Source organism: Schistocerca americana, chromosome 8 (assembly GCF_021461395.2).
Source record: "Schistocerca americana isolate TAMUIC-IGC-003095 chromosome 8, iqSchAmer2.1, whole genome shotgun sequence".
Taxonomy (NCBI): Eukaryota; Metazoa; Arthropoda; class Insecta; order Orthoptera; family Acrididae; genus Schistocerca; species Schistocerca americana.
In genome coordinates this window covers 368,733,919-368,806,007 of record NC_060126.1, presented here as the reverse complement: position 1 = coordinate 368,806,007, position 72,089 = coordinate 368,733,919, and the positions used below count along the sequence as shown (strand labels likewise).

The window sequence follows — 72,089 nt, the reverse complement described above, 5'->3', positions numbered from 1 at the left end:
TTGTGCCTGTCTTCCCAACAATTAGATTTATGTGGTTGTTCCAGGTTAAATCTTTCATATTGAGAAAAGCGCTGTATATTTGAGCATTGTGGCATATTCCAGTTGCAATGTATCGACTTGGACTCTGCTATATGTAGTTTTCTAAGTAGCATAAGCAACAGAGCATCTGGGATTCACACAACTGGAACCTGCAGAATCCATGTTCGTAACAGCAGATTAATTGAGAGTTGTGCCTTAGTAGCTTAGATCCAAGCCTATGAAAGGTAAAAGTTCCTGGTTCAAGTCTCTGTCCGTCAAACAGTTTTCATTTGGCAGGGAATTTAAAGTTGGAGTGTAATTTAGTTATTTTCATGTTCCATGAAATCTTAATTGTAACCTCTTGTTCAGATGTGGAATGAATCATTCAGAAATTTTTCTATGGAGGGGGGTTGACAGCAGATATGATTTCAGTTTGTGTTTGAAGTTAATTTTATTACCTATTAAATTCTTTACATTGATAAGTAGGTTAGTCAAAGATTTTTATGGTTGAATACCTCTTTCTTTTCTGTGCTAAGGTTGAGCTGCTGAGTTCACACAGGAGAATCGTACAAATATATCGTCATTTGACCATCGGACAGACTTCCATATGGATGACATAATAATAAGTATGCCTGGTGTAGAGTAACAACTGAAAGATTTGAAAGCAAATAATTCCCCAGATCCAGATAGAATCCCAATTCGGTTTTACAAAGTATACACGACAGCATTGGCCCCTTACCTAGCCTGCATTTACCGTGAATCTCTCGCTCAGTACAAAGTCCTAAGTGACCAGAAAAAAGTGCAGGCAACTCTAGTCTATGAGAAGGGTAAAAGAATGGATCCGCAAAATTACAGAGCAATATCCCTAGCTTAGGATTGCTGCAGAATCCTTAAACATATTCTCAGCTCAAACATAATAAACTTTCTTGAGACTGAGACACTTATGTTCACAAATCCGCTTGGTTGTAGAAAGCATTGCTTGTGCGAAACTCAGCTTGCCCTTTTCTCACGTGATATACACTCCTGGAAATGGAAAAAAGAACACATTGACACCGGTGTGTCAGACCCACCATACTTGCTCCGGACACTGCGAGAGGGCTGTACAAGCAATGATCACACGCACGGCACAGCGGACACACCAGGAACCGCGGTGTTGGCCGTCGAATGGCGCTAGCTGCGCAGCATTTGTGCACCGCCGCCGTCAGTGTCAGCCAGTTTGCCGTGGCATACGGAGCTCCATCGCAGTCTTTAACATTGGTAGCATGCCACGACAGCGTGGACGTGAACCGTATGTGCAGTTGACGGACTTTGAGCGAGGGCGTATAGTGGGCATGCGGGAGGCCGGGTGGACGTACCGCCGAATTGCTCAACACGTGGGGCGTGAGGTCTCCACAGTACATCGATGTTGTCGCCAGTGGTCGGCGGAAGGTGCACGTGCCCGTCGACCTGGGACCGGACCGCAGCGACGCACGGATGCACGCCAAGACCGTAGGATCCTACGCAGTGCCGTAGGGGACCGCACCGCCACTTCCCAGCAAATTAGGGACACTGTTGCTCCTGGGGTATCGGCGAGGACCATTCGCAACCGTCTCCATGAAGCTGGGCTACGGTCCCGCACACCGTTAGGCCGTCTTCCGCTCACGCCCCAACATCGTGCAGCCCGCCTCCAGTGGTGTCGCGACAGGCGTGAATGGAGGGACGAATGGAGACGTGTCGTCTTCAGCGATGAGAGTCGCTTCTGCCTTGGTGCCAATGATGGTCGTATGCGTGTTTGGCGCCGTGCAGGTGAGCGCCACAATCAGGACTGCATACGACCGAGGCACACAGGGCCAACACCCGGCATCATGGTGTGGGGAGCTATCTCCTACACTGGCCGTACACCACTGGTGATCGTCCAGGGGACACTGAATAGTGCACGGTACATCCAAACCGTCATGGAACCCATCGTTCTACCATTCCTAGACCGGCAAGGGAACTTGCTGTTCCAACAGGACAATGCACGTCCGCATGTATCCCGTGCCACCCAACGTGCTCTAGAAGGTGTAAGTCAACTACCCTGGCCAGCAAGATCTCCGGATCTGTCCCCCATTGAGCATGTTTGGGACTGGATGAAGCGTCGTCTCACGCGGTCTGCACGTCCAGCACGAACGCTGGTCCAACTGAGGCGCCAGGTGGAAATGGCATGGCAAGCCGTTCCACAGGACTACATCCAGCATCTCTACGATCGTCTCCATGGGAGAATAGCAGCCTGCATTGCTGCGAAAGTTGGATATACACTGTACTAGTGCCGACATTGTGCATGCTCTGTTGCCTGTGTCTATGTGCCTGTGGTTCTGTCAGTGTGATCATGTGATGTATCTGACCCCAGGAATGTGTCAATAAAGTTTCCCCTTCCTGGGACAATGAATTCACGGTGTTCTTATTTCAATTTCCAGGAGTGTACTATGAACTATGGATTATGGGCAACAGGCAGGCGTCATAGTTGTAAATTTCTGGAAGGTGTCTGACACGGTGCCTCTATTAATAAAGATATGACCATAGGGAATAAGTTCACAGATATGTAAATGGCTCAAAGACTTCTTAAATAACAGAGCCCAGAATGTAGTCCTCGACAACAAGTGTTCAGAGACAAGGGTATCGTCAGGAGTGCCCCAGGGAAGTGTCCTCTACATACATAAATTATTTAGTAGACAAAGTGGGCAGCAATCTGCAGTTGTTTGCTGATCATGCTGTCGTGTACAGTAAGGTGTTGAAGTTGAGTGTCTGTACGAAGATACGCCACAATTTAGAAAAAAATTCTAGTTGGTGTGATGAATGACACATGATTCTAAATATGGAAAAATGTAAGTTAATGCGGACAAATAGGGAAACCAAACCAGTAATGTTTGGATACAGTACTACTAGTGTCATGCTTCACACTGTCAAGTTGTTTAAATATCTGGGCATAACATTGCAAAGCAAAATGAAATGGAACAAGTACGAGAGAACTGTGGTAGGAAAGACAAATGGCTGACTTCAGTTTATTGGGAGAATTTTAAGAAAGAGTGGTTCACCCATAAAAGAGACTACATGTAGGATACTGGTGCGACCTGTTCTCAAGTACTGCTAAAGTGTTTGGGATCCGTACCAGGTCAGGCTGAACGAAGATGTTGAAGCAATTCAGACTGCTATATTTCTTACCAGTAGTTTCAAACAACGAAGATGCTTCAGAAACTCAAATGGGAATCCCTGGAAGGAATTCGACATTCTTTTCAATAAGCAATATGAAGAAAATTTAGAGAACTGGCTTTTGAAGCTGAATGCCAAAAAATTCTACTGCCATCAACACACATTGCACGCAAGGACCATGAAGATAAGATATGAGAAATTAGTGCTCATATGGAGGCATGTAGACAGTCTGTTTTCCCTCGTTCTGTTTGTGAGTGGAACAAGAAATGGTACCATCCACCACACACCATATGGTGGCCTGCAGAGTATCTATGTAGATGTGGATGTAGAGTGGTGGATATTGTAGGTCACTTTTCTTTGTAGTATTTAAAAATGTTACTATCGTTTTCCAACTAGGACTGGTTGTTGTCAAGAAACGTCTCGAGAGTAAATGTATTCTGAGGCTGCTGACAGTGTGCCCAGTTGTTTCATGACTTTCTTCAAGAGAATTTAAGGCCGAACTGGCTGTTACTCAATCGTGAATGTTTCAAAAATATGAAAAGATTTTATCAGAGACCACTATAGTCAAAAGTTTTGTTGACTTCTATGATTCAATTAAGCAACATGTTTTCAGGTATAAACATACTCTTCAGGGTACAAAGGCAATACAAAAAACACTTAACATAAGTATGCAAGGCTGTTTACAGTCTCAGCATGTGCTGTAGCCATCTTTATTCATTCAATATGGTTGTCTTCTTGTGGTGTGTTCAGTTGTGTCCACTGCTGTGGCTCTTAACCATTGATTATAAACTTGCAAATGACACTTAAAACAAGTCATCACATTCAACAATAACAAGGCTACCTAACTGCCCTCATAAAATTAAGTGCGACTGGCCTTAGAAATGTCATAAAATATGGCACAATGAAAAGGGATAAGCATACAGCAAACAATTCCTAACAGATATTGTAGTTTTTATACACATCAATACATATACCAGGTGACTGTTGCGGTTTACTGCTAAATGAAGCAACAAAGAGGAAATTATGTGTATGACACACATGTTGATTCAGGAGGGATCCCACATAATTTGTGAGGTGATTCTACATGTAAAAATAAACCAAGAAAGTCCTATGAACATCTTCTGATTGATGTTTGATCATTAGGGAAATGGAGCAAGTTGAAGACTACACACATCCGTGAATGAATATGAAAAAAAGGGTGAATATTACTTATCGAAATGATGTGTAGGCACTGTGGACAGAATAACGGTGGAGGAGATGACTGACCCATCCTACAAGAGGTGTGGGACTTCTCCAACAGATGGCAGCACTGTGACATTGCACTGAGGCAGCAGCTACAAGAGTACTCAGTGTGTGGAGGGGGGGGCGGGGGCGGGGGGAGGGAGTGAGTGAGTGAGTGAGTGAGTGAGTGAGTGAGAGAGAGAGAGAGAGACCACCTAGTACACAAGTAACATCAGAATGTGGGGACATATAGTCAGTTGAGGAAAGGGAAGACATTATTGCATCATTACTATGGAGTCCCAGCACCAGTCTCTGGGCATTTGTAGTCAGCTCGATATTCCACAAATGCAAGTGTGGCATACGTTATATTCTGAGGGCTTGTACCCAATCCATTTGCAGCCTGTGTAACATCTGTATCCAGGTAATTCATAGGGTGACCAAATGCAATTGTTTAGAAAGGAGGACAAACAGCTTCAAAAAGGAGGACAAAATAAGAAAAAGAGGCCACATCAAACGGGCCAACTGCAGATCTGGATACCACCCGTCAGTTTTGGACAAGTCACGCGACTGCCGGGAACTACCAGTAAAACTAGTAGTTAATTGTTACTCATGGTCAGGTGGTGGTTAACTGAGCAATATAAAAAAATTAAAAACATTGATTGTGGTGACAGTGTGGCGTCAATTGTTTTGTTATGTCAACAACACGAAATTGTTTGTAAAGCGAAAAACGTGAGACCATTCACCTCCCTTCTTTCGACGCACCGCTACCAACATCTACAATTCAAGCAGCAGCTGACGACATGTAAACAGCACTTTAACCTTCCGAATACAAATAAATTGAATGACTATGGAACAATGAAATAAAACCATGGCAGTTAATCTGTCGAGCTATTTCTTACCTTTATTGGCCACCGAGACGTACGTTCCAGTTCCACGTATCTTACATTCCGCTTCAAATTCATTTATTCCGTTCTTAAAGCCGGATATTTGCAGGAAAGGACATCCGAAAAATGTACACTTTCGTTTAGGCATAGCCAAATATTTTACGTAACTCACTCGGTTAAAAATTACACTCACAAATCACACGTGCACTACAGAAAGCCAAGCCAATACAAAGTGAAGATACGAAAAGAAAATTTTAAATAATCGATATTTGCATTCGCTTATAAGTAGATCAACAATAACATCGACAATCATGGTGCCACCTACTAACACCGCCTTCGTGCGTGTTCATCAAGAAGGCTGTGCCAATAGTTAAAGTATTTAAGAAATGAGCAATAGAACGGGACGAATTGTAAATTTAACTGTATTACGCTCAACTTTGGGAAAAAGCCGGACACTGTAAAAATCCGCCCGGACCCCGGACAAAGAGCTAAAAAGGAGGACATGTCGGGATTAATCCGGACGTCTGGTCACCCTAGTAATTCAGTACGCAGAAAACAATTTTGTGAATCATTGGCTGTACACAGAGACATCATGCAATACATTTTACTTACAGACAAGGCTAAATTTACAAGCAATGGTATCATAAACACAATTCTGATGCATGGGTGATGGAAGAAGCTACATGACACCAAGGGAGCAAGATTTCAAGTTAGGTTCTTAGTGAACACCTGGTGTGATATGCTTGATGACCTTGTGTTCCTGCCAAATCACAGGGCAGACGCAGGTATGCATGTTTCCTGGCAGAAAATCTATTTGCACTTTTGGAAGAGGTGACATTTGAGCAACAATGGTAAATGTACCTGCAACATAATGGATCATTGAGTCTCTATACCAGACATGTGTCCCAGGGTCTGAATAACACATTTTCTCAATGGTGGACTGTATGTGACGGACCCATTAACTGACCTGCTTGATCACCCGACCTAACTCCATTATACTTCTGTTTATCAGGCTGGTTAATGCAGAATGTGTATACTGTGAAGGTGTAGGCATGTGAAGAACTGCCACTCACATCATCGACTCTGTTGCCCATTCCAGAAACTGCTTTGGTGGGAACCAAACTTCCTAAGATCCATTAAAACACCATTGTTTGGTAGGATATATACTTCCCACAGTCCTTAGGACTATATTTCACAACAAACAGAAACTACAGCTGGTGCAGCAGATTGCCACTAGAAGCCAGAAGCATACAGAAGTGGCAACACAAATTCCCTTCAATGTTATAAAGAAATAGTGGACAGTTTATGCCCCAGGGTCCATGGAAGGGTTAAAACCTGCCGAGATGATGTTCAATGTGCAACACAACACACTGTTCAAGGTGCTGACAAGTGCATTGAGATGAGTGTGGGACTTTTTGAACACCTCTTGTAGGATGGATCAGTCACCTATCACACCATTATTCTGTCCCTCACAACGCCTACACAGCATTTCAGTAATATTCACACTTGTCTTCATAATGATTCATGGATGTGTGTAGCCTTCGACCCACTCAAGTTCTGCAAGGATCAAAAATTGGACAAATGTTCATAGGACTTTTTCAGTTTATTTTCACATGTAGAATCACCTCAAAAATTATCTGACATTCCTCCTGAATCACACTGTGTGTGTTTTTATTTTTCATGTAAATTATATTGTGACAGTGGAATTTAAAACTTACCTGGAATAGAATGCACCATAAAATTTTGGGCCAACTGCTGCATGTGAATAAGATGCTGCCATGATATATATGACATGATGTTTCAATGTAGAGACTCCTGGCCATCTTCAGGTACACACTGGTGAAAGAACACAGCACTCCTCTGTAAAAACTGCACCAGTGCATGCATGGTGTGCATGTTGTGATTGTGCAAGTGTTACTAGACTGTGTGTGCAACTGCTGCATGTTTGTGTTGCTGGGAGCATCCTCTTCAATATCAGATTGGTTGTCTTCAAATAGTAAATTTGCAGAATGATGCCAATTACTCAAAGCAGGAAGTTTTTCTGTAATATTATTGCATGCATTATCTAAATGGAAACCACCATCCCGACTGATGAGGACCTCAAACAGTTGTATTTCCACTGCCTCATTGTTAACAAAATTCCAAAAGTTTGAGGTAGGCCACAATTTTTGTTTTTGTATATTTCACCAAATGACCAGTAGAATTGCAGTGTTCTGTGGTAGTAGCTTTACTGGCTTGGAGATTGCGAGTAAGCCGCTGGTATTCCATGATGTGCTCCTGAACAACTGTGGCAAATCATATACACAAAGGAGCACATCATGAAACACCAGCAGCGCACTGACTTCCTCCAAGACAGCAAATCGACTGTCACAGAACTCTGTAATTCTACTAGTCATTCAATGAAACACAACAAAACAACAATTTTGGCCCCCGCTTCAAACTTTTATAGCTCCGTTATCAATTAATCAGAGGAAATATGACTGACTGAGGCAGTTAACAATCGTGACAGCACTTTCCATGCAGGTAATGCATGGAACCCTGTTATAGAATAACTTCATGCTCTGCATAATGGCATCATTTTGCAAATTTACCATGTGACAACAATTGATATGTTAATGAAGAGGATGCTCCCAGCAGTGCACAGACTTGCAGCAGATCCGCATGCGCTCTAGCATCTATACTGAAAGTGATAAGTAGCACACCATGCATGTGTCGGTGTGGTTTAAAAAGATGAGCTTAATTTACTTTCGTCAATATACACCTGAAGATGACCAGAAGACTCTGTGCCCAAATATCATGCAGCTAATTATTGATATATGGCAGCTCACAAAAATTTTAAGGAACTGTTCTGTGGCTTGGCATGTTCGTTAATTCTTCCAATTACAAAATTTATGTTGGTTTCAGAAGTACTGGATTGCTCTTTAGAAGTTTGGTTTTTCAAGAAACGAGTCAGAAGATGTGCAGATGGCAGAGAGTGGGAACAATCTCGTAAGTGTTCAAACAAGTTGTTTACCCATCTTTCAGGTTTCCTCTGCAGAATTTATGATTTCACAGTGTGTCAGTATGCAGCTGACTGCAAATCTAAAAATTTCTAAAATTAAGTAGTTTACTACCACAGAAGAGATGCAAAACTTAACATCAGACACATGACTGATATTGCTCTTCAGAATGATGTAAACACTGCATCAGTATGAGTTGTAAAAGCCCTTAATAAAACATTGTGTGGAACAAACTAACATAAGAGTTTCGAAAGCCAGTCAAGAGAGATGAGCATTCGAAAGATTGATGCACCACTTGTTATTTAGTTGGATCCTAAGCAACATGATATGCATCTGAACACTTCTGGTTTATTAGTATGATGCCTTAAAAATGGTCTGATATCTTCTTATGACTGATTATTTTGACAACATTGCAGCTTACAAAAAATGTCCCGTTTTAATCTAATTTCAACTCCAACTCTTACTTTGTACTGAAACTATGACAGGTAGTAACGCTGTGTAAGGTTCTGACTGGTAAGTCACAATAGTCATATAAATGAAATACTATATGTAGACGAGTTGAACAACAAACTAAGATGGAGGCATCATGTAAATAATCTCATATGGTGTAACGGTACTGTAGTTTAGCTTGGCACATATTGCACTTGGGAGTATCTCTACTGTGTTGACATAGTGCTAACTTATGTTGCATACTTTCACCCCTGTACAGATTTATGTTCTGGGAAAATGTAAGTGAATAAAATACTTCAACAAATGTTAGCAGTAAGAACAGTGTGGAGATATCTTCAAAGATAAAATCATGTCCCTGTAATTTACATCTCACAGATGTTTTGTTACAAACAATAAAAATTAGTTTCAGACAGACTGTGATTTATATATATATACACAGTGCATAGTATGTGTACAGAATGAATTTCCATGTACACTTAGTCACCTTGTCTACAGTACAGAGTGGGGATCTGCATTATGGCACAAATGTTTTAAACAAGCTACATCAGACGGAAACTGGGAATCCTACCAAATTCAAAAGCATCAGCTCTTTTGGAATTAGAAGGTTAAATTTAAATTTTAACAATGTAAGCACAAAGAGTATATAGCAAATCACCCACATGAATGAAATTATAAGCCACCACATGGATAGTGTCACACATTACTGCCATGTCTGTGTGTCAGTTATGGTATCATTTCACCTATTACCTTTTTACTTTCAGGATCCGGATATTCAGAATACTACCTTTCTTTGCAGGTGTATGTTTGCTCTAAGGAAACACTTATTTACACCCATTAACAGAGTGGTATATCAAATACTGAGAGATGCAGCTTTACTTCATTTTGCAATGTTTAACAGACACTATAAATCACAAACAATAGAAGTCATTAGGGATCTACTTTTTTCTTATGAAAGGAACCATCACAATCCAAGTAAGTCACTGACATTCTGAAATCTGTTTTCTGAATTAGATTATGGCAACAATTTGCTTATAATATGTTTTTACATCTACAAAACAAATCTTCTTTGTAACTCAGACATCTATCTGTGTCATACAAATAAGATCTAAGTGAACATAAAAATGTGACAGACTCCAGTGACCACACTTTGTTTGCACGGCAGTTCGCATAGATTGTCCATGTTGGAATATCCGAAGTTTCTCATTCTGTTCTTGTTTTCTCTACTTACCGAAGGGATAAATCGCTAGAAAATTCAGCTACATGTGAAACTATCAACACCTGAAAGAGGTGGAGGACTTTATGCCGCATCATGGTTGGCAATGAAACTTGTTGCTCACACCAGTGTGGAGTCTAAACAGCAATCCTTACAGTAGTAACAGTTTAATTCAGCAAGCCAAAAAAGTTCAAAGCACAATAAAAATGCATTTGACATCATGGGAATTATGTTTTCAGAACAATAATGTATGTTTTTGGCACATTTTATGGTCAAAAATAAATAACGTGTGAGATGTACAGTCAAATAATGCTGTGATCTGGAATTAGCTTACTAATGACACCGCATGCTCACCAGCTGGTACCTGGACTATCTAACTGATTCTTAACCTTGTTTGGGAGATTTTTGAATGGCCGCATATGGTTAAACAATAAGCTTAAACATGGATCTTGCTTCATTTACATAACACAAGGTTTCTTTTCCTTCAGGAGGTGTCACTATCATACGCAAACAATACATGATTCCAGTAAGTGATCACAATGCTAACGTGTTGGCTAGTCACTCATAACAGCTTTCAGAATTTCACCTCAAAAAACAAAACACGAATATATGCAATCGGTTACTTTTGATGAGTTATTTCTGTAGCCAGGTGTATTCCTTTTTAAAATAAATAGTACCAAAATTTCGATACACAAGCCCACGGACCATCCCCAATCCCATCTTATCCTATACAATCAAAACATAACACATCCAGGGACCATCACACATCTTTACAGCATAAGAAAAAGACTTTTCACATCATTTCTAACACATTTAAGTATTGAAACTTCCAAGTTCTTGAGAGGCTGAAATAGCAGGCATTGGAATTGTACACCGAGGGTCCAAAACGGCTCTTTTTATGCAAAAGGAAGTCGCTGTTTAAAAAAAGGAAAACATCAACACCAGACAATATGCTGTACTGAAAGCAGCACAGGCAGTTTGTTACGAGTACTAGAAAGCACCAGCTTTACACACAAAAAGGACAGTTTAACTGCTTGTTGGTGGTACATAGAAACCCTTCCTCAAAATGTGAGTGACAGACAAAGTGGACATCCAGAGTAGAGCATTGTTTCCTACTAGTGAGACGTTACTCTGAAAGGCTCATGACTGATGAGGTATTTGTCGCCAGTTGACTCTCTGTGCTGGGAAAACACATTCTTCCTCTAAACCAGTGCCTCAATGAGAAACATAATGGGGAAACTAACTGTCCTACAGGTAACCATCCACACTGAAGCCAACTGAACGCTTCTCGAGCAGATAAGCTAATCTGCAACACATCGTAAGCAGTCATCCTGCAGGGCAAAACCATGAGAAAACTTGCTGGATGTGTGTACACAAAAGGTCCATAATAATAGAAGGTTGCCCCATTGGAATGAGGAATCAAGATGAGGAGAACAGCTTAAGAGGAATCAATCATCAATGGGCTGGCACCAACACATCATTAGCCAGTGATAAGGTGTGACAACAAATTTCAGTGTGCTGGAAGTGCACAAAAGAGAATACATGCACAAAAATTGGGTAGTTACAGAGCGGACAGGGCCGCTGTTGGCAGAAAGACAATGTCCAGCAGGCCTTTTCATTTATGAGAGTGAGACTTTGTAGCATTCTTCCGCGAGACTTTATGTTGGCACTTAGGTCTCAAGACACGGTAATCAGGACCTGCTCTGCACTTACCCTTGACATTGATATGATCACGCAATGACTTCAGTCTACTCCTTGTTGTTCTGATTTCCATTTCAGTCTATGTTGGATTTCATTCCAGTTCAATGCTTAATTTCATGAGTGTTCAACTTTGTTTCCTCTTATGGAGCTAGCCTTCTGTCTCCCATATGATGTTGCTAAGAGCATTTTCGAGTCCAATATTGATCCAAGTTTTGACTCTGCTGCCAACAAGTAACTCTCATGGCCACTGCCATCTGATTAAAATCTAATTTCCTGGGTGGCTTCTCTGTAACCCAGAGGCATACAAAACTTCAGAGAACTGACCCTTGCTGCTACCTGAATGAAAGATGTGTGGCTGTTTAGCAATCACCAGTGGACCACAGCACCAATTCTCTCAGCATGCACAAAGGGAATAGGCCATACAACACCAATTACTGCCAACGATCCAGCAGGTACTGCCCACTTGCAGAGGTGAAGGAGAAGATAAGAGCACAAGATGCATAAAACCAAAGATTGACACTTGCTGAGAGCCAATTCTGCACTGACGTTGATCAATTGAATTTTGCAACATCTAACTGACAAGCCAGCTTCTCAAAACAATCGTTCAAGGACTCTGAGACCCTGTACTTAATGTTTACTGTTTTTTTTAATTTTTTGTTGTTGTTTTAATAAAGTGTTTTGATATTAGTATCTGTGTCCAGCTCTCAGTCATTCTGGTGTTTTGCATACATCCAGTGAAGAATTGGCATCTGCTTTGATTAATTATAATCAAATCTGGTGCCCAGCAAATAAGAAAATCAACAAACTTTTTCCTATATCCATGCTAAAAACTCCCATTTGTCACATTTTCTGACTTGGGCTCAATATTACTTGAGTTACCACACATTTTTGCACCCAACAGTAGGCCATTCGCACATCCTTTTCATGTTCAACACATTTTTGGTGCCCAGCATGGGGCTCAATATAATGCAAGTCATCACAGTGTGCTTCTCGATCTCCGAACACATTTTTGGGCTCCATCTGTTGTGTTTTTTAATCAGTCAACCTTCATTTTAAGATATATCTTCTATGTCCTTGGGGAGTTCATGTGACCAAGTTTTAACCAAATTAGTATACTGAAGATTCCACAGCCTGCTGCTTTTCTCAACATCTCAGAGAACTGGCATTACTGAAAGACAAAACCTAACATGACATTTATTTCATTCATCATCTTTCATGCAGTTTCAAAAGATAGTGAGCTGCACTGATAAAACATGTGAAATATAGCATTAGGTTGGAACATTCACAGGCCAGGCCTATGGATAGTGGTGTCCAAGCAGGTGGGGAGTGGCACACAATGAAAGTGATGTGGTGATGAGAATTGGGAGGGGGTAACTAGACAGAGGAAGGCGAAACTGTTGAGTGGATAATATGGGATCAGTGGGTTAATGGAGACTGATGCCAGGAGGGTTACATGAGTGGAGAATGTGTTGCTAAGATAACTCTCATAGTTCAGAAAAGTTGGTGTGGATGAAAGTCCTTTGGCCACAGTTCGGCAATGATCATTCTGGTGGATAGCTAGCTAGCTAGCTGGCTGGCTGTCATACTGACACTAAAGGCTGTGCAGTGATTGCAGTAGGATTGGTATATGAAATGGCTGCTTTCACAAATGGCCTTGTCTCTGATGGGGTAGGGTAAGCTTGTTACAACACTAGAGTAGGAAGTTTCCCATTCCCCTGCCCCCTTCCAAGTTTCCTGTCAACTTCATTGTGTGCTGCTCTTCACAGGCTCCAACACCTGTGCCCACATGCTCATCCTTCAAGCATCCCTAACCAATAAAACACCTTCTTCTCTCCCACCTCCTAGTCGCTACCCACTGACCACCTCTATTCCAGCCTACTGCCACTCTTCCCCGCTTCCCATCCCCACCTAGACCACCTGATGAACTGCAATCCTGGGACTGTGCATCCAGCCAACACGATGTAGGCAATGCCAAGTTTGCAATTCATCAGGTGGACTACGTTTGTTTGTTTGTGTGTGTGTGTGTGTGTGTGTGTGTGTGTGTGTGTGTGTGTGTGTGTGTGTGTGTGTAGCTCACGCTCCAACTAGCTCATGGAAAGTCACAAAAAAGGAATTGTCTTGCTGTACTGTATTTACGCCGAGTGCCTGTTAGTTGTACCAGCTTACTCAGATGAATATCTGCTTCCCGACGTGTACAAGCCTAACTACATGTAAATGCATACACACTGATATTATTGCTCTAATCATGATTACAGTTTATATACATCCTGAGTTTATCTATGAAAGTTTACAATTCTCATGAGCTAAAAAATCTGAATCAGTAGGATAACCCTCTAGAGTTACCTCTTTCAGTTTTTAATCATGTGCAGCAGATTGCAAATCTTCAAAATGTAACAATCTCATGTCGCCTACCAATATTACGTACGAGTGCACAAGTTCAGTTAAGACAAGACAAGGCAAGCGCCAGAAGCACATTAACAATGTACAACTTAAGCTTCTGTATTTCGCAGTGTCCTCAAAGAGTACTCAAAAGGAATATTCTATGAGGTCACTTGTTATACTCCGTGATCGACATGTCTACTACTTTGTGATCTACTATCATTTCATCTTGGAACTAATGGATTCTATTTATTTATTTATTTATTTATTCAAAACATTAAGTTAATTTGCTACCACGAGTCCTTTCTATTTCTTTTTATATTACTTTCTTTTCAGCCTACTTGCAACTAGTCATGCAATGTTAGTACAGGGGGACTGTTTTTCTTTCTATGAAATTTGGATCTTGGGCTTGGGGCTTTATTGGGGTGTGAGGACTAGATTTATACTTTTCATTTCTGCGTCCAAAGGGTAGCAGCGTTACATCTGCCCCCCTTTACTGTGGGGTGCGTTGATGATTACTTTACTTCCTTTTTATAATATAGATACATCGCTAAAAAAATACATTGGTATTTGTCAAGGATTTAGCCTAGGTGCCTAACAGGATGGCCCATTTAAAAATTTCAGATTTTCTATATTTAGTAACTTAAATATTTCATATTTAATGCTATAAAGGTCTAATAATTTTGACACTTATTCATTTCATTCCTTAAATATCTCATTCCTTAAATATCTCATTTCTTACGTATGTCATGCCTAAGGAAAGTGCCTCCTAGTTATTTCAGGTCTTAAATAATTCCAATTATGACTAAGTAATTTAGTAATAGCCTGTGGTGTTTGCCATGTCTACAAATTTCCGGGACTGGATCAGACTCTGAATGTGGCTCTCCAGCAGGGATACGACTTCCTCAAATTCTGCCCTGAAATGAGATCCATCCTTCATGAAATCCTTCCCACTCCACCAAGAGTGTCTTTCCGCTGTCCACCTAACCTTCATAACCTCTTGGTTCATCCCTATGAAATCCCCAAACCACGTTCCCTACCCTCTGGCTCCTACCCTTGTAACCGCCCCCGGTGTAAAACCTGTCCCATGCACTCTCCCACCACCACCTACTCCAGTCCTGTAACCCGGAAGGTGTACACGATCAAAGGCAGAGCCACGATCAAAGGCAGAGCCACGTGTGAAAGCACCCACGTGATTTACCAACAGACCTGCCTACACTGTGAAGCCTTCTATGTGGGAATGACCAGCAACAAACTATCCATTTGCATGAACGGACACAGGCAGACAGTGTTTGTTGGTAATGAGGATCACCCTGTGACTAAACATGCCTTGGTGCACGGGCCAGCACATCTTGGCACAGTGTTACACCGTCCGGGTTATCTGGATACTTCCCACTGACACCAAACTATCAGAACTCCGGAGATGGGAACTTGCACTTCAATATATCCTCTCTTTCCGTTACCCAGCTGGCCTCAACCTCTGCTAATTTCAAGTTGCCGCCCCTGGTACATCACTTGTCACTCAACAACATTTTTGCCTCTGTACTTCCGCCTCAACTGACATCTCTGCCCAAACTCTTTGCCTTTACATATGTCTGCTTGTGTCTGTACATGTAAAGCTGATAAAGCTGACATCGATAAGTCTCTAACTCGCCCAACTTGAATAGTTGCCGGCCAGACGTAGAAGTATCGAGCATTGTTGTTGACTGCAGCTCTGATTCTTCTTCTATGGGCGGCTGCAGACGTGTGCGCCCTCCATCATTTTGGCCTTATTCTTATCTCGGTGGGTGGTGAGACGTGATGACAGCAGTAGGTCAACAGAAAGCTGCTCACCTCATTTTCGTGCAGTCATATGAAACAAAAATATTATCAATATACCAAATTACAATCAATACAAACATTCATTATTCCATTGTTGACAACAGTCCTCAGGTTCGTTCACATATGTCTAATAAAGGATAATTTGGTTCAGCTGCTCAGGTTTCTAAGTTCGTATTGGAATTCTTGTTATGGTAAATTATCATGACTTGTCTTTTATCAAGTTCAACAGAAAATAATTGATCACAGTGACTTGCATTTGGAAGTTCGCGTAACGCTATTTCGTCACACGAAACACTTTTCACTCATGTTTATACACTGTTTATATTCAGTTACCCTTTATGTGAAAGAACTCAGCTTAGTCAGCTATCGTGTTCAAATTTTGCTACTGCATTTACTTCATGGTTAAATCAAAACACGAAAATCATTGTACCATTTCCTATCTCCACGAATATGATTAGAACTAATTTCCTGTTACGAGAAGACAATTACATGAAATCAGCGTATGTCTCTCTCTTATGAAATTCTTACACATTTATTCTCTTGAGTGTATTATTGGTTTAAATACAGGGTGAGGCAGTGAAACGGCACGATTTTGTAAAACCACCAAAGATTTATTTACAAGTAAAATCATAATAGTTGAACATGGATCTCAAGTACAAGAGTGGAAATTAAAGATTTAACTTAAAAACAATCATTTTTTAAATATGGTGTCAGTGAGGTGTCGTCCTTGGTTTTGCACACATTGTCTAAGCCTGAGATGAAATTGTCCCATGACGTTTCGTAGCATCTGTACTGGAATGTTGTTAATTTCCTGTCGAATTCGCTCCTTCAGGTCTTCTTTTGTTCTTGGTGGATTTTCCTGGAAGACTTTGCACTTGAGGTAGCCCCAAAGAAAAAAGTCTGGTGCCGTCAGATCTGGTGAACGGGCAGGCCAGGGGAAATCGCCATTCCTGCTGATTAGACGTCGTGGAAATGCAAGTCTGAGCAATTCCATTGAGACATTAGCAGTATGGCTTGTTGCACCATCTTGCTGGAAGAGTGTTTCAGCATCTGGATCATGTCGATCAATTCCAGGCAGACCAAAAATGGTCAACATGTCAGCATAACGTCCAGAGGTTACCGTCACTGTGTTGCCATCTTCATCTTCAAAAAAATAGGGCCCCACGATTCCACGAGATGACATTGCGCACCAGACTGTTACTTTTTCAGAATGGAGAGGTTTTTCATGAAGTTCGTGCGGGTTATCTGAGGACCAATGTCTGAAGTTTTGCTTATTTACGTACCCACTAAGATGAAAGTGGGCTTCATCACTCATCCATAAGTTATGCACTCTTTCTTCATTTCGTTCAATAACGTTAAGCATTGACTGGCAAAAGCGTATACGGTTATTGTAGTCATTAGGTTTAAGGGCTTGCACTACCTGAATTTTGTATGGATGATAGTGAAGGTCACTCTTCAAAATCCGTCTTACTGATCGATTGCTGAGACCAAGTTCTGCGCTGTGCCGTCTCGCGGATTTTCGCGGACTTCGTCCCAACGCTTCGCGCACACGATTAATGTTCTCGGGTGTCCGGATTGTTTTTGTGCTGCCGCCTCTTTTCTTTGTTGTGCTAGCAGTAGCTTCAAAGGTTTTAACCCAAAGGGGAATGGCTTTCCTTGATGGCACGGGAGCCCGTGGCGGCAGGTTGAATTCACGACGAAAGGCGCGTTGAGCACCAACCACACTATCCACGTTTTTGTAATATGCCTTTACGGCATATGCACGTTGCGCACTCGACCAACGCTCCATGGCTACTGAAACTTCCACCACTCTTGCAACCCCCCTCCGCGCCCGACAACCATCGAAATCGTGCCGTTTCACTGCCTCACCCTGTACATCCATAGTATTCTGTGAAGTCCTTAAACTTCTACAGAAGTATGCTGAAGATTAGATGGGTAGATCACATAACTAATGAGGAGGTATTGAATAGAATTGGGGAGAAGAGGAGTTTGTGGCACAACTTGACAAGAAGAAGGGACTGGTTGGTAGGACGTGTTCTGAGGCAGCCAGGAATCACCAATTTAGCATTGGAGGGCAGCGTGGAGGGTAAAAATCGTAGAGGGAGACCAAGAGATGAATACACTAAGCAGATTCAGAAGGATGTAGGTTGCAGTAAGTACTGGGAGATGATGAAGCTTGCACAGGATAGAGTAGCATGGAGAGCTGCATCAAACCAGTCTCAGGACTGAAGACAACAACAACTTAAACCTATTTTTCTGCATACTAAATTGGAAGTTTTAAACCAGCACATAGTGCACACAGTGAAATTATTTCTTTATATTAAGTTGAAAAATGCAACAATTAATTCCATTTTGGCTCTGAAAAAAAAATATCTTTACTATTCTTACTCTAAATACAAATACAACTTTTAAATACTTATCCTAATAATAAAAGTTCAAACTGAAATTCATTTTAATTGCTGAAAAAATATTTTAGCTTAAATTTCTGTTGCAGAATGCAACTATGATTTTAAACTTTTTTCTTACGCTAAGTATTTTAATTCTGTAACTAAAAGCATAGAAAATGAAGAAGGTTTAAATACTATTTATCATAGAATGTCTTATTCCACAAATCGTGAAGTCTCTTTATGATTAAAAATTCCTTGCTTCTCCTTCCTTCATAAGGTTGTTCAGTACACGAATCCTCTACTAAAGGTGTACAATAACAGTTTATAACAATTTTTCAGGTTACAGCTTCTTAGTTTATTGCCAATTCTCAGTATTATAAGTTTCTTCAGCATAGGTTATCTCAATTATTAATATTACTGAAGATCATCATCTCATTCAGTTTCTTTCGACAAACAAGTCCACAGGCAAAATTATTTACACAGAAGTCTTCAGTTCAGTTCAGTTCAGTTCAGTTCAGTTCATAGGACAAGACAACTTAAAATTATAAATATTTCTTCTCTAAAACTTAAATCTACAGCCAAAATCGTTTTAAGTCCTGGTGATTGTAGATGCCTTTGTTCATTACCTTACAATTAGACAAAACATAACTTCAAGGATGAGGTATTCTATTTTGAAAGGACCTTCATATTTTAATTGCCACTTCTTGTTTAACTTCTTTATGGCAGATCTTAACATGATACTTTCTCCAACTCGATAAGTAACATGTTTAGTCAGATGTGTGGCACTTATGAAATCGACACCAACATCGATATGCATTCATCTTTGGACTCTAAGCTTATCTTCGGCTGTTCCGCCATGTTCAGTTCAGTTCTTTGTGATCCTTGCATGTGTTAAGGTTAATAAATTAACTGTTGCTAAATAGGTGTGATTATTGGTGCAACCAACTCGATAATCCTCCTCACTGGTGACCCCGAAAAGTAACGGGCTAGTTGAGCGCTGGCACTGCACTTTCAAGGCGGCTCTTCGATGCCACGACTCTCTATGGATGGAGGCCCTTCCCCTTGTGCTACTCGGCATTCATGTGATTTATAAGGAATACCTCAAAGGCATAATAGCCGAGTTCGTATACAGCCAGAACATTGTTCTCCCTGGTGAACTTGTGAGCCCTTCCGCTTCTCTCCCTCAGTTTGATTTACCTTCCTTCGTGGACCACGTCAGACGCAACTTTATCAACCTCCACATCCCTCTGCCTGCCAGCCATTCCCACCCTAAGGTTCACGTCCCGAAATCTCTGGACAATTGCGAGTATGTCATGTTCCGAGATGACACTGTCCCTGCTCCCCTCCAACCTCCATATACCTGCCAGTACCGAGTTCTCCGGCGCTCAGCCAACACCTATGACATCCAGATGAAAGATTCAGCTGTTACAGTCTCTCTCAACAGACTTAAGCCTGCTCATGTCAAGCCTCCTTCTACCCCCCTTCAGGCCATGACCACGCCACTCACTGTCGTGGCTCATGACACTCCAACTACTCCCTCCACATCGGACTTACACACTCCATCGAGTGACTTCCAGCTCCAATCGTCGACCTCTCCTCAGACCTCACCCTCTACTCCGGTCTCACGCACTCCATCGAGTGACCACATGCTCCCCACGTCGAGCTTACCTATGATCATGCCCTCGCCGCCGGGCCCTTCGCCAGTCCCTTCGACCTCTCCACCATCACCTGCCTCGGCCTGTCGAGGTTTCTCATGCCCCCACCCCCGTATCGAACGTGTCCTTGCTCGACATGTTTGTGCCTGTTCCTCCGCACATAATCCACGACATCTCAATAATACCGCGTGATTATACACTGTTCATCATGTGTTTCTCCTCATCCGGTGCTCATGACACAACCTCCACCATTCCCTGCCACCTGGTGAAATGTGTTCCCCTCCCTCCCGACGTCCACCTGGACATGCTTTGTGTGTTCGCCACGCCCACCAGAGACGCCATCGTTGTCGCTCCGTTCCACCCGCAAACCGCCGGCCTACCTGTCGCCGCACAACCAGCACGCCCAGTACGACTTCCAGGTTCTGTGGCCAAACCTTCCTTCATGACATCTACCCACACAGCTCCCCGATGGCGCTGTAGAGCTGACCGTGGTCCGGTTCCCGCGGACCACCCCTGCCGACCGACGCTATAGTCACCCCCCCCCCCCCCCCCCCGTCTCTCAAGAGTACTCCATACCGTCAGGGGAGGGGGGGGGGGGGATCTATGTGGCGCCAATGAAATCGACAGCAACATCGATATGCATTCATCTTTGGACTCTAAGCTTATCTTTGGTTGTTCCGCCATGTTCAGTTCAGTTCTTTGTGATCCTTTTAAGTGTTAAGGTTAATAAATGAACTATTGCTAAATGGGTGTGATTATTGGTGCAACCAACCCGGTAATCCTCCTCAGATGTTTATCATAGTAAGTTTCCCTTAATTTTGCGTGATGCTGAAGTGCAGCACACACTTGGTTAAATAAGGCAGATTTGTCTATAGGTAATGGATTATTGAATTTTGGTAAGTTTTCATTCCATTTGTTCGTTTGACAATTACCAAATAAGATATTGTAAGGAGTAAAACCGGTAGATTAATGGGGTAACTGATTATACACTCCCTCGAACTTCTGCAAATACTCTATGCAGCGGTAGTGTTGGCTTGAGATATACGTCCTCATGAATCGATTTAGTTCTCTGAATACACATTAATGGGACTACTTTTCGGATTGAAACGAGAAATCTGAATGTGGCCAATGCTTTCTCCACACAGACACTCTTTCCAGGATCTACACGAAAAATACAAAGCATTGTCCGTCAACAAGGCTTTCGGTTTTCGCACTTTAACTATGTATTTTTCTGTTAATATCTTTAACATCGGCTTTACCCTTACAGATTTTAATGGATACACTTTTACGTATTTGCTAAACAGATCGTAAAATTCTAGCACACTAAATCATGAATATTGTTGACTACTATAGATCACACCTCTGTTTTAGAATAATTAATTGGCTTAACTTTTTTGCATATTACACAAGTTTTCAAGTTTTTATGTGCAATACCCTTTCAATTTGGGTAATGCGCATATGCCATTACTAATTAAGAACGCTTATAATCAATTGCATGTCCCCACAATATATGTGTATGCAAGAGGAAGTTTTGTATATAATCTAAGGGAATGTAAAATTTCCACTGTCAGAAAAATCACTATTTTTGTAGAACAGAATATTGTCGCGAAGCCAATATTTCGTGTTTTGATGGCTACTGTTACTTTCAGAGAGATATTGTTTAATAATTTTCCATTTAGAATCTTGTTCCTGAAGCTTAATAATGTTCTTGCACATGAATTCAATGCCTTTCTAGAATGGAGAGTTCTGAATCAACATTACAGAAAGTTGTCACTTTTGTTTACTACAGCATTTGTTCCAGCGATACCATGTGGTAACTTAGAACGTGCATCAGCAATAACATCATCCTTGTCACGAATATGTCTTATTTCCAACGGATATTCCTGCAAGAGTAATGCCCATCTGGTGAGACACACATGTAACAATCTACATGTCATCAAAAAAGTCACAGCTTGGTGGTCAAATTACACGATTATTGGCTCTCCATACACAAAATATCTAAACTTCTTTAGTGAGCACACCAAGGCCAAAACTTCCAGTTCCGTAGTTGTATAAACTCACTCTCAGTTTGTGAGCGTGCAACTGGCAAAACATAATTTTGATAGTAATAATATCATTGGAAATATCCATTTGAAATAGTGTTGCTCCCAGACAAGTGTCTGAAGCATCTGTGGCTATATAAAACTGTTTGTGCAACTGCGGGTGGTGCAATATCTGCGCATTCAGCAAAGCGTTTCGTATTCTGTCTAACGCTTCACGACATTCAGCTGTCCAAAGCCACGAAACGTTCTTTCACAACAGGTAAAGCAAATAATCCTGGTTTAGCACCTGATCAGGTAGGAATTTCCTGAAAAAAGATGCCAAACTGGGAAAGGACTTGAGTTGCTTACGAGTGCACGGGTACGGACAATCACTTATTGCTTTCAACTTTTTGGAGTTAGGTGTTATGCCCATGTGAGAGATAATATGCCCGAGAAACTTAATTCTTTAATTCTTTCTTTTCCAGATTCGGACTTAGAAAGGTTTACGGTTACTCCATAATCTTGAAAAACGGATTACTTGTCGTAACAGTTCTACATGACGCTCCCAGGTATCGGTTGCCAAGAGGAGGTCATCAACGTACGAGGTTACCTCGTTTAATAAGTCCGGGCCTAAAACCGCATCTGATGCGGAAATAAAAACTCAACCACTAATACTGAGCCCGAACAGCATGACTTTGAAGTGAAAACTTCTCCCCATGAAAATGAAAGCCGTATATTTCCGAGACTCTTCATCCAACTTAACCTGCCAATAGGAACTATGGAGGTCAAATACTTTATGCCAAAGAACCGCTGCAGTAGTTCGTCTAAGTTCTCGGGCCTCGTCCGAACAGGTATTAAAATTTTATTGATGTTTCTGGCATCAAGCACAAGTCTTATATCACCGTTAGCTTTTGCAACTGCTAGGAGTGGGCTGCTATACTCTGAGTTGGACAGTTCTATTAGGCACCACTCTAACATTCTCTGAATTTCTAGTCGAACGGATTCTTGTTTAGATCAGGGTATGGAGTAAGTTGTTTTGCAATATGTTTCGTGAGGCTGCACACGCATCTTATACTTAAATCCTTTGATGACACCAGGATTGTTGCTAAAAACTGGTCCATACTCAAATTCGACAGCTCCTGTCTCTGTACACTTGACAAATATTCAGACTTGGTTATTTTGTCTTTGATAACTTGCTCGAGATCTCAATTGGAATCGACTTACACTGCTGGCCACCGTAAATGCAACACCCTGAAGGAAGCATCCGAATCAAGTGAAATTTACACCATGAGTTTGCAGCGATGAGATATGCAACTGATTAGAATTTCAACGCAGACGCACATCACGCGCGCCTGTGGCGCCACCTCATAGCGTCATTTAAGGCTTGGCGATTTCGACGAGTGTACGTTCGGCACGTGTGTTTACCTTGTGGTTGTTTCACAAGACGATCAGTTATGCCTCGTAGACAACAGCGAACATCTTTTGATCAAGTATCCGAGTTCGACAGAGGAAGGATAGTGGCTTACCGAGATTGTGGATTATCATACAGAGAAATCGCTAGTCGTGTTGGACGAAACCAAACAACTGTAATGCAGATATGTGACCGTTGGATGCAGGAGGGTACGACGGACCGACGTGGTCGATCGCATTCACCTCGGTGCACCACTGCACTTGCTGATAGGCAAATTGTGCGCATGGCAGTGACGGATCGCTCAGTGACATCCCGAACCATAGCACAGCACATTGCGTCTGTAACGCATCATCCAGTGTCTGCGCGTACCATTCGACGCCGTTTACAGCAGAGTGGTCTGTCCGCAAGACGTCCATTGCTTCGTCTATCATTGACGCAGAACCACAGACATCTCCGTCGCCAATGGTGTGATGACAGACGGATGTGGACGGCAGAATGGAATCACGTTGTCTTTACTGACGAGGCACGCTTCTGTCTGCAGCACCACGATGGTCGGATTCGAGTGTGGAGACACCGTGGAGAGAGCATGCTGGACAGCTGCATTATGCACCGCCACACTGGTCTTGCACCGGGTATTATGGTATGGGGCGGTATTGGATATTACTCTCGCACGCCTCTAGTACGCGTTGCCGGTACTTTAAATAGCCGGCACTTCATATCCGAGGTGCTGGAGCCAGTTGTCCTTCCTTACCTTCAGGGCTCGGCAACAGCCACATTTCAACAGGATAATGCGCGACCACACGTGGCACGCATTGTCCAAAGGTTCTTCGTCAATAACCAGATTGAATTTCTTTCCTGGCCGGCTCGCTCTCCGGATCTTTCGCCGATAGAAAACATGTGGTCCATGGTTGCTCAACGAGTGACCCAGATTACATCCCCAGCTGCCACACCAGATGATCTTTGGCAATGTGTGGAAGCTGCTTGGGCTGCTGTACCCCAGGAACACATCCAACGTCTCTTTGACTCAATGCTGAGACGTGGGGCAGCGGTGATCTCCAACAATGGCGGCTACTCTGGCTACTGATTCTGGCAGAACCACATGTCACAGACGTCTGTAAACGTAATCATTTGATACTTGGTCAACATGTTATCTACAAAATAAATTTTGTTGTGCTACCTCTTGTCTTTCTTGGTGTTGCATTTACGGTGGCCAGCAGTGTATTTAAAACACATACCCCTTTCTTTAAGTCAATGACTGCCCGGTTTTCGACTAAATAGTCCCATCCCCAAATGCATGGTGCACTAAGTTTTTCCTCCTGTATGATTAATTCTGCCTGCACTTGAGCTTTAATGGGTTGAATACCTGTGCCAAAAGCTCAGGAAATAGTAACCCTGTTACAGGAAAGGTAGGTACTCTTTCTATTCTATTAATACACTTAAACAGATTAAACGACATCACATTAGTGGTAGCGCCTGTGTCTATAAGGACGTGTACAGGTATATCATTTAAATCTCCAGCTATTACAGCTTGCACGTATTCTTTGGATTTCCGTTGGTGCGAAATTGCCTTATTCAGTAATTCATCTCTAATGTCCACTCCAAAATTGTATCTTAGTAAACACACAGATTGGTCTAGGACTGGCTGGTCCTAGTTTGTTGAGTTATTTGGTTCATGGCGTGGCTCCTCAACTATTTCCACGACATGGACATTAGGATTTTGTGGATTATATCTGGTATTTCGAACATCAGCTGCACCGTTTCCCAAAGGAATCGCTGCAGAAGTGTTTTGACGTGAATAGTTAGGCACATTTGTTTGGTTTACCGGATTGTTACAACGAGAATTTAATGGAACCCATTGATATGAAGGATTACAATTTTCCATGTTGTTCGGATATTGCCTTGTGTCACTATATTTTCTTTTTCGACTTTGAACACTAGTCTCGCCAAGATGTGTCGTGTGCATCCGGTGAAGCCGGTCCCTGACTGTACAGGGTGGTCCATTGATAGTGACCGGGCCAAATATCTCATGAAATAAGCATCAAATGAAAAAACTACAAAGAATAAAACTCGTCTAGCTTGAAGAGGGAAACCAGATGGTACTATGGTGGGCCCGTTAGATGGCGGGTCAAACGGATATCAACTGTGTTTTTTTAAATAGGAAACCCCATTTTTTATTACATATTTGTGTAGTACGTAAAGAAATATGAATGTTTTCATTTGGACCACTTTTTTTGCTTTGTGTGCTGTGCTGTAATAGTCACAAACGTATAAGTACGTGGTATCAGGTAACATTCCACCAGTGCGGACAGTATGTGCTTCGTGATACAGTACCCGTGTTAAAATGGACTGAGACCAATTGCGGAAAAGGTCGACATCGTGTTGCTGTATGGCTATTGTGATCAAAATGCCCAATGAGCGTATGCTATATATGCTGCTCGGTATCCTGGACGACATCATCCAAGTATCCGGACCGTTCGCCAGATAGTTACATTATTTAAGGAAACAGGAAGTGTTCAGCCACATGTGAAACATCAACCAAGACCTGCAACAAATGATGATGCCCAAGTTGGTGTTTTGTCGCGGTTAATCCGCACATCAGTAGCACACAAATTGCACGAGAATAGGGAATCTCAAAAACATCGCTGTTGAGAATGCTACATCAACGTTGATTGCATCCATATCATATTTCTATGCACCAGGAATTGCATGGCAACGACTTTGAAAGTCATGTACAGTTCTGCCACTGGGCACAAGAGAAATTACAGGACAATGACAGATTTTTTGCACGCGTTCTATTTAGCGACGAAGCATCATTCACCAACAGCGGTAACATAAACCGGCATAATATGCACTAATGGGCAATGGAAAATCCGCGATGGCTGCGACAAGTGGGACATCAGCAACCTCGGCGGGTTAATGTATAGTGCGGTATTATGGGAGGAAGTATAATTGGCCCCCATTTTATCGATGGCAATCTAAATGGTGCAATGTATGCTGATTTCCTGTGTAATGATCTACCGATGTTACTACAAGATGTTTCACTGCATGACAGAATGGCGACATACTTCCAACATGATGGATGTCCGGCACATAGCTCGCATGCGGTTGCAGCGGTATTGAATAGCATATTTCATGACAGGTGGATTGGTCGTCGAAGCACCATAGCATTGATTGCACATTCTCCGGATCTGACGTCCCAGGATTTCTTTCTGTGGGAAAAGTTGAAGGATATTTGCTATTGTGATCCACCGACAATGCCTGGCAACATGCGTCAGCGCGTTGTCAATGCATGTGCAAACATTACAGAAGGCGAACTACTCGCTGTTGAGAGGAATGTCGTTACACGTATTGCCAAATGCATTAAGGTTGATGGACATCATTTTGAGCATTTATTGCATTAATGTGGTATTTACAGGTAATCACGCTGTAACAGCATGTGTTCTCAGAAATGATAAGTTCACAAAGGTATATGTATCACACTGGAACAACCGAAATAAAATGTTTAAACGTACCTACATTCTGTATTTTAATTGAAAAAACCTACCTGTTACCAACTGTTCGTCTAACATTGTGAGCCATGTGTTTGTGACTATTACAGCGCCATCTACCACAAAGCGAACAAAATGGGCCAACTAAAACATTCATATTTCTTTACGTACTACACGAATATGTAATAAAAATGGGGGTTCCTATTATAAAAAATGCAGTTGATATCCGTTTGACCTATGGCAATGCCATCTAACAGGCTAACCATAGCAACATCTGGCTTCCCCCTCCAAGCTAGACAATATTCGTTCTTTGTAGTTCTTTCGTTTGATGCTTATTTCGTGAGATATTTGACCCGGTCACGATCAATGGACCACCCTGTATACATTTCTGCTGTTTTGGTTGTTTTAACTGGTATTATAGAAATTCTGATTATTGAAGTTCTTTCTACGTTGTGAATCTCTGTTAATAGATTGATGATGATTGCTGCCATTAGACAGAGAGTGATTATTATTATTATTTCTTTCTTTTCTCAGACATTATGTCTGGTCAAAAATTGAAAGTGACACGGACCTTGATCAAGCGTGACTTCCTCTTAACTGTACGGTATATGTTATATTGCATTTAGGAACTTTCGGGTGATTGAACATGTATCAATAATTATGGATTTCTGTAGTTGTATATATAAGTTTGGATGTAGCTGTATTGCATTGATGTACTGGTGGATATTGTGTGGTATGACTCCTGTAGTTGATAATATAATCGGTATAATGTCAACTTTATCCTGATGCCACATGTCCTTGACTTCCTCAGCCAGTTGGATGTGTTTTTCAATTTTTTCTCCTGTTTTCTTTTGTATATTTGTTGTATTGGGTATGGATATTTCGATTAGTTGTGTTAATTTCTTCTTTTTATTGGTGAGTATGATGTCAGGTTTGTTATGTGGTGTTGTTTTATTTGTTATAATGGTTCTGTTCCAATATAATTTGTATTCATCATTCTCCAGTACATTTTGTGGTGCATACTTGTATGTGGGAACGCGTTGTTTTATAAGTTTATGTTGTAAGGCAAGCTGTTGATGTATTTTTGCTACATTGTCATTGACTATGCTATTTTTCTTACATTTGTCTGGTCCAAAAGCCGTATTTATATCACTGCTGAATACTTCTGTTATCTTTAGTAATTGGTTGAGTTGTTGATTTGTTGCTGCCAGTAGTTTAGGATCATCCATGTATAGCAAATGTGTGATTTTGTGTTGGTATGTTCCAGTAATATTGTATCCATAATTTGCATTATTTAGCATGTTGGATAGTGGGTTCAGAGCAAGGCAGAACCAGAAAGGACTTAATGAGTCTCCTTGGTATATTCCACGCTTAATCTGTATTGGCTGTGATGTGATATTATTTGAATTTGTTTGTATATTAAGTGTGGTTTTCCAATTTTTCATTACTATGTTTAGGAACTGTATCAATTTAGGACCTACTTTGTATATTTCCAATATTTGTAGTAACCATGAGTGGGGTACACTATCAAAAGGTTTTTGGTAATCAATGTATGCGTAGTGTAGTGATCTTTGTTTAGTTCACCTCTGCATCTATTATCAGTTGCTCTTTACATCCTCGTGCTCCTTTGCAACAGCCTTTTTGTTCTTCATTTATAATTTTGTTCTGTGTTGTATGTGTTATTAATTTCTGTGTAATGACTGAAGTTAATATCTTGTATATTGTTGGTAGGCATGTTATGGGGCAATATTTAGCTGGTTTGCTGTGTCTGCTTGATCTTTAGGTTTCAGATGAGTTATTCCATGAGTAAGTGTATCAGGGAATGTCTATGGGTCTGCAATGTAACTGTTAAATAATTTAGTTAGATGTGAATGTGTTGAGGTGAACTTCTTTAGCCAGAAATTTGCTATTTTACCTTTTCCAGGGGCTTTCCAATTGTGAGTAGAATTAATTGCTTGGGTGACTTCATGTTGCAAAATTATCACTTCAGGCATCCGCGGTATCATCTTGTATGTGTCTGTTTCTGCTTGTATCCACCGTGCATGCCTGTTATGTTGTACCGGGTTTGACCATATGTTGCTCCAGAAGTGTTCCATGTCTGTTATGCTTGGTGGATTGTCTACTTTAAAGTTTGTGTTATCTATTGTCTGGTAAAATTTCTTTTGGTTTGTGTTGAATGTTTGGTTTTGTTTCCTTCTATTTTCACTTTTTTTTGTATCTTCTAAGTCGTTTGGCCAATGCTTGTATTTTCTGCTTCTTTTCATCTAATTGCTCTATTGCTTATTGTTGTGAGATTTTACCTAACCTTTTTCGTTTTTTTTCTGACATTTCATTTCTTATAAATTGTGTTAGCTGTCCGATGTCTTTTCTCAGTTTTCTATTCTGATCTGTAGCCTGTGTTGCCATGCTGGTTTTGTGGGTTTCTTCTGTGTGTTGGTTGGTTCTGATCTCTGCCTAGTATGTATATTTAGTGTAGTGAGTGCTCCTATATAAACCAGTAGTTGTAACTCTTCCATAGTTATTTTCATTTATTTTGTTGTGTATGATTGTGTTGATAGTTTTTATTGTTGTTTCGACTTGTGGGTTATTTGGCAGTCTATGCAAGAATGGTCTAATGTCTGTATTTGTGTCTTTGTATTTTATATATGTGAGCTGAAATTTCTCTTCTATATCTAACATGTGTGTCACTTCGTGTTCTATTTGTGCTTGTTCTGGTGGCTGCCTTAAGATTTCGTTTTCCTCTGATCGTTTAATTGATGCGTGTTGGTCTTTGTTTGTTTGCTCTGGGATGTTTGAGTCAATTACTGTATTTTCTTCTTCTTCTGATTGCACATTATTTTGTTCCAGTATTTGTTGTACTTGTTGTTTGGTGTTTTCTAATTCTGACTGGGGTATCCTGTTATTTTTGATTATTACACGGATCTGATCAGCTAGTCGTTCTGTTAAAAATTTTAATTCTGGGTATCTGGTAATAAATGTTGTGGAGACTTGTGATCTGTATCCAGTTGTGTTGGTTCCTAGGTTTGTTGCTTGGTAATAACAGAACATGAGGTGTCAATTAACTTCATCTGACCATCTCATCCTCTGTCTTTGTTTTCCTTCTAGGGTGGTTGCAGGAAGCATATCCTGCAAAACACCTCTATTTGGATTTAAATCATTTTCCAGTTGGCTAGCAGTGTCGTTACCATTGTGGGCGGGCATAGGGTTCAAGCGTCGTCCCCGACGATGACGGCGCTTGTCCAAGGCTTCTTTACTTCTATCCTGAACCAAGTAATCACACTAAGAGGGGGGTTAGCCCTATTAGTGGTTTGTTCTTTTTGTCGCCTTTTACGACTGGCAGAACATACCAGAGGCCTATTCTTTTCCCGGGCCTCCATGGGGTCTATTATTATTATTATTATTTCTTTCTTTTCTCAGATGTTATGTCTGGTCAAAAATGGAAAGTGACGCAGACCTTGATCAAGTGTGACATATTATTATTATTATTATTATTATTATTGTCATAATCATTACTGTTATTGTAAGCTGCATCCCTACCGTTAAACTGACGGAAATCCTCTTGGATGATATCTATCGAATCAATCGTGGACAGAAATTGTTCAAAGTCGTCATCAGGAGCATGAACAAGCATTTCACGAATTTTAATCAGAAGCCTGGTTTTAACGATCTGAACAACTTTGCGGTGCAATATGGAATCTGTCCAATACTGAGTTTTATTCATGTACTTTTCAAAGTAGGTCCGTGAAGTTCCTTTCTTCGGGTTATAAAACTTGGGATTGTACACTTCCTTCCGCAAATGCTCTTGCTTGCTCGTGGACCAGTACTTAGCCAGAAAAAATTTTTTTGAGCTCATAACACGTCCTACATGTTTCACTCACTCCACTCGCCCAGAGAGATGATTCACCGACTATTTTCGAAACTATAAACTGAATTTTGTCATACTCTGTCTATACCTTCGGAAATATTCATTTAAAACTGTTAATGAAAATTTTGGGGTGAGTTGTGTTCTTCTCCGATGAGAATATTGGAAAGTGCCTACTTTTAAATATGCTGTTTTCAATTTTAATAGATGACAAAGAAGTTTTCTGAGTGGACCGCTCAGACTCAGGCAAAGATCGTTCATAACTATTGATTCCTACTGTTTTGTAATTGTGACGCCTTCTTTTATCTGGACTAGTGTCGCGATGTTGTCTTCTAACAGAAATTTTCCATATGTCTTGATTATGCTCTTTTATGCTATCATTCGGAATGTAGCCAAAACGACTTGAATTCTCCATATCCTTAAGTATTTCGTTGATTACTTTGTTTTTAATCACATGAAATTCGTCTTTTAGTTGTTCAGTGTCCTCAGCATCAGATATGTTTAATTTTGTTTCACTAGTTGAAGTTAATTTAAGTTCAACAGTGTCATTTACTTGCTTTTTTTATCTCCTCCGATTTATCACCTATCCATAACGACATTTCTTTTTCCCACTGATTAGATTTTTCGAGTAGAAATGAATCAACATTTTGTTTAGTGTTTAACTCCAGCTGATTCATTTTTTCAATTTCGATACCTGCTGTACTACAGAGTCTTGAGTTGATTTCACGACACTGAGATTTTCTTCTAGTGTTTGTACAGCACCAGAGATGTCACTGATCTCAGTCTGTACTTTTTCGAGTTTCTGATTATATCTGAGATCACAAGCTTTCTGTAATTCTAACATTTCCTGCTTAAACTTTCTGTTCTCTTCTTCCCTTTCATGTTCTATCTTTCAAAATATTCTTCTCTTTCCAACTCTTTCTGTGCAAGATATTCCTCTCTTTCTAATTCTTTCTATTTTATAAATTCAGATATATCAGCTTTAAACATCCTCTCTCTTTCTTCTAGACGTGTCATGTTCTGCCAGCCGGGAATCCTGTTCAACCAATTTGGTTATATGTTCTTCCATTCGTAGCACACGCTCTTTTTGCTCAGCATCATGTTCTTCCATCTTAGATATGAATATTCATATCAAAGTGTTGCGTGGAAGAAGCATTCGTTAACCATAAGTTTCTCTTTGATCATTAATTACTGTTACTTGAGCCTCCACGACATCTGGAATTTTTTCTATCTCATCTTCAGGAGTCATGAGTACTTTCAGTTCGTCCATTCTTTCTCTTGGCTAATTTTCTGTGACAAGAGAAGGAATGTTTTCTACATTTTGACTCGTTTCCTCTATTGATTCTTCTCTGATTTCAGATTCATCTTTGTCGTGATCTAATTTACCCTTTCTGGTTCTCTTTGACATTTTGAAAATTATTATTCTCTAATTAACTGTTTACTAAACCTTTCTGCACAATAAGTACTAAGTTGTCTTTATGGTTGCACACAATAATACACAGATACACAAATAATGGTACAAGGATTTCGGTGTTGCACCATAATGAATAAACTTTTGACTAGAACTCACGAACCTGAGTTGTTCAGTTCTTTACTGATTAGCGTTTTGTTGTGTGGAGGCGGCAGATGTGCAGTCAGCTTTGGCAGCAACAGCGCTCCCGCTCCCCCCCCCCCCCCCCCTTCCAGTTCTCATGGCACGGGAAGTCGTTGCTCTCAGCAGTCGGCAGCCTCCGCATGGTTGAAGACGCCGCATCATCATATTGTCATAGCTCGGTCAGCACTGCATCCTCCAACGTCGACTCAAAGTTCTGCGTTCTCGCATTCTGGCGCAAATGTGGCACCTACATCTTTCTTGCTACTTAAAGTCCTATACTCTTAATCTCAGGGTCGTGCTTCGTGGTTTCGAGCCCCACATTATGGGCGTCAGATTTTTTTTGGAACTTCCCCTTTTTATATTGACTGTTTGTTAATGAATGTAGCTCAGGCTCCATCTAGCTCGCGGTAGAATGTTTGCATGGAAAATCACAAAAAAGGAATTGTCTGTACTGTATTTACGCCAAGTGCCTGTTAGTTGTACCAGCTTACTCAGATGAATAGCTGCTCCTTGACGTGTACGAGCCTAACTACACGTAAATGTATACAAACTGAGATTATTGCGCTAGTCATGATTACAGTCTGTATACATCCTGATTTTATCTATGAAAGTTTACAAGTCGCATGAGCTAAAAAATCTGAATCAGTAAGATAACTCTCTAGAGCGCCAAAGAATATCTATGAATGCTGCGCTCTGTTGATAATCTATGTTGTCGCACAGATAAATGTTTCATGAGCACGTAATATTAAATGAGTTGAAAGAAATGTTAAACACCTTTCTTTCAGATGGGTGGAATTAGTTACATAAATTCAGCCAAAGAGTTTACAGCAAAATCCAGATTACGCTATTTACTTTAACGCAGTTTAGGTGTATTCCTCACAGTTTACACTATTCATCACTTCCAATTAGTTGAACTATTAATTGTCTATTGCATTGAGTCTTAAGTTCAGTTTTTTGTTGATAATAATCAAATTAAGACAATACACTCGGTTATTTTCCTAGCCTGAATTACTTCAAAGATATTTTCAAAGTTGCTGATTTACCTCTTTTGGTTTTTAATCATTTCTAGCAGATTGCAAATCTTCAAAATGTAACAAACAATCACATGTCGCCTACCAATATTACGTATGAGTGCACAAGTTAAGTTACAACACGACAAGGCAAGCGCCAGAAGCACAGTAACAATGTACAACTTTAGCTTCTGTATTTCGCAGTGCCCTCAAAGAGTACTCAAAAGGAGTATTCTATGAGGTCACTTGTTATACTTGGTGATCTAAAAGTCTACTACTTTGTGATCTACTATTATTTCATCTTGGAACTAATGGATTCTATTTCTTTATTCTTTTTCAAAACATTAAGTTACTTTGCTACCAAGATTCCTTTCTATTTCTTTTTATATTACTTTCTTTTTAGTCTACTTGCTACTAGTCATGCAATATTAGTACAGAGGGACTTTGTTTTTCTTTCTATGAAATTTGGATCTTGGGCTTGGGGCTTGTATTGAGGTGTGAGGATTAGATTTATATTTTTCATTTTTGTGTCCAAAGGGTAGCGGCGTTAGAGAGAGAGAGAGAGAGAGAGAGAGAGAGAGAGAGAGAGAGTGTGTGTGTGTGTGTGTGTGTGTGTGTGTGTGTGTGTGTGTTTTTTTTTTTTTTTTTTTTTTTTTTTTTTGTGGTTTTAGGGCGCAAAACTTCTATGGTCATTAGCGCCCAGCCCGTGACGTAGAAAACAGGAAAAAAACGAAATTTAAAATCAGCAGCAATGGAAACAAAGTCAGAAAATTTGAGAAACTAAAGGCAGAAGGAATGCTTAAAAGTCCACTATAGAAAGGGGTTGGTTGTCCCCCAAAAAAAAGCTTCAAATGATTGACGTCATTTCACTGTCACTAATAAACTGTAGAACGCGGTCAGCTGAGCGCGTGTCATCTGCTAAAATCGACGATAGATCAGGCGATAGCTGTAGACGGGAGCGTAACGGATTAAAATAGGGGCATTCAATTAAAAGGTGTCTGACCGTCCACAGCTGAGAGCAGTGGGGACAGAGTGGGGGAGGATCACCGCTTAAAAGATGTCGATGACTAAAAAGACAGTGCCCTATCCGGAGTCGAGCTAAAATTACCTCCTCCCGACGACGCGTTTGGGAGGAAGAGGTCCAAGCGCAAGGAAGGGCTTTCACTTCCCGCAATTTATTGAGGGGAAGTGTTGACCAATGCGCATGCCATAAATGAGTGACTTGGCGACATAAACCGCTCCGTAGATCGGTAAACGGAAGAGACTGAAGAGCTGGCCGAGGAAGAGAGACTGCAGCCTTGGCCGCTATATCGGCCGCCTCATTTCCACAGATACCAGCGTGTCCCGGGAGCCAGAGGAACGCCACTGAGACGCCCCCCAGGTGGAGCAAGCGCAGACAGTCCTGAATCCGGTGGACCAGAGGGTGCACAGGGTAAAGAGCTTGGAGACTTAGGAGAGAGCTGAGAGAATCGGAGCAGATTACGTACTGTATCTGCTGATGGCGGCGGATGTAGTGGACAGCCTGGAGAACAGCGTAAAGCTCCGCAGTATAGACCGAACACTGGTCGGGAAGCCGAAAGTGATTTGGGGTGTCGCCAACAATATAGGCACTCCCTACACCTAACGATGTTTTCGAGCCATCGGTGTAAATAAACGTGGCTTCCGTCATTTGTGCACATAGAGCAGCAAATGCCCGACGGTAAACAAGTGTAGGGGTACCATCCTTGGGAAATTGACATAGGTCTCTGAGCAAGTCGATCCGGGGACGGTGCCAAGGCGGTGCTGTACCCCAAGTTGTCAAGAAGGTTTTAGGAAAGCGGAAGGAAAGAGAATGGAGCAGTTGACGGAAGCGGACTCCCGGGGGTAGTAGGGAGGAGGAGCGGCCTGAATACCAGACATCAAAGGAGGCGTCGAAAAAAAGGTTATGGGCTGGATTAGCAGGCATGGAAGACAGATGGCTAGCATAACGACTCAGAAGGATTGCCCGCCGATTGGACAGCGGAGGTTCAGCAGTCTCAGCATAAAGGCTTTCCACAGGGCTGGTGTAAAAAGCTCCAGACACTAAACGTAATCCACGGTGGTGGATAGAGTCGAGTCGCCGAAGAATAGACGGCCGAGCAGAGGAGTAGACTATGCTTCCATAATCCAATTTCGAGCGCACTAAGGCGCGATAGAGGCGGAGAAGGACCACTCGGTCCGCTCCCCAAGAGGTACCATTCAGGACACGGAGGGTGTTAAGGGAACGCAGACAGCGAGCCGAAAGATAGGAAACGTGGGAGGACCAGCACAGTTTTCTGTCAAACATAAGACCCAAGAATTTAGCGACGTCGGAAAACGGAAGGTTGACAGGACCTAGATGTAAGGAGGGCGGAAGAAACTCCTTACGTCGCCAAAAATTAACACAAACGGTCTTACTGGGTGAGAAACGGAAGCCGGTTTCGATGCTCCACGAGTGGAGGCGATCGAGACATCCTTGAAGACGTCTTTCAAGCAGGCTGGTCCGTTGAGAGCTGTAGTAGATCGCAAAATCGTCCACAAAAAGGGAGCCCGAGACATCAGGAAGGAGACAATCCATAATTGGATTAATGGCGATGGCAAACAGTACAACACTCAGCACGGAGCCCTGGGGTACCCCGTTTTCTTGGGAGAAAGTACGGGAGAGAGTAGTGTTCACCCGCACCCTAAATGTGCGCTCTGCCATAAATTCGCGAAGAAAAAGGGGCAGCCGGCCTCTAAAGCCCCAAGAGAACAGTGTACGGAGGATGCCTGTCCTCCAACAGGTATCGTACGCTCTCTCCAGATCAAAAAATATTGCTACCGTTTGGCGTTTCCGGAGAAAATTGTTCATGATATAAGTGGAGAGAGCAACAAGATGGTCAACAGCAGAACGATGCTTTCGGAATCCGCATTGGGCAGGTGTTAAAAGACTGCGGGACTCCAGCCACCAAGCTAAACGGTAATTCACCATACGCTCCAAAACCTTACAGACACTACTCGTGAGAGAAATGGGGCGATAGCTAGAGGGGAGATGTTTGTCCTTTCCAGGTTTCGGAACGGGAACGACAATAGCTTCCCGCCATCGCCTGGGAAAGGTACTGTCGGTCCAAATTCGATTATAAAGGCGAAGGAGGTAACGCAGGCTATGGGTTGATAAATGCAGCAACATTTGGACATGGATACCATCCGGTCCTGGGGCGGAGGAGCGAGAAGAAGAGAGTGCATGTTGGAGTTCGCGCATGGAGAAAACAGTATTGTAGCTTTCGCGATTTTGAGAGGAGAAAGCAAGATGTCGCACTTCCGCTGCACGTTTCTTCGGGAGAAACGCCGGCGGGTAATTTGAAGAGCTCGAAATCTCAGCAAAGTGCTGACCCAATGAGTTAGAAATTGCGACGGGGTCCACTAAGGTATCATGCGCGACAGTGAGCCCAGAGACCGGGGAGAAACTAGGCGCGCCTGAGAACCGTCGAAGCCGACTCCAAACTTCCGAGGAGGGAGTGAAGTTGTTAAATGAGCTAGTAAAGAATTTCCAGCTTGCCTTCTTGCTATCGCGGATGACGCGACGGCATCGCGCACGGAGCTGCTTATATCGGATACAGTTGGACAAAGTTGGATGGTGACGGAAAATGCGAAGAGCACGTCGCCGCTCACGTATTGCGTCACGGCATGCCTCGTTCCACCAAGGGACTGGAGGGCGCCGGGGCAATTCGGAGGTGCGTGGTATTGAACGTTCCGCAGCTGTGAGAATAACGTCGGTAAAATGTGTGACCTCATCGTCGACGCTGGGAAAGCGACGGTCATCGAATGTCGCTAGAGACGAAAAAAGTGTCCAATCGGCTTGGGCAAACTTCCAGCGTCGCGAGCGCATATATGGCAGTTGAGGCTGCAGTCGAAGAACACATGGAAAGTGGTCACTCGAGTGTGTATCATCAAGGGCGAACCATTCGAAGCGCCGAGCTAGCGGAACAGTACCGACCGCAAGGTCCAAATGGGATAAATTTGCCGTGGAGGCAGACAAAAATGTGGGGACCCCAGTGTTGAGGCAGACTAGATCCGCTTGGTGGAAGACGTCTAGCAATAGTGAGCCACGTGGACAAGGATGTGGAGATCCCCAAAGCGGGTGGTGGGCATTGAAGTCCCCAACCAGCAAATAGGGGGGTGGAAGCTGATCAAGAAGATGAAGGAGATCAGCGCGTGTCATTGGTGTAGACGATGGAATGTATACCGTACAAAGAGAGAAAGTGTATCCAGAAAGGGAAAGACGGACGGCGACAGCTTGGAAGGAAGTGTTTAAGGGGATTGGGTGATAATGGAGAGTATCATGGAGCAGAATCATGAGTCCTCCATGGGCTGGAGTGCCTTCAACAGAGGGGAGGTCATATCGGACGGACTGAAAATGAGGGAGAACAAAGCGGTCATGGGGACGCAGCTTTGTTTCCTGAAGACAGAAGATGACCGGCGAGTAGGATCGTAAGAGGATCGACAATTCATCCCGATTGGCGCGAATTCCGCGGATATTCCAGTGGATAATGGACATAGGGTGAACAGAAAATGGAGGAACGTGACCAAGGATGCTGTCAACTCAACGACTGCTCAGAGCTTGCGACCGACAGCATGGAATGGCATTCAGTCGAAGGCAGAAGATCCTGATCCATAGGTTGGTCAGGAGCAGCTCCTGGCACCAACGATCGGCCAGTTGACCGGCCACCAACAGTGCGCCTCGGCGACACAGAAGATGGCCGAGGGCGATTTCCGCCAGGTGGTGCTGTAGATGGGACACGCCGTGGCGGAGAAGGAGAGGAACTGTGTTTCTTCGTAGCCTTCTTGGAGGTATGTTTAGATGATTGAGGAACCGATGGTTGTGAAGTTGCAGTACGTAAAAACTCTTCACGAGAATGCTCTTTTTTTGAAGACTTGGCTTCTGACTTTTGGGCTCGAGATTTAGCAGAACCCGACGAAGGGTGAGCCATAGAGTGGGCAGGCGAAAGAGGTGAGGTTGAACGGGCGATCTTTGCGCTGGCCGATCTGACGACCGTGGTACTAAATGTGAGGTCACAAGTCTGCGTGGCCGCCTCCTTTGTTGGCCGAGGAGAAGCAAGGACAGTGCTGTATTTTCCTTTCTGAGGCACGGTGGGCTGTCGACTGGCGAGTAACTTTCGAGCAGCAAAGGTCGACACCTTTTCCTTCACTCTTATTTCCTGGATCAGCTTTTCGTCCTTAAAAACAGGGCAATCTCGAGAGGAAGCAGCGTGGTCACCCATACAGTTGATGCAGCGAGGGGATGGAGGTGGGCAAGCACCCTCATGGGCATCCCTGCCACACGTAACACATTTGGCCTGATTGGAACAGGACTGGCTGGTGTGGTTGAACCGCTGACATCGATAGCAACGCGTAGGGTTTGGGACATAAGGGCGAACGGAAATTATCTCATAGCCTGCTTTGATTTTTGATGGGAGTTGAACTTTGTCAAATGTCAAGAAGACAGTGCGGGTTGGAATGATGTTCGAGTCAACCCTTTTCATAACCCGATGAACAGCCGTGACGCCTTGGTCAGACAGATAGTGCTGAATTTCTTCGTCAGACAATCCATCGAGGGAGCGCGTATAAACGACTCCACGCGAGGAATTTAAGGTACGGTGCGGTTCCACCCGGACAGGGAAGGTGTGGAGCAGAGAAGTACGCAGCAATTTTTGAGCCTGGAGGGCACTGTGTGTTTCTAACAACAGGGTGCCATTCCGTAATCTGGAACAAGACTTTACAGGACCCGCAATTGCGTCGACACCTTTCTGAATAATGAAAGGGTTGACCGTGGAAAAGTCGTGACCTTCGTCAGACCGAGAAACAACAAGGAACTGTGGCAACGATGGAAGAACCGTCTGTGGCTGAGACTCAGTGAACTTACGTTTGTGAGCAGACATAGTGGAAGGTGAGGAAACCATTGCGGAAGAATCCCCCATGATTACCGGCGTCTCCGATGGCGCGCTCCTCCCTTGTGGGGGCCCTCACCGAGGGCACACCCGCCTTAGGTGATTGTTCACACCTCAGGTCACACCTCCCGACAAACGGACGGAGGGACCAATCGGCACTTTCGGAAGGTATCAGCTCGGGTAATCACCCCTCCCTGGGCCTGGCCTTTACCAGGGGGTACGTACGTGTCCTACCTGTCTACCCGGGGCGGGGAATTACGCGTTACCCCGTCACCGGCTACGCATGGAAGTGCGTGGGTCGGCCTTCAGACACGCACAGGGAGGAAGAAAGAGACAGGGAAAGGAAAGAAGAGAGGTCTCAAACGCCGCAGCGGAGAAAAGGGTAAAGAGAAGAGGTAAAGAGAAGAGGTAAGGAATAGAGAAGGACGAAGAAAGATGAAGACATACAAGCAAGGAAGGCAAAGAGTGCGGTACATTTACAAGCGTCCGTCTCCGGACGTAGGCGCAAACCATACTCCCAGAGGGGGAGAAAGTGAAGGAAAGAGCAAGAGGTGAGGGGGGGGGGTGAAGACAGGGGATGGGGAAGGATGCGGAAAGGGAAGGTATGCAGCCCGGAAAGGAAGGAAGGCCACATTAGCTCGGGGCCCCGTGCTCGCTACGCACGTATCCACAAAAGAGTTGTGGATCCCCTGGGGGGGTGTGTGTGTGTGTGTAGGGGCGCGCGCGCGAGATCACGTGTGTCCGCAGAATTTAGTCTGAAAGCTAGCAAGTTTTCTTCACTTTCAAAGTGACATAGGGTGAATGCAAACTCCAAAAAATTTTTGTAGGTTGTACAGGGATATATTCTGATTACTTTGAATTATGTGTCCAGTGGTTTCCAGTGACTCATTACATACAAATACTGTAATTATGATTTATACTGATTATTGCTCGATTACCTTTGTTTCTGTCAAAACATCTTCACAACAGTGAAAGTCTGTAACGTGCAATCATTAAAATATACACCAAAGAGTAATGAAACAATCCTCACAGAGGTGCACAAAAAGTACTGTGATGCGGTTGCAATCACTGTGGGAGCAGCTCATTATAAAGTCATTGTGCTTTTTCTCCATGCATTCAGTGAACCCACACACAATGTGTGTATCGGCCAACTCTTTACTGGTAAATCTATCCATACTGCTGCATATCACTGTTAACATACAACAAACACTGTCAGAAAAATAAATCAAAGACAGGACTATTGGGATACAATAGTATAAATGGGGGTAAGAAATCACATCAAATACAATTACTAAACGAGGCACAGGAGAACAAGAGTCCCTTATGCCAAAATACTCAGAAAATATCCCATACAACAACCTTCAAAATTTTGTTGGTTGAGTTTAGGTTCACCCTTTTTGAGTGTTCTCTCATTTCAGTTCTACACCTGATAATTGTGTCAATGCAAAACAAAGAAAGCTCATGGACCCCACCCTTTAAATCAAAGATGATAGAATACCAATTGTTTGGATTCATTGGGTTGACAATGGTAGTGAAAACCAGGGAAGTGTAAAAATGTAATTCCTTACACCAAAACTGTAATTTAGTTGGCATATTGTATATAAAATCTTGACATATCACAGACTTTAGAAATCAAGAAAGAATAAATCACAATGTCTGCCAAAGTTGACATAAGCTGTTTATTACAATTAATAATTACTTAAAAGTATAATACAACAATACACAATCACAGGTCACCAAGGATTCAGCCATTTAAGCCGTAAGTGCTTCCGCAAGGTTTCTCCATCAAGTCTGTCCTTCTTACTCTGAAAAACCTCAAGTGCTGTTTCCTGTTCTTGTGGCACTTTCAGCTTCGGTGTAACTACGAATTCACCATTTTCCTTAAGGTATGTACCACTGTAGTCACCATCAGGTGGAAGACCATTTGGGCATGTAATGGGTGTTATCTTAACTAGATGTTTAACTTGCCAAAGGCGAGCGTTGTTCTCTGGTATGTTCTTCATGATAACAATATCACTCCTCTACACAGGAAACACAAAGAAGGAAAAATTACTACAAGAATTATAACACAGGAAACTTGAAGACACATACTTTGCTTTTCACAACAGAACTGCATGAAAATTAATTTAGGAATAAAGAAATGACCAACACAAATTACTCAAAATATCTATGGGATGTATGCCTGAAGAGAACATTGAATGCAATGAATATATGACTACAAAATTATAGGTTATACAGTAACTGCACATTCTGTCAATTTAGAAATTGTACAGTACTTACTCATAGCAAGAAGTCCAATGAATCATAAATATGCAAGTGGAATGGAATTTGTTGTTACTACAATATCACAATTACTATCTTGCTATTTACATTATTCATATTAAAAGTTTAAATGATAAATTTCATACAGTGAGCTAAATGTCTCTGTCAAAAAATCTCAAATGTGTATAGAGCTTTTCTTTCCCATTTGTTGTACTTCCCACCCAATCTTCTTTTTAACAGTTTTATTGATTACATCGCAATATATCATTAGTTTAAGTATTTCTTCAATCCTGATCTGCATAATTTTTTCCCAACTTTCTGTGATTTCCATGTCATTTTATTGTTTTTTTTTTCTTCATTTACTCTACTGTCACGTCATTCTCTCTCACCCAATTAAAAAATGAGTCTTTTAGTGTGTGGTGCTGCAACAAGGCCGTAAAAGCAAATAATAACAAAGAGATTTAATTTCAAGTGTGTAATCTGTTCTACAATGCATGATAAGTGTGGGTGTTGTCGTAGGATAGTCAAAGAGGGCGTGGTATGTGTAGACTGTGGATTGGAACTTAACTTGGGAGACTGTAGTGGGGAACTGAATGAGGAACTCAGCGAGGCTCTTCCCTGGAACCATAGGCTATGCAAAAAAAGACAAGAGAAGCGCTGAACAGGAGGCAAAGATTTGTGTCCTTCAGGTTGAATTACAACACATGAAAGTTGAACTAGATAGATTGATGAGCTATCTAGTTCAAATTTCGCGAGCTCCAATTCAACCTGAAGGACACAAATCTTTGCTTCCTGTTCAACTACATAGATTGAAGGGTACAAAATCAAATAGTGGCAATGCAGGTGTAGGCTTAATAATTAATAACAAAATAGGAATACAAGTACGCTACTATGAACAGCAAAGCGAATGCATTATTGTAGCCAAGTTAGTCACGAATCCCACTTCCACCACAGCAGTACATGTTTATATGCCAACTAGCTCTGCAGATGATGAAGATATTGAAGAAATATATGATCAGATAAAAGAAATTGTGCAGATAGTTAAGCGAGACGAAAATGTAATAGTCATGGAGTGCTGGCAATCGAAAGTAGCAAAAGGAAGAGAAGGAAAAACAGTAGGGGAATATGGACTGGGGGAAAAGAACGAAGGAGGAAGCCGCCTTGTAGAATTTTGCACAGAGCATAATTTATTCATAGCTAACACTTTGTTTGAGAATCTTGAAAGAAGGTTGTATACGTGGATGAGACTTGGAGACATCGGAAGGTTTCAGATTGATTACGTTATGGTAAGACAGAGAGATTTCGGAACCATGTTTTAAATTGTATGACATTTGCAGGGGCAAATGTGGACTCTGACCACAATTTATTGGTTATGAACAGCAGATTAAAACTGAAGAAACTGCAAAGAGGCAGGAATTTAAGGAGATGGGACTTGGATAAATTGAAAGAACCAGAGGTTCCACAGAGTTTGAGAGGGAGCATTAGGGAACGACTGACAAGAACAGGGGAAAGGAATACAGCAGAAGAAGAGTGGGTAGCTTTGAGAGATGAAATAGTGAAGGCAGCAGATGATCAAGTACGTATAAAGACGAGACCTAGTAGAAGTCCTTGGGTAACACAATAGATATTAAATTTAATCGATGAAAGGAGAAAAATACACTACTGGCCATTAAAATTGCTACACCACGAAGATGACGTGCTAAAGACGTGAAATTTAACCGATGGGAAGATGATGCTGTGACATGCAAATGATTAGCTTTTCAGAGCATTCACACAAGGTTGGCGCCGGTGGCGACACCTACAACGCGCTGACATGAGGAAAGTTTCCAACCGATTTCTCATACACAAACAACAGTTGACCGGCGTTGCCTGGTGAAACATTGTTGTGATGCCTCATGTAAAGAGGAGAAATGCATACCATCATGTTTCCGACTTTGATAAAGGTCGGATTGTAGCCTATCACGATTGCGGTTTATCGTATCACGACATGGCTGCTCGCGTTGGTCCAGATCCAATGACTGTTAGCAGAATATGGAATCGGTGGGTTCAGGAGGGTAATACGGAATGCCGTGCTGGATCCCAACGGCCACGTATCACTAGCAGTCAAGACAACAGGCATCTTATGTGCATGGCTGTAATGGATCCTGCAGGCACGTCTCGATCCCTCAGTCAACGGATGGGGACATTTGCAAGACAACAACCATCTGCATGAACAGTTTGATGACATTTGCAGCAGCATGGACTATCAGCTCGGAGACCATGGCTGCGGTTACCCTTGACGCTGCATCACAGACACAGCACCTGCGATGGTCTACTCAACGAGGAACCCCTGGGTGTACGAATGGCAAAACGTCTTTTTTCGGATGAATCCAGGTTCTGTTTACGGCATCATGATGGTCGCATCCGTGTTTGGCGACATCGCGGTTAACGCACATTGGAAACGTGTATTCGTCATCGCCATACTGGCATATCACCCGGCGTGATGGTATGGGGTGCCATTGGTTACATGCCTCGGTCACCTCTTGTTCGCACTGACGGCACTTTGAACAATGGACGTTACATTTCAGATGTGTTACGACCCATGGCTCTACCCTTCATTCGATCCCTGCGAAACCCTACCTTTCAGCAGGATAACGCATGACTGCATGCTGCAGGTCCTGTACGGGCCTTTCTGGATACAGAAAATGTTCGACTGCTGCCCTGGCCAGCACATTCTCCAGATCTCTCACCAACTGAAAACGTCTGGTCAATGGTGGCCGAGCAACTGGCTCGTCACAATACACCATTCACTACTCTTGATGAACTGTGCTATCATGTTGAAGCTGCATGGGCAGCTGTACCAGTACACACCATCCAAGCTCTGTTTGACTCAATGCCCAGGCGCATCAAGGCCATTATTACGGCCAGAAGTGGTTGTTCTGGGTACTGATTTCTCAGGATCTATGCACCCAAATTGCGTGAAAATGTAATACATGTCAGTTCTAGTATAGTATATTTGTCCAATGAATACCCATTTATCATCTGCATTTCTTCTTGGTGTAGCAATTTTAATGGCCAGTAGTGGATAAACATGCAATTAATGAATCAGGTGAAAGGGAATATGAACGTCTAAAAAATGAAATCGACAGGAAGTGCAAAATGGCTAAGCAGGAATGGTTAGAGGACAAATGTAAGGATGTAGAAGCATATATCACTAGGGGTAAGACAGATGCTGCCTACAGGAAAATTAGAGAGACCTTTGGAGATAAGAGAACCACCTGTATGAACATCAAGAGCTCAGATGGAAAACCAGTCCTAAGCAAAGAAGAGAAAGCAGAAAGATTGAAGTTTACAGAGAGTCTACAAACAGAAGATGTACTTGAGGACAATATTATAGAAATGGAAGAGGACGTAGATGAAGATGAGAAGGGAGATATAATACTGTGTGAAGAATTTGACAAAGGTATTTTTGAAAAATTGAAGCTAGGCCCCAGGAATAGACAACATTCCGTTAGTGCTACTGATAGCCTTGGGAGAGGCAGCCATGACAAAACTCTTCCATTTGGTGAGCAAGATATATGAAACAGGCGAAATACTTTCAGACTTCAAGAAGAATATAATAATTCCAATTCCAAAGAAAGCAGGTGCTGACACATGTGAAAATTACCAAACTATCAGTTTAATAAGTCACAGCAGCAAAATACTAACATGAATCCTTTACAGAAGAATGGAAAAACTGGTAGAAGCTGACCTCAGAGAAGATCAGTTTGGATTCTGGAGAAATGTAGGAACACACGAGGCAATACTAACCCCATGACTTCTCATAGAAGATAGGTTAAGGAAAGACAAACCTACATTTATATCATCTGTAAACTTAGAGAAAGCTTATGTTGACAGGAATTCTCTCTTTAAAATTCTAAAGGTGGCAGGGGTAAAACACAGGGAGCAGAAGGCTATTTACATTGTACAGAAACCAGTTGGCAGTTATAAGCGTCAAGGGGCACGAACGGAAAACAGAGGTTGAGAAGGGAGGGAGACAGGATTGTAGCCCATCCCTGGTGTTATTCAATCTGTAGATAGAGCAAACAGTATAGGAAACAAAAGAAAAATTTGGAGTAGGAATAAAGTTCAGGCAGAATAAATAAAAACTTTGAGGGTTGCCGATGACGACGTAATTCTGTCAGAGACAGCAAAGGACTTGGACGGGCAGTCGAACAGGAAGGACAGTATCTTGAAAGAAAGATATAAAATGAGGATAATGGAATGTAGTCAAATCAGGTGATGCTGAGGGAATCAAATTAAGAAATGAGACACTTAAAGTAGAAGATGAATTTTGCTATCTGGGAAGCAAAATAAGTGATGATGGTAATTTTAGGAGGATATAAAATGCAGACTGGCAATGGCAAGAAAAACATTTCTGAAGAAGAGAAATTTGTTAACAGATAGTATATAGATTTAAGTGTCAGGAAGTTGTGTCTGGAAGTACTTGTATGAAGTATAGCCATGTATGGAAGTGAAACATGGACAGTAAACAGTTTAGACAAGAAGAGAATAGAAGCATCTGAAATGTGGTGCTACAGAAGAATGCTGAAGATTAGATGGGTAGGTCACATAACTAATGAAGAGTTACTCACTAGAATTGGCAAGAAGAGAAATTTGTGGTATAACTTAACTAGAGGAAGGGATTGGTTGGTAGGACACATTCTGAAGCATCAAGGGATCTCCAATTTAATACTGGAGGGAAGTGGGGGGGGGGGGGGGGGGGGGGGGGACAAAAATTGTAGAGAGAGACAAAAATATCAATACAGTAAGCAGATTCAAAAGGATGTAGGTTGCAGTAGTTACTTGAGGATGAAGAGGCCTGCACTGGATAGAGTAACATGGAGAGCTGCGCCAAACCATTCTTTGGAGTGAAGGCCACAACAACAACACATATTGATGGGGTGGGAGTTGGGGGGTTGAAGATAATGGGAAATGGGTAACAATAACAAGAAATAGGTAAAAGGGAACAGGTCTTAAATTTCTTCATCTGCATTTCAGCTACTGAATTAATTTCAAATGGTTCAAATGGCTCTGAGCACTATGGGACTTAACATCTATGGTCGTCAGTCCCCTAGAACTTAGAACTACTAAAACCTAACTAACCTAAGGACATCACACAACACCCAGTCATCACGAGGCAGAGAAAATCCCTGACCCCACCGGGAATCAAACCCGGGAACCCGGGCGTGGGAAGCGAGAACGCTACCACACGACCACGAGCTGCGGACTGAATTAATTTGACTTTTTGCCTGAAGTAGGAGGGGAAGAGCCTCATCCAGCTGTAGGTCACACTAGGATGCACAAGACTTCTAGTCAACAAATTAAGAGTACATCAGTACCCAAAGAGAATAGGAAGAAAAGAGTCTTGCCATTAGATAGTAACCATGGGAAGGGTGTAGGCCAGATGGTACCAGGTCACAACTATTGTGAAGCCAAGTGCTAGGCTATTGACAGAGGATGTAGGGTAATGGTGCAAATGATTTTTGAAGGTTATTGCAGTAAGTGGAGTAGGGAACAGTGTGGCTAAGAAATTACAGCATCTGAAGTGACTTTAACAACCTGTGTAACTGCTAGAATGCCGAAAGCAAGCACAACAAGGTGCATGCACCATGTTGTACAGGTGCTGGATGTCAGTTTGTGGGATGGAGTTCCATGCCTGTTGCACTTGGTTGGTCCAAACATTGGACAGTTAATGTTGGTTGTGGGTGATGCTGGAGTTGTCATCCAATAATGTCCCATATGAGCTCAAATGGAAACAGATCGAGTGATCGAGCACGCTAAGCAATATATTGACACTCTCCACAGTATATTGGGTTACAACTGCAGTATGTGGATGAGCATTCTCCTGTTGAAAAACACCCCTGAAATGCTATTCATGAATGGCAGCACAATAGGTTGAATCACCCAGCAACAGCCACATTCCTGTTGCCAGAAATCGGAGAATCTACTACTTAAATGCGACTCAACTGTGCATGCGCATGAGCCCATTTGTAAATGCTAAAACAAATTTCATGTAAACAGTCGTGGCTTCACGCTCATCGGAGGTAATTTGTTGTTAGGAAGCATTGCATTGTCTTCCTAAAGCCTTTGACACATTTTGCAGTTGGCAGACACTGGCATGATTCCTGTGTGTCGTTGCTGTATATATTTTCAATTTCAGTTATTTCCGTTTTTTTTTCTCGTTTATGTTTTACTGTTGAAGTATTATTCCGCTGTAGCGGGATACAGTAATATCCTTTGTTAGAGTATTGGTTCTTACCAGTCAAAATTTAAAAAATTAACAGAAAACTAAAACAATGAAAAACTCCCTGAATTCTAAAAATTTCCCAGGTTCCTCCCAGGTGAAAAAATTCCCAGGCTTTTCCCAGATCTCCTGGTTGTCCCAGGTCATATACACCCTGCTTAATTAAAAAAGTCCAGATGCTGTACGATGGTTGTGAGAGCAGTGTACAAGTAGGAGGTGAAAGATCAAAATTGTTTAAGACAACCAGAGGTGTTCAGCAAGGCAGTTTGCTCTCCCCTTTACCCTACATTACACTTATGGACACAATAATGAAAGATATCAAGGAAGAAGAAAATGAAGATCTGAACGCTTTTGTTTTTGCTGATGACAGAGACGGAAATGGAGGTTCAGAGGAGACTAGATTACTGGAACACAAAATTTAAAAAATTCAAGTTAACTGTGAGTAGGAACAAGACAGTGGCAATGAAGATGAGCAGGACACCCACACCTTATTACATCATACTGGAGGGGGAGAAGGTTCAATGTGTGAAAATCTTCAATTATCTGGGTAGCATCATATCACGCGATGGAAGTTCCAAACTAAGTCTTAAACAGAATAACAAAAGGATCTAGCTTTTTCCACCACATACAAAATCTAATCTGGGACAAGGAAGTCCCTCAAACAGCCAAATAGACCATGCATAAAACTTATCTCCTGCCAATCATGATGTATAGTCTAAAGGCCTGTGTCGTAAGAGAGAAGAGAGTCAAATACAAGCATGTGAAATGAAGTTCCTTAGGTCAGAGCTCTACAAAAAACTAGGAGAGACAGAGTCGGGGATGATTATGTAAGGAGAGACCTGCAGGTGACACTGACTACAGAGGAGAGAATGAGTGCTTTGAGACTGAAGTGGTTCGGTCATGTGAAGCGAATGCACCTAACTCCACACCAGTATTTGGAGCTGAAGGTACCAGGAAGAAGACCAATTGGGTGGCCTAGAAAGAGATGGACAGACCAGGTTAAGGAAGACCTCAAGAGGAGAGGAGTAACATGAGATTTAGTGGAGAGGGAAAAGCTATACCAGGACAGAAACGAAATGAGGCATATCGTTCACAAAGTTCGTATCCGGCTCGCTGGAAGTAAGTCCTGATGATGGCAATATTTTAGGAGAATAATAGTTTATTGTGTTCAGTAGCAGCATTGTTAATTAATTGTATCACTGTTAAGTTGTCATTACTGTCGACAACTTCCAGCCACTTCAAAAGCACTTGTTGCTGCTAATACCAATTCCTTCGCACCACATGACTGTTAGATTTTCACATCATTTTACACACTGATCAAAGTCTTCATATATTTCTCTCTATCATCATCTTCTGTTTGTGTCGTATGCATTGTTTCCTTACATCACTGTTAATCAAAGCATGCCTTCCTCTGTCTTCCATTTTTATTGTTTCCTCTCGTTCTTCCAGCTAATGTAAATTACTTGTCTTTTATCACAGCACGTGGTGTAATGAAAATAACACATTAGAAGATGGAATTCAATTAGACCAAAACATCTGCAACCTTTCATAAATGTATTCATAATGTCGGTGGTTGGGAATTCAATCAATCCTCAGTGGGTTTTAAAATTCTTTTCTACTATTTATCACTTCTTTCAGCTCCAACAACAATTTATACATTTGAAAAACGTGCTATTGCACTGTGCATTACATTGTATCTTGAACTATACATCATTCTGTAGCTGGCTGGTGAAGTCAGTGTGAATGGGAAGGGCATACCACTTCAAATAGGGCCATGCACAGTAAAGCACTGAGGTGTTCATACCTACATTTGGTCTGAAGACAGCTTTAGTTAGGTTCATTCAAATGCATTTTATTGAAAAATTGTAAAAATAAAATTAAAGGCTGCTGCTCTTATAGTCACTACACACAAACAGCATGTTTATACAAACCTTTCCAGCCAGACCAATTTCCTTCATCATATTTTTCTCCCAGTAAGGGCGGCCTTTGAGAGCTTTCACACGTTGCACCATAAAAAGTTTTGATGGTTCATAAGGTGGGTCCTTGAAGTCTGGAAACCTGTAATGCAGTTGCATATGTTAAGTAATTCATTACAACCTATTATAACAGTAATTATTAGGTGAAAAATCCAAAGCACTTTTTACAGTATTTTTGGCCTTATACTATTGCATAGACAATGCTTACCATTGGCATCTGTCATTAATTGTTTGTGGCATTGTTCCTGTAAATGTGTGTAGAATTTTGTAGATTTAAAGAAAGTTTTCCACTCTTTGAGCTAAAGAAAAATCTCACAAATCTGAAAAAAGCTAGTACTTCTAACACTTTCTTTATATTTTAGTCCGACAGAGCATCACAGGCTGATGATTTCATTCAAAAACTTATGTATGGTGATAATGCCACAGTTCTGTCATATCAAAGAATTTTAATGAGAGCAATTCATCATACTCGAAAATGCTATCAGGCTTTGACAAAAACCTTCTGAACACTTTACACAATGATTCTTGTCATCCCAATAGAAAGCACCTCTGACTTATTTAAGTCCCTGTCTCTATTTGACATCATTAAGGAGGCTTACATGTCCAGATGTTTAAACTAACAGTGTCATGTAGCTTACTGTGACTAGTGCATGTGGAGTGTATTGTCTTGTCTCCATGATGATGATGATGATGATTAACGTCCTCTCAATGGTCAAGTAATCATAGACTGAACACTAGCTTGGACTGGAAAGAATGAGGAATGAAATCCACAGATACTTCTCAAAGGGACCACCAAGATATTTGCCGTCACTGATTTAGGAAACCATGGAAAACCTAAATCTGGTTAGTTGCACAAGGGTTTGTTGACACTGCTGAACCTGACAAAGACTCTATTGCACTGATCTGTTCCATGGTAAATACTCAAAAACCTGATACTTCCAAAAATCATAAATGTATGCCAATGATTACAAAACAGTAGGCAAATTGAAATATTTCAGGTTATATTCACTAAAAATCAGTTGATGAAAAATCATCTAAAATATTATTTTTTTTAGTTTGGGGTGATGTGGTACTCTTTATTAGTTTTAAATGGAATTGTGTATTACACTATAGACAACAAATAAATATAATGTTACAAGAATTGCGTAAAAGACTTAATTCCTGGAGTTAACCATAACATATGCCAGAACAAACTGATACTGAGTGATTTAAAATTTCCATGTTTTAATGAGAAACCATGAACTTCAATGAGATGGATGCCAGTTTTTCAGATTACAGTTTAGTAAAATAGTGGTGTGAAGCTCAAAATGACTACTCTTGCTTGATTACAATGTTTAACCTTGAGTGATGTTCTGATTTTAATCAGCTAATGCAGAATACTCAGTCCTGCAAGAGTAAGTTTTTGCAAATGAAATCAGAAACTTCAGCACCTTTTGATTCATAAATGGGAATTTTACCACCTTTTGATTCATAAATGGGAATTTTACACCCATATGCATCTAAAACTTGTCATAAACATTCCATAAAATTTACTTTCCCCCTGAGTGTTACTAGCTGCATGTAGCAAAATGGTTCACAGTTTGCATTTCTTATATCATAGTTCCTTTTAAAAAAAAAAAAACCATACATCACAATATACAACACTGGCAGACATTAAAGTTTTTTCTACACTAACAGTGTTTTCATTATTATTGAGTTTTTTTTGTTTTGTTTTAGGGTGCAAAAACAACTAGTGTCATACGTGTCCATGTCAAAACTATAGAACACAAAGACAAAGAGGAGTTAAAAATGACTACACGTCAATTCCAATCAACAGAAGAGAAGACAGCTAAAAAGAGGGACGAGAAGAAAGGTCTATAAAATATGCCATAGAGAAACAGACATCCAGTACTAAAAATTAAATGGCCTTCACCATATTGCTAAAATGGATAGAAAGTAAAACACTGTCGACGTCAACCATGTTGTTCACTAAAACAGCCGATAACTCAGACGGCAAACACAAACGAGAACGTAAGCAGTCAAAAAAAGGGGATTTTGTTAGGAAATGGCAGACCATTAAAAGTTAAGTGCAATACACACAAAGAGGTGGGGAGGGGGGGGGGGGGGAGCATCACTTAACAAATGGCAATGGCTAAAAAGACATCGCCCAATACGCAACCTAGTTAAAATTATCTCACGGCAAGAGACCCGAGAGGAAGTCATCCCAGCTGCTGGGAGAGATTTAATAACCCGGAGCTTGTTCCCATGAAGGGAGGACCAGTGGTGATGCCTATGCGACGCTACCTGCTTACAGATGGCAACACAGAGATTGCTGGATGGACTAGCGGGCTGAGGTACGAGAACTGCAGCCTTGGAAGCCAGCATCAGCAGCCTCGTTTCCTGTCAAGCCTACATGACCAGGAACCAACATGAACAGCACGGTGGCTCCATCAAGAGTGAGCAAGTGACAGCTTTCCTGGACCTGTAGCACTAAGGGATGGATGGTGTACAGCACACAGATGTCTTCAAGGACACAGAGATAGTCTGAGGAGATGACACAATTGAAAACCCTACGTCACCAGATGTAGTACATGGCCTGATACAGGGCGAAGAGCTCTGCTGTTCCATAAGCCGATACCGAAAACTGTCAGTGCCAATGACAAAGGCACACTTGACATGACACTCAGTCTGAGAGCCATCAGTGCATACAAAGGTACAATCGTGAAGTTCCATGCGAAGGCCGTGAAACTGAATGCGATAGAGCAAGGCTGGAATAGTGTCCCTAAGAAGTAAAAGAAGGCCAAGGTGAACATGGGCTGCCACACAAAATCAAGGTGATGAAGGTTTTACACCCATCGAGAAGGTTGCAGATAGCATGAAGTTAAGCTGCCGGAGCAAGAGCCGAAAGCAAACTCCAGGACGTAACAGAGAGGAGGGACGTGCCCCATACTGGTGATCAAAGGAAGTATTGAAGGAGGCATAGAATAGGTGGCCATGCATGGCAGACAAACGGCATGCATACCTGCTGAGAAGAAAGTCATAATGGTAGGACAAAGGTAGTTCAGCAGCTTCGGCATACAGACTCTCAACGAGGCTAGTGTAAAAGGTGCCAGTGGCCAAATGGAAGCCACGATGGCGGGTAGTATTGAGACGGTGTAAGAGGGACGGGCATGCAGATGCATAAAGGAAACACCCATAGTCTAGTTTCGAATGGACAAGTGACCAGTACAAATGGAGGTGGGTAGTTCGATCTGCTCCCCAGGAAGTACCACTGAGGACATAAAGGACACTGAGGGACCATGTATAGCAGGCTGCCAGGTAAGTCAAGTGGGAAGACCAAAAAAGTTTCCTATCAAGCATAAGCCCCAGGAATTTCGTGGTTTCAATGAATGGAAGAGCAACAGGTCCAAGATGTAAATACGGTGGAAGAAACCAACTGCGCCACCAGAAATTCAAACAAATGGTTACGTCAGCAGAGAAACAAAAGGCACTGTCAATGCTCCATGAGTAAAGACGATTGAGATGCCGCTCAATGAGACAGGTCCGTGGCAAAATCATCAACACAAAGGGAGACTGATATGCCCAGCAGGAGACAGGCCATTATAGGGTTAATGGCAACATCAAAGAGGACGACCCTAAGGATGGAACCCTGAGGCACAGCATTTTCCTGAATGAAGGTGTCCGACAAAGCAAAACCCAGATGTATCTTGAAAACTTGGTCTTTTAAAAATTCCTGAAGGAAATGAGGGAGGCTGTGATGGAAGCCCCACATTTAGAGAGTATGGAGGATACCAGTCCTCCAGCAGGTGTAATAGGCTTTCTCCAAATTGAAAAAACACGGTCACAGTCTGGGATTTCCACAGAAAACCAACCACAACATGGGTGGACAAAGTGATGAGATGGTCAATTGCAGAACGGTGCACTCGAAACCCACACTGTGCAGTGGTTAGTAAACTGTGAGACTCAAGCCACCATAACAGCTAGGCATGAATCATATGTTCCATCACCTTGCAAACACAGCTGGCGAGAGCAATGGGGCGGTAGCTAGAAGGAAGGTGTTTGTCCTTACCAGCCTTAGGCAAGGGTACGACAGAGGCTTCACGCCAGAATCTGGGAAATGTTCCCTCTGCCCAGATGCTGCAGTACGTTTGAAGCAGAAACATCCAAATGTGAACATCATCTGGCCCTGTGACAGTAGATCAGGACGGAGTGAGAGCATGATATAGCTCCCTCATAGTAAAGGCGGCATTGTAGCACTCACGATTCTGAGAAGAAAACGTTATCGCCTGAGCCTCCTCTGCTCATTTCCGATGGAGGAAGGCAGGGTGATAGTGAGAGGAGCTCAAAATCTCCGCAAAATGGTGGCCCAAGGTGTCAGAGATACCAACAGGCTCCACAATGACATTGTCTGCTACAGTCAGGGTGGAAATCGGGAAATGGATCTTGGTTCCAGGGAGCCGTCGGAGGTTGGACCACATGATGGAAGAGTGAGTGGAACTGTTTAAAGAACTAGTGAATGAAATTCAGGTAGCTTTATTGCTATCCCGAAGAACACGATGGCACCATGCATGCAACTGTTTATAACGAATGCAGTTTGCCATCGTAGGAGGATGGTTAAAAATGCGGAGAGCACATCTCCAAGCATGAACTGCATTGTGGCACACCTCAGAACAAAAAGGGACCAACAATACACAGTGTAGTAAAGAGGAAGTGTGAGGAATGGAACATTCTGCAGCGGTAAGGGTAACATTTGTAAGATATTTTACCTGGTCATCGCAACTGGGGAACTGTTGTTCGTTGAGGGTTGCCAAGGAGGAGTAAAGCCTCCAGTTGGCCTTAGTAAGCTGCCATTTGGGTGTGCACGTAGGTGGGGTAGGAGGCAGAAAATGGACAGCACATGGGAGATGGTCACTCGAGTATGTGTCAGAGAGAATGGACCACCCGAGACGATGGGCATGCTGGGCAGTGCGGAAGTACAGGTCCAAATAGGAATAGGTGTACGTAGAGCCTGAAAGGAATGTGGGTGCTCCTGTGTTAAAGCAGAAGAGGTTAAGTTGATTGAGAAGGTCAGTCCAGTAGGCACCTCCCGGACAAGTTCTGGGAGAGCCCCAAAGGAGACAGTGTGCATTAAAGTCACCGAGCAGCAGAATGGGGTTGGGTAGCTGTCCAACAAGCTGGAGGAAGTTTGCCCTGGTGACATCGTACGGCAGGGGGATGTAAATGGTACAAAGGTAAAATGTCAAGTGAGGAAGGAAAAGGCAAACTGCAACAGCTTGAAGGTGGGTAGTCAGGGAGATGGGGTGACTATGAAGGTCACCCTGTATGAGCAGCATGACTCCCCCATGAGATGGAATGCCTTCCTCAAGGGAGGAAGTTCAAAATGGACAGAGAAGAAATGCAAGAGCTCAAAGTGGTCATGAGAACACAGTTTTGTTTCCTGAAGGCAGACAACAAGTGGAAGCTGCAATTCTAGGAGCAGCCATAATTCCTCTTTGTTGGATCGATGACTGCAAACGTTCCACTGGAAGAGAGAGCCAATGAGAAAAATATGAAGGGGTGTTACCTCAGTGGCTGCCAAGTGCCAGCTTTCCAAGACTGGCTGCTATAGGGCACAGAGGAAGGAGGATCTTCCTCCATGAGGTCTACAGAGATGTCGGCATTCTCCTTCAGCAGGCTGCAGAGTTCAGGGCAGAAAAATGGTTGGCGGTGCATATCGGAGACATGGAGGTCACCCGGGCGAGGGTATCACATGGTGACACCATCAAAGAGGTTATCCAAGTCAGCGAAGGAGAAGACTGTTTGCCTTTGTTTGACTTCTTAGAGCCTTTCCGGTTGGTAGAGGAGGAATGGTTGGTTGGCTGGAGGGACATAGGAAGTCTTCACGGGAGTATTCCTTCTGTCCTTTCTGGCCTGCCGGTAGTGTAGCTGGTGACGTCACCCTGTGAGGTGAAAATCTGGTATTTTGTTGCACAGTTGGAGGAGGAAACAGGGACAATACAACATTGGAGGGTGATTGCACAATCTTGGCGCTAAATTTCAGGTCAAATATCTGCATGGCCATGTTCTTTGTGGAGGGAGATATAGCAAGAACAGTACTGTTGGTGTCAGATGGTAGAACACAGGATTTTTGACTAGCAAACAGCTTGTGAGCGACCAGCTAAGGCACGAACAGGATAGCCATGGAGGAACAAAGCTGCAAGCAGTTGTTGTACTTGAGAATCGAAAGTAGTCTCCTGGACAGCCTGCTCATCAAGATACATGGGACAATCGCAGGAGGAAGTGGCATAGTCACCACTGCAGTTGGGAGAAGGAGGCCTTGTGAGTATCCCTACCACATGTTACACATTTGGTTGGGTGTTGACAGGACTCTCGAGTGTGGTTCGTAGCAGCACATTGGGTATGGAATATACAGCCTGACCGTGATAACTTCATAACCTACTTTGATCTTTGACGGAAGAACAACTTTATTCAAAAGTGAGAAAGAGAGTGCTTGGGGGCACTAAGGAAGCACCTACTTTTTTCATTACCCGATGGACTGCTATGACACCCTAACCAGAGACATACGTTTGGATTTCTGCATGTCAGACCATCGAGCAGCTGAAGTGTAAATAACACCATGGGACGAATTCAGCATTTGATGGGCCTCAACACGAACAGGATAGCCATGGAGGAGCGAAGCTGCGAGCAGTTGTACTCGAGAATCAAAAGTAGTCTCCAAAAGCAAAGTGCCATTGCGTAAATGAGAGAAGGATTCCACAGGGCTAGCAATTGAATCAACACCTTTCTGAATAATTAACGGATTTACCACAGCGAAGAACTGACCGTCTTCAGTACATGAAACCATGAGGAACTGTGGTGCAGCTGGGAGGCTCTTTGAATCATTAGCCTCATTTCGTTTATGTTTCGTAGCCACTGACTTTGAGGATGATTGGCTCATTGCGAGAAAATTCCCCCAAAATTGCCATCGTCTCCAATGGCATGCTCCTTTCACAACTGCCCAGGGGGGCCTTCAGAAGGGGGCACACCCGCCTTAGGTTATTGTTCACACCTCCTTAACACCTGACAGAGGGTCCAATCAGCAATTTGGGAAAGTAGCAGCTCAGGCAACCACCCCTCCCTGGGCCTGGCTTGTACCAGTAGGTATATTCAAACCCTACCTGTCGACACGGGGGCTGGAAATTACATGTTACCCAGTCACCTGTTATGTGTCAGATGTGTGGGATGGCCTTCAGGAGTGCACAGGGAGGAAGAATAAAAAGAGGAACCTAATGTGGAGGAACGACAGGAGAAGATGAACAAAAAAAGGAATCAAAAACAGTGGTGAGTATTCTGATCCTGACTACCAAAAATGCAGAACACATTTCCAAAAACAACCCAGACATGTTCCCCAAGGGAGAGAAAAAAGAACAGCAAGAGGATAGATATGCAGCTTGGAAGGGAAAAGATGTTGCAAAAGGCTGGGGCCCCGTGGTAACCAAGTATGAAACTGCCAAAGAGTGGTGAGCCCCCTGGGGACGGGGATTAAGGATAATTGTATATTTCTTTACAACATGAAAAGCTACTGTTGTCAGCCTGCACTGGCTGCGCCCCAAAATTTGATATAAGTTTTGCCATGTGAAAGCAAACAGGAACCTACTGCCCTAAAAATGTGCATCTATTTGTTTATTCACAGTATACCACAAGATCTGCAATCTCAGTAAGATATGCATCATCCTGTCCCTCCCACATCATATTAGAATTGTTTGAGAAACACTTGGTGGGCATGAGAGTTTGCTCATCTGATACTTCCCGGACAGTTAACTTCATTGCTATTAACTATATCTGAGGGACACTCGCATTAGATATGGATGCCATAAACCAAGTTATGATCTATCTCTGAGAGTTGTTAGTGGCTGATGAGCTGTCATGAATCACGACAACATTAGCAGTGTCTAACACACACTGTCATCAAGGCTGAGTCTGACAGACATAATTAGGTATGTGTGTAACTCAACCAGTCATCAGTGTATATTGATGATTAATTTTTGCACACCATTTAACTAATATAAAAACTTTTATTACAGTGAAATAAGACTTTGGAATCAATACAATAAACCCAAATGTGACTAAAAATTAAATACTGATTGCATACTTTTACTTGCCACAAGCAAAGGATGTCAGAAGGGAAAGCTTGTGATCAGCTCATAGCACATCGGCTGCTGTAAGTAGCAAAGCTTCCTCCCGGAACAGCCAGCTTATAGCTTTTTTCAAAAAAACATGTAATGGTTTAATTTGTAGCATAAGTGATGTGAAAGTTGATAATGATTCAGTAGAAGGCTCAGGTACAGCCTCTTCACTCATTTTTGTAAATAAAATATCAACAGTCACTACACATGGATCAACACTCTATTTACACTGGCTACTTATGGGTATGGTTCACAAAACTGTTACAAAGCTCAGGTTGGTAATAAGCACACACATTTAGAATTGGCATGAAGATAGCCACCTTCCACTGATCAAATAGGGGCCAAAGTACAAGAGCAGTATTCCCCTTCTCCGGATCACGTGGTCGTAAGCACCCTAGAATAGTGCAGATGAATAATTATATGTAGGTTACATAGCAGGTAACAGGAATGCAATACAAATGTAAAAATATGGTAAGTTTACAAATTTATATGTATGAAGACCTATAACACGAGTATCTAGAATCATCTGACTGTTACATTCCATCCTGGATTTTCCATTGTTTAATTAGAATACTCTACTACATTACTTTAGGAATGATGAAGGAAAGCCAAACAGAAACACAGAGGGCACATAACATATTTTACATCTACTTACATATTCTGCAAGTCACTGTACAGAACATGATAGAGGACGCTTTGTACTAATATTAGTGACTTTGTCACTCTCAGCTCTCAACTGCGTTATCACCTACCAACCTAACTTAGATCTCAAACTATCTCTACAGCAGATCTCGAACTACGTCTACAGCTAAGCTACAGTCTATCTTTCAGTTGGTACTGGTCAAAGCAGAACGGCATTATTGCAGTCTTCTACACATTTGCCATCTCCACTAGACATCCATAGATCTAGTATAAACAGTACCTATATCATTGTACATTTGCATGCGCAGGCATCACCATTACCGACAGTTCTAGCAAACAACACTGTCTGTGCCAGCACCAACAAGAATTGAATTACTTACTGCAAATACATAACTGAAATGTTCAATACTGCTTTGCCAATTCACAACCAAACTGTCACCTATCATCTTAACCTATACGTCGCACTAAGCTATGGATCGATTTGTTACCACATGTAAGTTTTTGAATCTGCATTCGTTGACTTCACCAACTCGCAGGCAAACTGCAAGCTTCCAACCTAACCAAGTTCTCAGGCTGTGCTACTGATCGGTCTGTCAACCTAAGTCCAAAAGTAACACAGACGCAAAAGAAATAATGTCATGGTTCTGTTGTCTTTCTGTCTGCATGTGTACTGCATCATACGTAGCATGATGATTATGTTACGAGACGAAGCTGACCTCTGGTATCCGTAGGTTTGGTTCACACTGACAGCAGACTTCAAAGACTATATCGATAGATCGTGTTTTTCACTAGATCCGTTTGAAGAATAAGCAATAACTGAGGAATTTGGACATCAGATACAGTCCCCTCTGTACTAAACCTTTCGCGAATGACCAGTCATTATTACCATGCCTCATACGCGAATGGAGCGGGATGAAATACTGTTACATGGTACAACGGGAATTATACTAATATATTTCCCAGTCCTTTGCAATATGTGGATGTTGACGTACGTTACTTATTTACACATCCCCGTCGACTCGAGAAACCACTTTTGTGCGAAACAATTAAGTAATACCACATAAAATTGTGCGATGTACCCAATTACGCAAATGGAATACGATGTAATTACAAAAAAGTGGCTCAGAACAGTTAACATACAAACATATATATTAAAATGCTGATTTCTCTGACCGAGCAATTACGATTTCGTATGAAATGTAATAACTCTTGAATGAATACAACAGAGCTTAAATGGGTGCTAAGACACAAGTATGCAAAATCATTACTAATAGCGATATAATAATGTAACTTGCTAGGCGATCCTTTATCACGAAAATAACACAACTGTATCAGAAAATTAAAAATCATACCTTGGGTAATACGTGAATCCATGGTATTTAATGCCACCACCATCCGTTGAATAATTCCTCAAACGTCCATAGCTCCACAACCTGCTAACAAACCTTCCGAACATTCTTCGAAGTTCAAAACATAAACAACTCACAGATTACCTTTGTATTTCGGAAATACCAAGGACGTAAATACTAAGCACCATAGACTTTCCAACAACACGGGTATCACGCGAAGTTCACTTCTGCTCCATAATGGACGCATTTCTCAACAATGAATGTAATTATATTCAGGGGTAAGATATTATATACTTTTATTTTCTACCGGTTCACCGGAAAAGCATACCCTGCTTCACAACTGTGATAATACCTATCTACGTTTCAGTAACAGACAACTTTGAGTTTTATCGTTGACATTGGTTAAGATGATAACAAATACCCCATTATCTGTTGAACGGACAGTATCATTAACTGACGACGTGTAGTATAATTAATTTTTATAGTAGCTAAATGCGCCATTTCATGTTTCTTCAAAATTTATAGTAAGGTCATTTGCATGGGACTTAAATAACATAGAGTAGACGATCCTAAGAAAGACTACGCGCGGGGAGGTTTTGCATAGTTGTGAAATAATCACTGCAAGTCTGGTGAAACTTGGTGTTGTTATTTTCTGCCAGTATATACCCAAGACTGACTTTCTTCATTTCCTTTTGCTGCACGTTTAATGGAAGTTGAGGTTCCCACCACAGCCCAGTTTTCACCGAAACCAATTCCTCAAAATTGAGACAATGGCGATGTGTTCATGCAAAGATGTAAGTATGATTTCCTCGTTCCTCTAATCTTTCGTTGCAGACTTTAACGTGATATTCAACGATCTGAATGATTAGACACTCTTTCCATCGCTCATAGTAGTTGCAGTATTATAAATCAGGCACCATGTAACAAATAATAACATTATGTAGATTTACATTCACACAGTGCGGGTTACTTGCAAATGTTTAAGCATCAGATAAGCTTTACAAATGGAGTTGTTAACCTCTTTCATCCAGAAGTAATTAATAGTATTCCACTTTGCTTATTGGTATGCAGTCCACTTTTGTGTTAAACTTTTTTTAACAGATTCCTAATATTTACAAAATTTTACAAATATGTATGTCACTTTGATGCCTTCTATTGCCATGACTAGAACAATACCATTCTATGACATGTGATCGTTACTGGATAAACTATTTATTTATATACCCTCTTATTGATCTTCCAATGCTTGTCTACTTTTTTAAAAATGTTTATATTGAATAAAAACTGAGTACAGGTGATCTGTATTTGTATTCAATTTATATAAATTCACAGATAAATAATAATAAATAATATATAAATAATACATAATATAGTAAATATAATAATAAATAAAAATAAATAATGGTTAAACTTAAAATATGACTGGAATAGTTACTATTGTTGACATGTAACTTTGTGACTAACCTTTGAGCACTAGAAGGAAACGTCTTCCCAATCTTACTCAACTAATGCACAGTCAAATTGTTCGACAGTACCCATAATGGATAAACTTAATACGTGAACTGAATAATAACTAGTATTCACATGGGACTAACTGATGTTTGACCTATAAGCAATAAAAAGAAAAATCTTTCCAATCTTATTCAATTAATCTACAATCAGAGAGTTCTATGAATAGCGACAATAGACAGACTTAAAGTGTGACTGAATATTAACTACTGTTCAATGAACTGCATGATTAACTGACACTAGTATATGAGAAGAAGAAAGAAATATTTTTCCAATATGAAATATTTTTAGCTTTGAGTGTTACAAGATTTAAGTTAGCATTTTGTAGAGCAGAAATGGAGAAAGGAGGAGTTGTCACAGTCATCAGGAATTGACATAAATGAGAGAACTTAGAAATTATCATAAATTTTTCGCAGAACAGCGCATGAAAGCAACAGAAGTAGAATTTCATAATAAATCCTTCGTAATAGTAAATGTATATGACACACCTGCAGGCAACTTTAATCTGTTCTTAAATTATCTTGAAGGTCTACTGACCTACTTAAACACAAAAAAAGAAATAGTTGTTACCGGTGATTTTAAAGTAATATTTCTTAAAATCTCTTCCAGAAATGATTTATTAGTCAGAAATACTATCATTCAACATAATTCCTACCAAAAACTTTTTAACTAGGGTAGCTAATTGTTCATAAACAGCCATGGATAATATCTGTATAGAAAGGTCCAATGAAATAAAATTGATATTGCAAAAGTAATGGTCAATGGCCTCTCAGACCAATACATGCAGTTCCCTTTGTAACATGTTACTAAGGACCAGGATATAAAGCTACTAAATCTGAATTAATGAAGGTATTCAGTAAGCGAAAAATAGAGTATTTTAGGATACTCCTTAAAGACATGATCTGGAGTGATGTATGCAGTACTCATCACATCAGTGAAAAATACGACACTTGATTGATGTGTACAGTGCTCATGGCATGAGTGAAAAATACAGCGCTTTTATTAATCATGTCCTTACTGTATTTGAATATTGTTTTCCCAAAACAAACTAACCCTGAATAGACCTAAGATACAAAGAAGTCTTGAATTACTGAAGGAATAAAGTATCATGCAAAACGAAAAGGTAACTGTTTCTGTCAGTCAGAAATAGTTCTGATGTTGATGCTATAGCACATTACATTACATATTGCAAATATTAAAGTTAGTAATATGGACATCAAAGCAAACACATTAAGAGAAAAAGACAATCACAACAAATAACAAAATAAAGACTAAGTTGGATATAGTGAAGGCAGAAACTGGTAGAACCAGACTTGAAGAGGAACATACAGCATTAAGAGTAAATGACACATTGGCGCTGTTTGCAGTATTTTGAATACTTTTAACTGTTATTGAAAACATGGGGTTTCAAAAAGGTTCAAATGGCTCTGAGTACTATGGGACTTAGCATCTGAGGTCATCAGTCCCCTAGAAATTAGAACTACTTAAACCTAACTAACCTAAGGACATCACACACATCCATGCCCTAGGCAGGATTCAAACCTGTGACCGTAGCAGTCACACGGTTCCAGACTGAAGCTCCTAGAACCGCATGGCCACACCGGCCGGCATGGGGTTTCATGTCCAGTAGATGCTGGCATGGAATACCTCCGACCACTCTCTACAAATAACTTTATTAATATGAATATGTCCTTCACAGATAAATTCTGCCATATGATTCCGCCTATCAGCTTTGACCAGCGACATCACACTAGATCCAGAGATCGCACAGACACACACACACACACACACACACACACACACACACACACACACACACACACACACACACACACACACACACACAGACAAGATTTGGAAATAATGACGATTAGTGTTAAACAAACGAATATACGAATATATATCACAGAAACAAAAGATAATATACATACAAACATAAATAATTACAATCATAGAACATATAAGTAATATGTAACAACAAATTATATGGCAAACAAAATACAATAGATAAATAAAAATTACCACAGAAAGAAAAAGAAATATATGTACATAAAAGAAATTAGAATCATAGTTTATATGATTAGCTAAAAAATCCACAGACAACCTTTAATGTCCACTACAATACTCTGCATCTCAAACTCATGGCACCTTAGTATCGCAGTACTTAATAATAGATATTCCTGCGGTGATGTGGAAGTTTTTGTGACAGGGGCAAATTAAAATGTAACATAATAACTGCAAAATGAATTGATTGGTAGCATAGGTTCTTTGAAGATAAACTTAGACGTCAAATGTACTGAATGGAATTATTGTGTTTAGCATAACATACAATCTAATGTAGCCTACCCATTGTATTTTTTGTATTTCATTGGATATAGACAAAAGCGACAGTAACAGGAAATAGCAGAAAATGGACTCTAAAAAAAGCATGCTACAAACATAAAGATAATTAATGAAATTTAACGAAACATTGAATTAGGGTTGCCACCTATCCAAGTTTTGTATGAATCATCCATACTTCTCTATAATTATCTCCATCAGTATGACAGTATATACCATCAAGTCTATTCTTTTATGGTTTTGCTTTTTTATATCATATTGCTTAATTTTCAATTTCCTGTTCTTAAATAAAATCTTCCCAGTTTTCAAGGTGCAGCATTTCGAATCAAACACGCAATCTTTCGATTCCTGTCTCTGCCATCATCGACAGGAGTAAAGACCACTGTCTGCTGGGGCTGGGACAGTATACTGGTTATGTAAACACAACTGCAGCATGTGTCATCAATCAGAGAGGGTCCAAATGATGTGTGCATGGAAGGTGAGTTGGGCAGCTGATAGCTGCTCTGGCCCGCTGCAAGACTGAGTGATGTCAAGTGGCGTGAGGGTCGGGCTCCACATCTGAAACTGCCACTCCCACCTTTCTATAAGTGTCAGCCATGTCTCTCTGCATTCTTTCAATGTCCAAACGTCGCCCTCTCCACCCTCCTAAATGTGTACCTCTGGTCTCTGTTAAAATTATAGCTTTTTATTACAATCTCAACTGTCTCCTTTATAGCGGAATCCCAGTATGTTGATGCATGAGCCAAGACTCTCATCTTATCAAACTGCATTTTGTGTCCATTTTCAAGGAAATGCTCAGCTATGGCCGAGTTTTAAACCTCTCTTTGTTTAATATGTCACTTGCGTTCAGTACAACGCTTCGCAACTGTTTGAATTATTTGATTTACATAGGTTGAAGAAGAAATGCTTGGCAGTCAGCATACGATTACTCATCCCATTTCAAGGCAAAAGTGTATGTAGCAAAACCTACTCCTACCAACAGGTTTAATAGAAATTCTACTCAAGAACCGACACTGGCGACGCTGTAACTGCAAGCATTGTGGCCAAGAACACGTAACACGAACTCTGGGCTTTGCAGGAGCTGTCCCATTTGATCAGTGGATATGCAGCATCGCCGATTTGCAACTCGTGTTTGCGTTAAACTTTTTTTCAGTTAAAGTATCAAACTGTATCCAATTTACACCTCCACAGTGCAGTATCTTGTGTATGGCCCCCTGTAATTGTTGCCTTTACTTAAACATTAAGAGATAACATGAACATCTCTCAGACATAAACGACTATTTTGTTTTGTCCATGACACAAATAAAGCCAATAAAAATAATAGTGGACACAGTAACATTGTCTATATCCAATGAGGTACAAAAAATACAATGGGTAGGCTACATTAGATTGTATGTTATGCTAAACACAATAATTCCATTCAGTACATTTGACGTATAAGTTTATCTTCAATGAACCTATGGATACACACACACACGAGCAATGTTCACTTTAGAGAAGATGTTCAAAGTGACCACTTTGTATTTGCAAACACTTCACCACTCACTGGCTCATCCTTTGCTGGACCCCTGCATCAAGCACTGCTGAAATGGCATGCATGAATGTTATTATATAGTGTACATCTACAGATGGAGTACTATAAACTTGTTCCTCTAAGTGTCCTCACAAATAAAAATGAAGTGAATTAAGGTCCGAGAAACTTAGAGGCCAAAACACTGGACCTCCATGAGCACTCCAATTCACTGGGAACGCTTCATTTAAACACTTACACACATTCATTCCAAAGTTTGGCGGTGGACTGTCATGCTGAAACCATAGCCATTGCTGAACGCCAAGTGAAAACTTTCTAATGAATCATAGAAATTTGCAAAGAAACGTGTGATATAGGGACGCATTCAACTTGTCCAGCAATAGGTAACGGCCCAAAAGCACTTCTCCAATGATTCCAACCCCCAGGTTTATGCCAAAATATGCCTGAAAGCCAATTCCACAAGTGACATCTGTGTTGTGTCCCAACCAATAAAGGCTGCTGAAGAGGTTGACAATACCGTCATAAGTGAAGCTAGATTCGTCAGTCCATATTACATTATTTATAAAATGTGCTTTACCTTACACTTGGTGTAAAAATAATTCGCAGAACTGTACTCGTAGAATGTGGTCATCTGGCCACTAGATTGAGTTAACGTGTAATGACATGGATGCAGTTCCTCATCATGCACACTTCAACAAGCAGTGTCCTCTGTTTGCGAAGTATGTCTAGTCTTTGGACAACCTCTGTCCATTATCGGCTTCTCAAACCCATTGCTCCAGGCGACGAAAAACATTCTTATTGGGATGAAACCTTTTAGGGTATGGTGCAGCATAAGTATGAGCAGCAGTATCTGCTTGATTAATGGGTGCTCCCAGCGCCAAGATGTATCGATATGTTCATTGTTTGTGTACTCCATTGGGAAGCCACCTTGCATAAACTTGACAGTACCAGTTATGATTGCAGTTAGTAGACACATGCATGCAGTTCAATAGATCCAACTGTCATATGATAAACAATGGTTGTGTGAGAAAATGATATACTACTTACAGACAACAAGAGCTAGGGAAAGATGCTAAAAAACAAAAGAGGAAATAAAAAAGGTATCTGACAGGGATTCGAAACATAGCTCCATGGTGGAAGAGGGTTTCATGTCCCAGCAGTCTACTCAATGAACTATGATGCTGATATGGTTGTGTGAGGTGATACACGTTCCTCTGTGCAGTCTGCTGCCCTACACAGTGTGACAGAGTTGGCAGCTTCTTGTTTTCACTTGTGTGTTTTCAAAATGCACCCTACATGATTTTGCTAGGTAAACTTTTGTCTTCAGCATAGATGACGAATCACAAGTGCAGCATATCTCTTCACCCTATATAGATGATGCCACATATGCAAGGGACACCATACAAGTTCGATACATGAAAAGCTGTACCATCTTCAACAGAGTGCTGGGAGTGGGCCAGAACAGTGGTCTCAGTCCACGTCTTTGCAACACACATCCTAACTTGCTGCTCCATTGGCCCACAATACAGCAGGAAAGCAGCCACCTTGGCCTCTTCCGCTGATTCACAGGATGTCTTTCGTTGGTGGCATCTGAACGCGTTTGCAATGTTTCCCTTGCTATAACCATTCTCTCTGAACATGTGTCTCAAGTTAGAAACAATATTTGCTCTGCCTGCTAACGTGTTCTGGACCGCTTTCTTGTGTACGGAATGTGTAAGGGGTCAACCGCCCCTTATGTATTGAGAACATATATCTTTGCCTCACGCAGGTCGCAGTAGGTACTATCGATAGCCGAGTGGCCAGTGCGCCAGAGAGTATCAGTGTTGAGACTCTGAGCAAGTAAGTTTGTTGTAAATAAGTAATAACATACTTTAGCTGTCGAATAAACATTTATTGAAGCACAGAACAAGGCAAATACAACATGGATGTACAAACGTAGCGCGCTGAGAAAACATAGACAAAGTAAGTCAAAGAGCCTTGGGTTCAAAGATACGGCGTTCCACGCCAGAGGCGCCACACAGAGCTCCCCCCCCCCCCCCCCCTGTTCCGGCAGTGCGGAGCACGGCAGAGGGAAACTTTCTCACTTGAACACAAAATCTATGTACCAGCCTGGCGGTTGAAGTTGGCGTCCAGCGTGATCAGTGGGTACCCCGGAAGCCCCGCCAACAGGGTCACATGTGTTGGACCACTGCATAGGCAGTGGAGCGTCACTGGAGGTCATATCGGCAGCGTCAGTGGGCGAGGCGGCGGCGATGACAGGCAGACCAGAGGCGTCAGAATGCGGATCAGCGAGGGACCACGTCTCTTTTCATCGCTTAACTGAAACCATATTGGTCGTCCACGGCGTAAGACGCGGTGCGGACCGGAGTAAGGTGGTTCCAAGGCCGCACATACGGAGTCGTCGTGCAGCATTACAAATCTGCACAATGCCATGTCTTTCTGTACAAACACCGACGGCGAGGAATGAGCGCAAGGCAGGGGTGGTCGAAGGCAGCCCACGTGTGCACGCCCTCGTTCTACACGGCTGGAAGGACGGTTGCGTTAGTCAGGGGTACATCCTCGATGAATTAAGCTGACAAAGCATTCAGGTCAGACGAAGCACTCCATAACCAGGTGCATTGTGGCTCGCGTCCCAGGGTGGGTTAGGCCATGAAAGGTGGTAAAGACCGTATGACGAATGGTACTAGGGACCAGCAGGCAGAGTTTGTCCATAGAGGTGTCACAAAGGACAGGGATCATCGACCCATATAGTATATAGGGCTGGACAAAGAGCGATGATTCACTGTCTGATATTGTTTGCTGTATATCATCGTCATCGGCTTATAGTTGGGCGATCTCCTCCAGATTCAGCAGTGCAATTAGCATGCAGATGTGGGAAAGGTAGTCTGCCACAACATTCTCGATGCCGTGGATATGGCACATGTCGGGAGAGTGCTGGCTGATGTCGACCATATGGCGGAAACACCTCGGTGGAAGGTCCTTAACCAGATTATGAATAGCGTCCATGAGAGCCTTCTGATCGTTATAGATCATAAACGGTCGCCCCTCGAGTTCACTACGGAAATGTTTAATCGCCTCGTACACAGCGATTAGCTCACAGTTGAAAGCCGAACACTTGCACTGGCTCTTAGTCAGTTTCTTGGAAAAGAAGCAGAGGGGTTGGGTGGATTCGGTGGTGTGCTGTTGTAAAACAACGCCCACAGTTGTGATCGAGACACAGGCCTCAGGGTCTGGGTGGGTGAGTGTGACAACTTTACCAAGGGCATGGATTTGTCCACTCCAACTTGCGTTTCCCAGTGGTGTTTTTGCCAGAGAAAGTGTCGGTGAGGGTAATTTGGATGGAGATAGCTTGAGGACTTTGGTGGCAGTAAAAGTTTGCCACACCCAGAAAACGATGGAGGTAAGCATAATCCTCAGGGAGAGGAAGATCGAGTATGGTTTCGACATGAGAACTCGTTGGTTGGAGGCTGTTGGCAGAGACAGTATGGCCTAGGAAGGTAACTGATGTGGAACTCAGTTGAGATTTATCATGGTTGATCACCTAGCTGTTGGCAGTGAGGGCCAAACAGACTGCATCAAGGTGAACTTCATGCTCCTAAGCGGAGGAGAAAAAGATCAGTATATCATCTAAGTAAGCATAAGTGAATGGCAGAGTGAGCAAAATGAAATCAATGAACTGCAGCCACATATGCGCAGCATTTTTCGGTCCATAATGCTTGTAACATAATTGAAATAGTCCAAAGGGTGTGATGATGGTAGTCTTTGGAATATCCGGTGGATGCATAGGGATCTGATGATACGCTTTGGAACAATGTAAAGCAGAGAAAAAGTTAGAACCAGGGAGTAATTGCGTGAAATCCTGGATAGGTGGAATGGGGTAGTTACCGATGGTGCCAGCATTAACGGACCTGTAGTCCCCACACAGGTGTAAGGTGCCATCCTTTTTGGGAACAAGGAGAGCAGGTGAAGATCAGTTGCTATCAGAGGGGCGGAGACTGTCCAAAGCCGACAGATCCTGAACGATTTCCTTTTCATGCAGAAGTTTGGAAGCGTTAATGCGCCTGGCCTTGTAACAAACAAGTGGACCTTTGGTGGTGCGAATACTATGACATGTGCCATTACTGATGACTGATACTCGCGTAGGAGGGTCAGCAAAAGGGGTCAAGAAGCTATCTGCAGGCAATGTTGGTTCACTGAGCTTGGTGAACCAGGACGGAGTAGGTGGGGCTATAAAATAAATAAAATAAATTTAAAAAAATGTTATTTTAAATATGTTAATTATTCTATCTGTATGATGGTGATTGTGATTGCAATTGTAATTAATATTTTGCTTATCTGGAACGTGGACGTTTAATTATTCGTTATCAGACGCTTGACAATGACTTTTTCGTAAAGGCAATGTTACTCGTAGTTGACCGTGAAATAAAACTGAAATAATCGGACTTCGTAATTAAATCGTTTCCAAAGACTGCTGCGGTAGGTGCGGACTCATAATCTAAATCTCAATATTACAATAATTTGCCAGCCATGCCAATACGTCGTACAGAGGTGATTGTCTACTAAACATAAAAAAGTTACACAGTTAGTTAAATCAGATATATTCAATGAATAAGCCTACAGTTCATAATCCTACTTACTTTTATAAATATAAATTCTTTACAGAATCGAGTGCCTAGTGTGGTTGCAACTCGCAGTATTCTTCTATAACATGAAATATGGCGGTGTGCCAAACAATAAAATAAAATACGTGCTACTCGCACCACTTCAACCAGAGCTCTCTCTTTTTTTAATCAAACATAAGAGTAACGTAATTGTGCTTTTGTTTTATCAGCGACACAGCGCTGCAGTTGTGTGCCATAGGCTTTATTTATTTGTCACTGATTATTTATTTAATTAGTATTTCGCGTTTCCGCGGAAACTCACGCTCGGCATGCAAATGTGCCTTTATAGGGCGTCGGCTGAAGTCAGCGATGGAAGACGCAGTACAGGACTGTAGCATGCAGATGCGTCTTGTAGGTTCGTCTGCAGTGGTGAGAAAACAACGGCAGACGGTGGAATGTTTGTCACAGGGGCAGATTGGGAAGAGGAGACTGTAGAGGTGATTGATGGACTGCCTCGTTGCGGGTATGCATGATACGCCATGCAAGTGGCAATTCAGTGGAGGCAGAGGCGATGCGGGTGCCTAAGGCATCATTCTGGGTGCAAAGTTCGTCGATTTGTGAATGCACATCTGCCCTGTAGTAATGTGCTCGACCAGGGACACACATGTGGAAAGTGAGAGCGAAGTCATGCTGAACTTGTGTGAGCATGGAACTGTAATGCCAGATGTGTGGTGGAGCATAGCAGCCTGCAGGTCTGGTGAAAGCTCGTAATGGTGTAGAAAATCCAACCCAATCACAGGTTCATCCATGTCAGCAACGTGGAAGGTCCAAGGGTAGGTCTGAACCAGTGATAGGTGCAGCAATATCTGATGGAGCCATGGATTGCAATAGGAGAACGATTGGCGGCGATCAAGGCAAGGATAGATGGTGATAGGGTGTTGACAGCGTGTTTGGCCAGAATCACGCTAACGTCGGTGTCAGTGTTGATAAGAAAGTGGATGCCTGTCGACATGTCTGTGGCAGAGAGCGAGTGGTGCAGCGTTGGACGATAGGCGTGTGTGAAGGAACGTGGTGGGTGCATGCCACCTAAACATGCTCGCCATTCTCGTTTGGGTGGGCACAAGACGCATGGCAGCTGCGAGTGGCGTCCCCGGAAGCGGTTAGGCAGTTGACGAGGTGGTGTTGTGTGGGAGGGGGCTGCAGCTGACTGCATCGGGGCTGGTAGCCGATTTGGTTGCTGTTTGGGCAAGGTCTGCCGCTGTCAGGAGCCCGCTGGCAGTACCTCCTGCAGGTCACTAGGTGCAGCTCCTGACTGGCAGTTGAGGTGCTGAGGCAAGCACACTGGCCTCTGCAGAATCGGAGGTGCAGGCATGCTAACTGAGGGTGATGGAGATGTCTTTTGCGTCAGGTGGTGTCAGTGACGAATGATAGCATAAGCCTGATCCGCCATGCGTAAACGCATCTCTAGTGTGTCGACAACATGAGGCAGTAGATGAAGCTGTGGATCCGAAGGCACCTCGACTATCCACAACATCCAATGCACTGTGTCAGGTAATGCTTGATCGTCGATTAAGGCGCCACCAAAGCTGCGAAGGGGTCGTCGAGGTGCTCGTCGTGAATAATGTGGTGGACAGCCTCCACTGGAGGGCAAGAAAGGAACTCGATAAGCAGTGCTTTCGCCATCGAATATTTGTGCGAGGCAGGCAGTGAGAGAAGCAAGTCGCTGATGAGGTGCGTTTGAGAGTAGAGGTGGCTTACCAGGCAGACAAAACGGGCGTCATAGCCCGAAATGCCGTGGATGTCCAGTAAGTGATCCACCAAAGTGAACCAAGTCTATGGTTTATCTTTTTGCAAAGCAGGTAACTTGAGAAAGCTGCTGGGTAACACATGTTGAGGCAGCACCAGCAGACAGAGATCGGAAAGAGCAGAGCAGGACACCTATGACACCGGAAGTGCAGTGGCAGTGTACAGTGCATCGCTAGAGGTCTGCGTGGGGCAGTGGCCTCATGCAGCACACAGAGCGGAGGGAGCAGGCGTATAAGCCATCATGGTGTGTCCAATCTGCAAGCCCAACGAAAAACGTGGTGTTGGTGTAATGGCTGGTGTCGTTGCAACAACAGGCAGGTGGCGGTCGTGGTGAAGCCACAGGGGGGCTGACTCAATGACCGGTGCAGGCGGAACGGATTGCACTGTTACGAAAGCGAGCGGTCGTGGTGCAACCACAGTGGAACGATCATGGAAGCCAGCACAGACGAGGTGGCGTT

At 42.2% G+C, this 72,089-nt stretch overlaps 1 protein-coding gene across 1 annotated transcript; it reads right to left on the bottom strand.

Moving 5' to 3' along the window:
- Positions 1-40,861: 40,861 nt before the first annotated feature.
- Positions 40,862-60,012, bottom strand: LOC124545220 (39S ribosomal protein L30, mitochondrial). Its single transcript, XM_047124091.1, has 3 exons — positions 59,848-60,012; positions 49,665-49,791; positions 40,862-41,227 (listed from the first exon to the last, which is right to left on the bottom strand). The coding sequence occupies exons 1-3, from the start codon at positions 59,949-59,951 to the stop codon at positions 40,940-40,942; spliced, it is 519 nt and encodes a 172-aa protein (XP_046980047.1). The 5' UTR covers positions 59,952-60,012; the 3' UTR covers positions 40,862-40,939.
- Between the last annotated feature and the right edge of the window lie 12,077 nt (positions 60,013-72,089).

Excerpts from the sequence above, each read along its gene's own strand:
- LOC124545220 (XM_047124091.1), bottom strand. The coding sequence starts at position 59,951 with ATGTTCGGAAGGTTTGTTAGCAGGTTGTGGAGCTATGGACGTTTGAGG. Across the intron at positions 49,792-59,847 it reads GGATTCACGTATTACCCAAG|GTTTCCAGACTTCAAGGACC; the intron begins GTATGATTTTTA and ends ACTGCATTACAG. Across the intron at positions 41,228-49,664 it reads AAATTGGTCTGGCTGGAAAG|AGGAGTGATATTGTTATCAT; the intron begins GTTTGTATAAAC and ends TTTCCTGTGTAG.